At 45.1% G+C, this 71,459-nt stretch overlaps 1 protein-coding gene across 2 annotated transcripts; it reads right to left on the bottom strand.

The window, feature by feature from the left end:
- Positions 1-31,791: 31,791 nt before the first annotated feature.
- enc2 (ectodermal-neural cortex 2) lies at positions 31,792-56,193 on the bottom strand. Of its 2 annotated transcripts, XM_072663788.1 has the most exons (4): positions 56,098-56,193; positions 50,107-50,219; positions 44,222-46,069; positions 31,792-32,966 (listed from the first exon to the last, which is right to left on the bottom strand). In XM_072663788.1, exons 2-3 carry the CDS (start codon positions 50,168-50,170, stop codon positions 44,256-44,258), a joined length of 1,878 nt encoding a protein of 625 aa, XP_072519889.1. In that variant the 5' UTR covers positions 50,171-50,219; positions 56,098-56,193; the 3' UTR covers positions 31,792-32,966; positions 44,222-44,255. The 2 variants fall into 2 exon arrangements, with proteins under 2 accessions (XP_072519889.1, XP_072519890.1); XM_072663789.1 differs by lacking the exon at positions 50,107-50,219.
- Between the last annotated feature and the right edge of the window lie 15,266 nt (positions 56,194-71,459).

The raw sequence follows: 71,459 nt of genomic DNA on the forward strand, positions 1-71,459 counted from the left end.
GCATACTGTAGATGTGATGGTGGGTCAGGAGCGTACTGTAGATGTGGTGATGGGTCAGTCAGGAGTGTGCTGTAGATGCGATGGTGGGTCGGTCAGGAGCGTACTGTAGATGTGATGGTGGGTCATTCAGGAGCGTACTGTAGATGCGATGGTGGGTCAGGAGGGCACTGTAGATGCGATGGTGGGTCAGTCAGAAGTGTGCTGTAGATGCGATGGTGGGTCGGTCAGGAGCGTACTGTAGATGCGATGGTGGGTCAGGAGGGCACTGTAGATGCGATGGTGGGTCAGTCAGAAGTGTGCTGTAGATGCGATGGTGGGTCAGTCAGGAGCGTGCTGTAGATGTGATGGTGGGTCAGTCAGGAGTGTACTGTAGATGTGATGGTGGGTGGGTCAGGAGCGTACTGTAGATGCGATGGTGGGTCGGTCAGGAGCGTACTGTAGATGCGATGGTGGGTCGGTCTGGAGCGTACTGTAGATGCGATGGTGGGTCAGTCAGGAGCGTACTGTAGATGCGATGGTGGGTGGGTCAGGAGCGTACTGTAGATGCGATGGTGGGTCGGTCAGGAGCGTACTGTAGATGCGATGGTGGGTCGGTCAGGAGCGTGCTGTAGATGCGATGGTGGGTCGGTCAGGAGCGTGCTGTAGATGCGATGGTGGGTCGGTCAGGAGCGTGCTGTAGATGCGATGGTGGGTCGGTCAGGAGCGTACTGTAGATGCGATGGTGGGTCGGTCAGGAGTGTACTGTAGATGTGATGGTGGGTCGGTCAGGAGTGTACTGTAGATGTGATGGTGATGTGATGGTAATAAAATTTAGTTGGGTTTGATGGGGCTGAGATCTGCTGATTTAAACTGTGGTGAAAAATAATTGGACAGTGTTCGACAGCAGCTTCTTTTCACTGGTCATATTTATTTGGACGCAGATATTTTGATGTGTTTAGATGGGGAAGCTGGTCTGTTTCAGCTGCTGAATCATTCCTGTATATCTGCTCTGTGGTTTGAGCAGGTTTGGGTAGAGCTTAATAACACAGCTGTTTGATGCCTGTTTTACAGTCATACACACACAACTGGCCAGGCAGGTTCCACGACACACACACACACACACACACACACACACACACACATAGACACACACCCACACACAAACAAACATTAGGGGTGTAACACATTGTCATTATCTGTATAATTTTGACAATTAGCAAGTTAATGTGTACACTATGGACAAAAGTATTGGGACACCTGATCATTCATTGTTTCTTTAGAAATAAAGGGTATTAAAAGAGTTGATTCTGCTTTTGTTGGAGTAACTGTCTACTGTCCTTTCTAAGATTTTCTACTAGATTTTGGATGAGAATTGTTGTGAGGATTTGATTGCATGCAGCGACAAGGGTGTTAGTGAGATCAGGATGTTGGATGATAATCACCCCCCCACCTCATCATCTCCAACATCCCCAACTCAACCCCAAAAGTACTGGATGGAGCTCCACCACCTTTCCAGAGAACACAGTTAGTTCCACTGCTCTGCAGCTCAATGCTCCTCTAGCCCCGCTCCAGAGAGTCCTTTTCTATTGGCAGTTCTTCTGTTGGAAAACAGTGGAGGAACCTCATAAGTTGCTTTGAGACAAATCTCACAGTTGTGCATCTTAGTTGTGTTAAAACTGCTTATTGATGTGACGTCTGTTAGGTGCTTATGGCCTAATTAATAAGCATTAATAACCCTTTATAAAGGCAGGCCTGATTGTAAGGTGAAACTGGAAAAGACAAAAGCCAATCAGAAAAGAGTAGACGCAGCAGAGCCGTGGTGCTCGCTGAGAAAGAAAGCTCCAGAATTAACTCTCATCTCCATTAGTCACACCCGATTAGTCTGCTTAATTACTCATATCTCCCCCGACACACAGCTCGGCGCTCTCACCAGATCAATCACTCCACCAGCCTCTTCTGCAAGACTCTCTCTCTCTCTCTATCTCTCTCTCTCTCTGCCGATCAGCTTCACTAATCTGCAGCACCCTCTACAGCCAAGTTCAGTGTCTGAAGGTTAACTTCTTTACTTTTGCACTGGAGCTACAAAGCAACCAATAAACACTATTGGTGTCCCAATATTTATGGACACCCTCTTTGGTGCACCCTCTTTAAGCACTTTTTAGGTGCATACAGCAAATCATGCCCAAAATCAAGGGTATTAACAGGGGGTTTGCCCCCCCACCCCCTCTGCTGCAGGACCAACCTCTGCCCTTCTGGGAAGGCCTTAACACTAGATGTTGGAACATTGCTGTGATGAGGATTTGATTGCACCCAGCCCTACAAGAGTGAGAGCATCAGTGAGGTCAGGTACTGATGTTGGATGATTAGCTAGGACACTTCAACCCATCCCAAAAATATTGGATGGAACTTCATCATCACTCAAGAGAACCACACAGCCCGATGCTGGCCCGTCCAGCACATGTCCTAGGTGACCATGTTCTCCCGGCTGCTGGTCAGGTTATACAAGCTGTATCAGCAATGGGGTACCTCAAAGAAGCTGAGCATTCACCTATTAGAAGGGCTGTCTGACAAGGACAAGGATCAGGGATAGTGGACCATGAGTCTGGCTATCAGATGCTACCACTGTGTTTAGCTATGCGCCAGACTTCAGGCTATGTTCTAGATAACAGCGAGTCCCACAGAGTCCAACAGTATCTATGAGAGAACCTCCGCTCGTTTTGAGGAGAGTGTGATTGTTTAGGCCCGCAGTTAGCACCATGCTAATTGATTCTGTTACATGTTAGCTACATTAGCCTCATAGCTCCATTGCCAAACTACCTCAAGGGTGTTTTTTTTTTTTTCATTGCGTTTGATGGATTAGCTAGTCCAAACTGGTTGATCAACATGACCAAACATAGACAAATGCTGGTCAAAAGCTAAGCTGAATGACCAGCTATTCCACCAAATTCACCATTACAGCCAAGCTTGAACCATCTGAACCAAGTAACCAGCCAAAAGCCGGTCCTGGCCTTTGTTTTTGGCCGAAGCATGGCTTTAAAGTGCTGCTCCAGGCTCAGATTTTGGCCTTCCCGCTCTAATGAATGTGATTATATGAACAGAGCTGTAACCTAAGCTTCAATAAGCATCCTCTGATTTATTTCACCCTTATCTTAATAAGAAATGCTACAGCAGCGAATCCGTACCCTATCTGATGTAGAATCTCGAAGCTGTCCGGTAATTATGTTACAAAGGTCTCCTGGTGGCTCTGGAAAGGTCATTGCCTTCAGATGAGATTCTAATGGTCACTGCGGCTCAGATGCCCTCAGCACAGCCACACATGAGACAAACAGACAGCTGGACAAATGGAGAGTCCAGACATCCATAGAATTAGCCTTTTAAATGACAGTGCAGGTACACCGCAGCCTCCATGCTGCAATCTATTCATGAGCCGCATTCTCACAAATCACAAATTCATCACAAATCTGCCATAACATTAAAACCACCTATCACATATTGTATGGGTCTTCCTCATGATATCGAGACAGCTCTGACCCCTGAAAAGGTGTCCTTTAAGTCCTGTAAGTTGTGAGGTGCGCGGGGCCTCCATGAGCATCAGTGAGTCTTTGGGCCTCCATGACCCTGTTGCTGGTTCACCGGTTGTCCTTCCTTGGAGCACTTTTGGTAGGTACTGACCACTGCATATCAGGAAGGAACACCCCACAAGACCTGCTTGCTGATGTTCTGGAGATGGTCTGACCCAGTCGTCCATCTAGAACATTACAGTTTGGTTTTTGTCAAAGTGTCTCAGATTCTTGTGCTTGTCCATTTTTCCTGTTTCATCACCTTCAAGAACTGACCGTTCACTCACTGCCTGATATGTAGATCCAGTCCCTTCTCAGGAACCATTAGAACTACTGGACTTTTGATCAATGGTTTTAATGTTATGGCTGATCAGTGTGTGTCAGTAGTATCAGTAATCAGTGCACCGGCGGCCTTTTTTTGACATTTGTCCGATTTATTTTCCTAAATTCCTAACTAGTCTGCCCCTCGCTGTATTGTATGAATCCCCTTTCCCTCCATATAGGACCTTTATGGGAACTTGGTCTCGCCTCTGTCCCTATATAGGGCCTCCTAAACATTAGCAGGCACTGAAGGGCAGGGCCTTCCCTAAGTCTAGCCACAACTCTCTCACTCTTTTGCTCTCTCTCTCTCTCACTCCCCTAAACACATTAGCATTTGAAAGGCCTGGCTCAGGCTTAGGGCCCGTGGATGGAGGGAGCTGGTGGGGGTGCGGTGAGAAGCAGAGGTTTCCTCTCAGCCAAACTATTATCCCTCACTGGCTTTGCGAAGCTTTTAAAAGAGCTCTTTGTCAAGTCAGCCTGACTGTCCTTATTCATTCCAGCACAAACGCTCGTTAAGCCCTTTATCCTAATGGCTGCTCGTTACAGCGTTTCTCCTTCTGCTGCTACCTGTCATCACCTGCCAGCTCCTGACGTCTCCCAAACATCTCCTGGCAGTGAGCTTTATTAAACTCTCCACGTGACGCCACTCTTATGTAATATTAGTACTGAATGGTTTGGTCAAATAAAATCATCATCAAATAAAATTATTTTCCGTTTAAAACTAGTTTGGCGAAACGTAACTGAGCAGCTGGTTAAAGGAGCAGTTTGGAGGAAAATCGAATCATCGTGATTGATCACTGAGCCCAGATTCACTCGATCAGCCAAGACATGCTCGGTATCTGACCTTTAGTTTAGAAGTGAGGATGCTAAGCTAACGTTGCTAATAAACACTGGGCTTAGACTGTCACCAAGCACATCTGTGTGAACACAGCCCTAAACACTTGAGTTTAATTGTTTTAAAAATGTGTTGGAAAGTTGGGTAAGCAACAGTTGGGTTTTTTTTTTTTTTATAATTTTGTCATCGGCCGTTATGTTGACTTTAAAGAAAACGTTCAGAGCAAAAGAATTTTTTAACAACTAAATAAAAACAAACAATAAAACAATGACTTAATTGTTGAGCAGATAAGCCGCTTCTTTAGTATTGTTGATTCAAGAGGCTAACGCACATTCGCTAAATGGACAAAAGTATTAGGACACCTGTTCATTCATCATTTCTTCTGAAATCAAGGCTCCTAAATCAAGAGTTTATCCTATTCTATTGGCAGTATTTCTCTACGGGGACTAGACGAGCTGTGTGTGTAAGTTGTGAGGTGGGACCTCCATGAGCATCAAAGAGCCTTGGGCCTCCCTGACCCTATTGCAAGCCGGTTCACCGGTTGTCCTTTCTACCGGTTGACAGTACTTCTCCACAGGGACTAGACGAACTGTGTGTGTGTGTGTGCATTTGCACATCTGTGTCAGCAGTGGGTGCCACCTAAAGTATGCTGAATGCATTCATTAGAAGGGGTGTCCGCAAACATTTGCACATATAGCTTAAGCTTACATACATGAAACCATGCTGAGGAGGCTGAGATATTCTTGTTTATGTGTTGATATGACTGATGTTTTACAGAAATACCACAAATCAATGACTCTCCATCCAAGCCCCATCGCTGATTTCACTCATTAGGTAATTATCCGGCCCTCTGTGAGCTGAGACAGGTGTGTTAGAGCAGGAAAGCGAGGAATTCCCGAGACTGGAATTGAGACCCGCTGCTATAAATCTTTTATTAGCGCTCGTGGAGGCCTTCTCTGAGGAGGTGGAGGGATGACTGCTCTTCTGTGCTTCGCCTCTTCTGTCGTTTGCCAAGCTGCCTTCCCAGAGAGCCACAGGCCGTAGACGTCGGCGTCGGAGAGAGAGCGGCCCCGTAACCATGGAGCCCGACCCAGCAGGAAACGTTTAAATCACAGCCAGAGAAACACTCCCAACCTCCTCTGAGCGCTGTTTGCTTAGCGGGTCGGGACTCTCTGAGAAAACTCCACACCAACCAGGTCCTGGCAACTGTTCATAGTATTGTATAGCCTGGATTTCCCATGGGCTTTAAGGCAGGGGTGTAAACTAAAGGGTGAGAACTGTGAGAAGAACAAATTTCCCCCTCAGAGCCAAAACATTAGGACTACCTGCATAATAGCCTATGCAGCTGTTTCTCCACATGCCACTAGAACAGCTCCCTGTACAAAACCTATGAAGGTGGTATCTGTGGTATCTTGCACCTTCAAGACGTTCCAGCAGATCCTGTAAGATGTGATGTGGGGCGTCCGTTAATCAGACGGGTTGGTCCACCGCCTCCCACAGGTGAAAGACGCACATGATGGAGAAGAAAACAGGACTCTTTGAGGTCCAGTTTCTAACACTCTTACATTGTAGGAGACGGTGGACAGTGGTTAGCATGGGCACTCCGCACACACCGCAGGGGGCGCTGCTGCTCTGTGTGTTGACACATTCCTCCCCCCATAACTACAATTTAAACATTTCTGTTTTTGTTCCTCAGTAGAGCTTCTGTCGGATCCACACAGACGGGATAACCTTCACTGGTGACCTTCAGGACTCTCAAAACTCTGTTGCCAATTAGTGATCTGTCCCTCTTTGGGCGGCTGTTGATTAGCCTTCTCAACTTCTCCTCTTGTGTTCCTAATGATTTGGCAGGAGGGTTTCACAGCTTGCGAATGAAAATGCAGTTCCCTGTGAAGTGTTTTGCTATGCTATAAGGACCAAAGTATTGTGACACCTACACTTTACACCTTCAGGAGCTGACATTCTGACGTCCCATTCTAAACCCATAGGCATTATTAATAAGGAGCTGGTCCCCCTTTGCTCTAAGCTCTACCAGCAGCAGCAGCAGGTGTGGAGCTCTGCTGCAGTTACTGAGTCAGTTGGAGGCTTTTCTGCACTCTGCTCTGAGCTCAGCACTCGGCCCTGACCCCGCTCTGTAACTTTACGTGGTCTGACAGACACTCGGTGTCTGAGCTGCTCTCTGTGAGCTGTTCCTCCTAAACTCTTCCACTGTTCAATAATAACACCACTCACAGCTGATGGAGGAAGATCTAGGAGGGAGGAGATTTCACCAGCTGACTTGTTGTTGGTGCAGCGGTGTCTCCTATTACATACATGATTTTACACACCTGTGGTAATGGGTAATAGGTGTGTCCCAATACTTTTGTCCATATAGTGGGTAATCTTTTTTTACGACCTTCCCTGCTTTCTAGTGGGGTTCAGATCTTCAGCAGCAGCCCAGAAGAGCTCAGAGGTGATGAGCTCAGAGGTTTAGTAACAGCTCCGTTTGCAGAGACACTCTGTGGTGTGTGTGAGACAGTGTGTGAATCTGTGTGAGGTGTGGTACAGTTGTAAACATCTGCTCTCTCCATTTGCACTCTTGTGAAGTTTGTGGCTTCATTGTTTTTGTCTTCCCTGAGCTACGTTTGAAATGCCATTCCAGAGGTTTCCGCACATCTGTGCTTGGCCGCACCACGGCGCAAGCTGCCCGAGCAGTGCAGCAGAACGTAACTGCAGGAGCAGGAGCTGCTGGCGTTCCTTCAGAAACTGTAAACAAGCAAAAAAAAGTGTCAGCATGTGATTATTTACAGTCAACAGCAGCACGTTTCCATGACGTTTACAGGAACGCTCTGGTTTCCGTGGAAGCCTGACCTGAACATAGAAACGAAGGAACAGATGGAAACATGCAGGTCCTGTTTATGAGGGCGTCACCACCTCCCCCTCCAAGAGCCTCTATTCTATTGGTCTGGATGTCTAAGCCTGTGTTGTCCTGTATAATTAAACAGACTGGGCCTTTCAGACATAAATATGTAAATGAGCTCTGTTTTGACTGGTGACCTTATTCTAAAAGCAGGTTAGGGGGAAATGTAGAACACCCTGTTATATTTGGGCTGGCATGACTGACAGAGGAATAGGTGGAGCTAAACTGCTGTAGGCTGAATGTGTGGGGCTGAACTGCCTTAGGCTGAATGGGTGGGGCTGAATGGGTGGGGCTGAACTGCTGTAGGCTGAATGGGTGGGGCTGAACTGCTGTAGGCTGAACTGCTGTAGACTGAATGGGTGGGGCTGAACCGCTGTAGGCTGAATGGGTGGGGCTAAACTGCTGAATGTTAAATGGGCGGGGATGCACTGCAGCAAGTGAAATGGGTGTGGCTATTCTTTTAAACATTAACAGTGTCATATTGTGTTGTTTTATTAATGTGTAAAATGAGATTTGTGATGATGAGCCCTTTGATGAAAGCGAGTGATCCAGCACGGACCTGAGGAGAGAGACGGTATGAGGATGAAGTCATCCTCTCTGTGGGAAACTGAGTCTGTACCCCTCCTTCACCCAAACGCTCGGCCCGTTTGATCCTTTGTGTTTAAAGCCAGTTGAACCGTCAAGCTCGGCTTGTCTGTGCCCAGGAAGAGCCATGAACACACACACACACACACACGCTTGTTTTTATAATAAGCTAAATACTACAGGACAGCCAATTAAACACATCAAAAATGCAGAAAAATGATTCTGAAATGGTATTAAAATGTCACTCTAGAGCGCCCCCTACGCTTCCTGTAGTGTATTACAGTCTGTCAGAATAAGCATGTGGATCATATGAGCATTATAGAGCGCCCCCTACGCTTCCTGTAGTGTATTACAGTCTGTCAGAATGAGTGTGTGGATCATATGATCATTATAGAGCATTATAGAGCGCCCCCTACGCTTCCTGTAGTGTATTACAGTCTGTCAGAATGAGCGTGTGGATCATATGAACATTATAGAGCGTTATAGAGCGCCCCCTACGCTTCCTGTAGTGTATTACAGTCTGTCAGAATGAGTGTATGGATCATATGATCATTATAGAGCATTATAGAGCGCCCCCTACTCTTCTTGTAGTGTATTACAATCTGTCAGAATGAGTGTGTGGATCATATGATCATTATAGAGCATTATAGAGCGCCCCCTATGCTTCCTGTAGTGTATTACAGTCTGTCAGAATGAGCGTGTGGATCATATGATCATTATAGAGCATTATAGAGCGCCCCCTACGCTTCCTGTAGTGTATTACAGTCTGTCAGAATGAGCGTGTGGATCATATGAACATTATAGAGCGTTATAGAGCGCCCCCTACGCTTCCTGTAGTGTATTACAGTCTGTCAGAATGAGTGTATGGATCATATGATCATTATAGAGCATTATAGAGCGCCCCCTACTCTTCTTGTAGTGTATTACAATCTGTCAGAATGAGTGTGTGGATCATATGATCATTATAGAGCATTATAGAGCGCCCCCTATGCTTCCTGTAGTGTATTACAGTCTGTCAGAATGAGCGTGTGGATCATATGATCATTATAGAGCATTATAGAGCGCCCCCTACGCTTCCTGTAGTGTATTACAGTCTGTCAGAATGAGTGTGTGGATCATATGATCATTATAGAGCATTATAGAGCGCCCCCTACGCTTCCTGTAGTGTATTACAGTCTGTCAGAATGTCTGAATGATGTTAATCTTTTCTATAATCAATAACTAATCACTTTGTTTCACAAGTCACTGCAAACCTGCGTTAAACCTCTAAAGCACTCCTCCATCCCTACCTCTCTCTCTCTTTTTCTCTCTATCTTTCTCTCTTTCTCCCTCTCTCTCTCCCTCTTTCTCTCTCTCTCTCTCTCTCTCTCTCTCTCTCCCTCTTTCTCTCTCTCTCTCTCTCTCCCTCTTTCTCTCTCTCTCTTTCTCTCTCTCCCTCTCTCCCTCTGCTTGTCCTCCTCTTTCTACTGATCTGTCTCCCTCCCTTTTTCACTCTGCTGCTCATCTCTTTGTTCCTTCTGTTGCAGAGACAGTAGCTCAGACATTCACTAACACACACACACACACACACACACACACACACAGAGAGAACGCAGGCTATATCAGACCTGTAGCGCAGTTCAACTATATTTATACGGCATTTCCAAATGAATGACTTTCTACTTATAGATATATGTCCAAATGTTTGTGGACACTGACACTATGCTGCCTAATGCCAGGCATTGACCAGATGGGTATATACCCCCCCCCAGCATTGAGGAGCTGTGGAGCAGTGGAAGAGCTGTGTTCTCTGAAATGATGATGGATGGTGGAGCTCCATCCAGTACTTTTGGGATGAGTTGGGGAGTTGGGGATGATGAGGTCTTGTTATTAAATGCAATCAAATCCTCACAGCAATGCTCCTCAACAGTGAATGAGCAGGTGTCCCAATACTTTTGTCCATGAAGTGTAACAGTGAAATTGAAGGTGTGTGTGTTGGTGTGAGATTATCCAGTGCGCTCAAGTGCTACTGAGGTTTTTGAAGAATCTACTGTTTAAGTGTTGTCACTGACAGCCTTTAAAACACACATACACACACACACACACACACACTCTGTCAGCTCTGTCAGGTTAGTGACCGATGCTGTAGAGGTGCAGGTCATCGTCCTCTCTAAGCTCCTCCTCACTGTTTGCACACAGGCCTGGACATGTGTCCACAGTAATTCACAGCAGATACTGAATAATTCATAATAGTTACTAAATAATTTATAGTAGTTACTGAATAATCTATATGGACTACTGAATAATTCATAGTGGATATAAAATCATTCATAGTAGATACTGAATAATTCATAGTAGATACTCAATAATTCATAATAGTTACTAAATACTTCATAGTGGATACTAAATAATTTATAGTAGTTACTGAATAATCTATATGGACTACTGAATAATTCATAGTGGATATAGAATCATTCATAGTAGATACTGAATAATTCATAGTGGATATAGAATCATTCATAGTAGATACTGAATAATTCATAGTGGATATAGAATCATTCATAGTGGATACTGAATAATTCATAGTGGATACTGAATTATCTGTAGTTGGTTATGAATCATTCATAGTCGATAGTGGATACTGAATAATTAGTTTTTAGTATTTTAGTATTTATCTATCTGCTGATTGTTCACACTGTCCCGTTCATTATCTTCTCCACACTGGGGGCTTTGTGTGTATGAGTGGAGAGGAAACCATGTGCTGAGCTTTGGTAAGGGTCTCTTACACCTAGTGTCCACTCTTCACCCCGGAGCACCACCTGCAGTCACCTCCTCCCAGTCACGTCCTGTCTGCTGCCTGAAGGCCTCTGGTGGCAGCCCTGTGTTTATATGAGCTTCAGGATCAATGGCCTTCAGCTCGGGACCAAAACGATCGATACCAATCTCTCACATGACTCCACTTGCCTCAGAGCCAGCAGGAGCTCAGCGGGGCACGGAGCTCTCACAGATCCGCCCACGAACATTAACTACCCCAGCAGTTTACTCTACAGCCATTACTCCCAAACAGGACCAAGACCAGGAGACTCTGCCTCTCTCTGCCTCTCTCGGTACTAACACTCTCTGCCTCTCTCTGTACTAACACACTCTCTGCCTCTCTCTGTACTAACACTGTCTCTGCCTCTCTGTACTAACACTGTCTCTGCCTGTCTCTGCCTCTCTCGGTACTAACACTGTCTCTGCCTCTCTCGGTACTAACACTGTCTCTGCCTCTCTCGGTACTAACACTGTCTCTGCCTCTCTCGGTACTAACACTGTCTCTGCCACTCTGTACTAACACTGTCTCTGCCTGTCTCTGCCTCTCTCTGTACTAACACTGTCTCTGCCTCTCTCGGTACTAACACTGTCTCTGCCTCTCTCGGTACTAACACTGTCTCTGCCTCTCTGTACTAACACTGTCTCTGCCTCTCTCGGTACTAACACTGTCTCTGCCTCTCTGTACTAACACTGTCTCTGCCTGTCTCTGCCTCTCTCTGTACTAACACTGTCTCTGCCTCTCTCGGTACTAACACTGTCTCTGCCTCTCTGTACTAACACTGTCTCTGCCTCTCTCTGTACTAACACTGTCTCTGCCTGTCTCTGCCTCCCTCTGTACTAACACTGTCTCTGCCTGTCTCTGCCTCTCTGCCTCTCTCTGTACTAACACTGTCTCTGCCTCTCTCTGTACTAACACTGTCTCTGCCTCTCTGTACTAACACTGTCTCTGCCTGTCTCTGTACTAACACTGTCTCTGCCTGTCTCTGTACTAACACTGTCTCTGCCTGTCTCTGCCTCTCTCTGTACTAACACTGTCTCTGCCTCTCTCTGTACTAACACTGTCTCTGCCTCTCTCTGTACTAACACTGTCTCTGCCTGTCTCTGCCTCTCTCTGTACTAACACTGTCTCTGCCTCTCTGTACTAACACTGTCTCTGCCTCTCTGTACTAACACTGTCTCTGCCTCTCTCTGTACTAACACTGTCTCTGCCTGTCTCTGCCTCTCCCTGTACTAACACTGTCTCTGCCTGTCTCTGCCTCTCTCTGTACTAACACTGTCTCTGCCTGTCTCTGTACTAACACTGTCTCTGCCTGTCTCTGTACTAACACTGTCTCTGCCTCTCTCTGCCCTAACACTGTCTCTGCCTCTCTCTGCCCTAACACTGTCTCTGCCTCTCTGTACTAACACTGTCTCTGCCTCTCTCTGTACTAACACTGTCTCTGCCTCTCTCTGTACTAACACTGTCTCTGCCTCTCTCGGTACTAACACTGTCTCTGCCTCTCTGTACTAACACTGTCTCTGCCTGTCTCTGCCTCTCTCTGTACTAACACTGTCTCTGCCTCTCTCGGTACTAACACTGTCTCTGCCTCTCTGTACTAACACTGTCTCTGCCTCTCTCTGTACTAACACTGTCTCTGCCTGTCTCTGCCTCCCTCTGTACTAACACTGTCTCTGCCTGTCTCTGCCTCTCTCTGTACTAACACTGTCTCTGCCTCTCTCTGTACTAACACTGTCTCTGCCTCTCTCTGTACTAACACTGTCTCTGCCTGTCTCTGCCTCTCTCTGTACTAACACTGTCTCTGCCTCTCTCGGTACTAACACTGTCTCTGCCTGTCTCTATGTCTGCCTCTCTTTTCTCTCTCTCTCTCTCTCTCTCTCTCTCTCTGTCATTTATCCTGCTGACACCCAGCAGCCACCACAAAGCTGCTCGTCTTTCTGCATTCCAACTGTGTGTGTGTGTGTGTGTGTGTGTGTGTGTGTACGTGCTCCTCATTCCTACTGTGGATCTGTGAACATTTAATTTCCATCTTTCACCATCACCCTCCTGCTCCTCTTCCCCAGAGAGAGTGTGTGTGTGTGTCTGTGTGTCTCTGTGTGTATGTCTGTGTGTGTGTGTGTGTGTGTGTGTGTGTCTGTGTGTCTCTGTGTGTATGTCTGTGTGTGTGTGTGTGTGTGTGTGTGTCTGTGTCGTCTCCTTGGCTCCCGAAAAAAGCCTTGAGAATCTCAGGGTTAATTTCTGACAGTGACGGCGTTTAACAAAAACCAAGTCTGGAACAACGTCGTATCTTTATTGCTAACAAAATGCTATGCTAATGCTAGTTAGCTGTGGCTAACTGATCTTAGATTTGCTAACATGTAAACAATTCAGACTGACTGTTCTCTAAAGCCACTCATGTAGGCCCAGCAGTGTGCAATGGCATTGAGGAATACATACTGGATCAGCAGTGTTCAGTATCATGTTGCAATACACACTGGCTGACTGTAGCTCTCCTCCTCAGTGTATATCACAATACCTACATTTAGAGCGTTATTAATATTCACCCTAATGAGAGACTGTAGCTCCGCCTCCTCAGTGTATATCACAATACCTACATTTAGAGCGTTATTAATATTCACCCTAATGAGAGACTGCAGCTCCTCCTCCTCAGTGTATATCACAATACCTACATTTAGAGCGTTATTAATATTCACCCTAATGAGAGACTGTAGCTCCACCTCCTCAGTGTATATCACAATACCTACATTTAGAGCGTTATTAATATTCACCCTAATGAGAGACTGTAGCTCCGCCTCCTCAGTGTATATCACAATACCTACATTTAGAGCGTTATTAATATTCACCCTAATGAGAGACTGTAGCTCTCCTCCTCAGTGTATATCACAATACCTACATTTAGAGCGTTATTAATATTCACCCTAATGAGAGACTGTAGCTCTCCTCCTCAGTGTATATCACAATACCTACATTTAGAGTTATTAATATTCACCCTAATGAGAGACTGTAGCTCCTCCTCCTCAGTGTATATCACAATACCTACATTTAGAGTTATTAATATTCACCCTAATGAGAGACTGTAGCTCCGCCTCCTCAGTGTATATCACAATACCTACATTTAGAGCGTTATTAATATTCACCCTAATGAGAGACTGTAGCTCCTCCTCCTCAGTGTATATCACAATACCTACATTTAGAGTTATTAATATTCACCCTAATGAGAGACTGTAGCTCCTCCTCCTCAGTGTATATCACAATACCTACATTTAGAGTTATTAATATTCACCCTAATGAGAGACTGTAGCTCCTCCTCCTCAGTGTATATCACAATACCTACATTTAGAGCGTTATTAATATTCACCCTAATGAGAGACTGTAGCTCCGCCTCCTCAGTGTATATCACAATACCTACATTTAGAGTTATTAATATTCACCCTAATGAGAGACTGTAGCTCCTCCTCCTCAGTGTATATCACAATACCTACATTTAGAGCGTTATTAATATTCACCCTAATGAGAGACTGTAGCTCCACCTCCTCAGTGTATATCACAGTACCTACATTTAGAGCGTTATTAATATTCACCCTAATGAGAGACTGTAGCTCCGCCTCCTCAGTGTATATCACAATACCTACATTTAGAGCGTTATTAATATTCACCCTAATGAGAGACTGTAGCTCCTCCTCCTCAGTGTATATCACAATACCTACATTTAGAGCGTTATTAATATTCACCCTAATGAGAGACTGTGGCTCCGCCTCCTCAGTGTATATCACAATACCTACATTTAGAGAGTTATTAATATTCACCATAATGAGACTGTAGCTCCGCCTCCTCAGTGTATATCACAATACCTACATTTAGAGCGTTATTAATATTCACCCTAATGAGAGACTGTAGCTCCTCCTCCTCAGTGTATATCACAATACCTACATTTAGAGCGTTATTAATATTCACCCTAATGAGAGACTGTAGCTCCTCCTCCTCAGTGTATATCACAATACCTACATTTAGAGCGTTATTAATATTCACCCTAATGAGAGACTGTAGCTCCTCCTCCTCAGTGTATATCACAATACCTACATTTAGAGCGTTATTAATATTCACCCTAATGAGAGACTGTGGCTCCGCCTCCTCAGTGTATATCACAATACCTACATTTAGAGAGTTATTAATATTCACCATAATGAGACTGTAGCTCCGCCTCCTCAGTGTATATCACAATACCTACATTTAGAGCGTTATTAATATTCACCCTAATGAGAGACTGTAGCTCCGCCTCCTCAGTGTATATCACAATACCTACATTTAGAGCATTATTAATATTCACCCTAATGAGAGACTGTAGCTCCGCCTCCTCAGTGTATATCACAATACCTACATTTAGAGCGTTATTAATATTCACCCTAATGAGAGACTGTAGCTCCTCCTCCTCAGTGTATATCACAATACCTACATTTAGTGTTATTAATATTATATAATGTAGATAGGGTTGAGTGTGTTTAGTGGTCTGTTTGTGCTCTCTGTCGATGGTAACTTCACCCTGCATATCTCTGGTCCAGGCTGGCTCTGAGTCAGTCTGGCTGTAATTAGCATGTTCAGGGTAACAGTAAGGTCACTCCTCCCCAGGCTGGGGGTCAGAGGGAGGGGGGCAGCTGTCTGCTGAGGCTGGCTGAAATGTCCAGGTCACCTCGTTTGGGGTCACTTTTAAACAAAATAAGGAATTCCCAATGAGGCTCTAACGGCCTAATGCAGCTCTGTATAACCCTCTGTTTCCTACTGGTATTATTATTATTATAATTATTATTATTATTATACATTACTGTATATAATATTTATTTATTTATTATAATACTTTAAATTGCACCCATTGCTGACACAGGTGTGCAAATGCACACACACAGCTTGTCTAGTCCCTGTAGAGAAGAAGTACTGCCAATAGAATAGGACTCTCTGAAGCAGATCAACATCATGAACCTATTGGCTCCAAGCTGCCTAATGCCAAGCGTGGGCTAGAGGGGTATAAAGCCCCCCAGCATTGAGGAGCTGTGGAGCAGTGGAGGAACTGTGTTCTCCGGAATGGTGGTGGAGCTCCATACTTTTGGGATGAGCTGAGGAGTTGGGGATGAGTTAGAGGTGGTCACCACCTCACTGACGCTCTTGTTGCTGAATGCAATCAAATCCTCACAGCAATGCTCCTCCTCCAAAATCTAGCAGAACGTCTTCTTCTCTGGACAGTAGAGACAGTTACTCCAACAAAAGCAGGAGTCTTTTTAAAACAATGCATGATGAGCAGGTGTCCCAATACTTTTGTCCATACAGTGAATTTTTAAAGACATATTCACTGGTTTTCAGCAGCTTTATCCAGTGACCTGCACTGATGAGACCTTGTCCTGGTTTCCAATTTGGCCTGGAGAGGGAATGTGGGTAAATGGGTCTGTCCTGGTCGGTTTCTGGTCAGATTGCCGTGCTGGTCCGGCTCCACCTGAGCGCTCTGGGCTGCTTTAGTGTAGTACATCCTCTGCCTGAGTGGAGCTTAACGCGCCGCGCCGCTCCAGACCTCACATCTTAACTAACATCCGCTCCAGAAAGCAGGAGGAGGCAGGAGGAGCTCTGTTAAAGCCACAACATCACATCCTGAGCCTTCACCTCCGCAGCGCAGCGGTGCTATTGATTAGATTAAGAGCGTGGAGGAGAGAAGAGGCTGAAAGCTCACGCTGACGGCTGCCTGTTCATTGGTGCGATTAAAGATGTATGAGCTGGAGCTTCTTTCTCAGGGCTGTCAGCGTTTACCCCTCCGACTTCCCAGCGGGTACCAGGATAAGTGCGTTTACTGAGGAAACTGCAGAGTGATTGGAAGGTGGTTGCTGGGGTATTTCTAAGTGGCTGGTAAGGTGTTTTTTTTGGGTGGGGGGTGACTATGGGTGTTGCTTCTAGCTTTCTGTGGTATCCTAGGTAGTTTTAAGAGTGTTGCCGGATGGTTGCTAAGGTATATCTCGTGGTACTCTAGGAACACTCTTTAAAATAAAGGTGCTTTAAATGGAGAGTGATGTCATAGATGAACCATGTTTGGCTCTATAAAGAACCCTTTCTTTAGGTTCTTCACTTCAGGATTTCACTCTCTATTACAAATGGTTCCTCTGTGGCATCACTGAAATAATCAGTATTTGCTAGATGGCTGTAATGTTTTTGCTACGTTTATATGTGGTTCTAGATATGGTGTTGCTAGGTGGTTGTTATGGTATCCCAGGTGGAGGCTAAAATTTGCTAGGTGGCTGTAACATTTTTGCTACATGTATCTCTGGCTGTTGCTAGAGTGTTGCTAGGTGATTGCTATGATGTCACTAGGTGGTTCCTATGGTCCCCCAGGTGGGTGCTATGATGTTGCTAGGTGGCTATAACATTTTTGCTACACATATCTCTGGTTGTTGCTATGGTGTTGCTAGGCGTTTGCTATGATTTTGCTAGGTGGTTGCTATGGTATCCCAAGTTGGTGCTTTGGTGTTGCTAGGTGGCTGTAATGTTTTTGCTACATGTATCTCTGGCTGTTGCTATGTGATTGCGATAGTGTTGCTAGGTGGTTGCTATGATATCCCAGGTGGGTGCCATGATGTTGCTAAGTTGCTGTACCATTTTTACTACATGTATCTCTGGCTGTTGCTAGGTAAATGCTATAATGTCGCTAGGTGGTTGCTGTGATGTTGTTTGGTGGCTGTAATGTTTTTGCTACATGTATCTCTGGTTGTTGCTAGGTGATTGCTATGGTGTTGCTAGCTGGATGTAATGCTTTTGGTTGTTACAGGTATCTGGTTGTTGCTGTTAGGTGGTTGCTAGATGGTTGTTCTGGTTCTGTTCTGTTCTGACTGTAAGTAGAATAGCTGATGACTTGGTCACTCACACTGTGCATGGATAGAGTGACTGAATCCTTGGCCAGCAGGCGCTGATCCGGGGGGCGTTTAAGTTCTCGACACTTCCCCACCCCCATGGCCAGCCCTACACAGCCTCGACACACTCTTCTGAAAACCACACATGCACTCAACCTGACAGGACCAGAGCAGCCAGTCCATCCCGCTGTTAGGACTAAATATAACCTGCAGCAGCGAGAGAGTGGTATTTATTCTGCAGGCCAGGCCTTCCTGCTGACCCTGGCTACATAAACAGAAGCTGGATTTCACTTTAGGCCTGGATGCTCGGTTTCGGCCGCATGCAGAAAAGGAAAGTGCTATTTTATAGTTTGTGTGATTTGTAGTGAGGTGGTAGAGAAAAATGGGTTCTTTAGTCCAGATCAACTATATATTTATATTTATATTTCTTTGCATTTCAGTGCCGGTTGTACATGGACAGATGGTCTCTCAATAAACACAGAATGCTCTATAATGATCATATGATCCACATGCTTATTCTGACACACTGTAATACACTACAGGAAACATAGAGGGTGCTCTACAATGCTCTATAAGGTCCATATGATCAACACGCTCATTCTGACAGACTGTAATACACTACAGGAAGCGTAGGGGGCGCTCTACAATGCTCTATAAGGTCCATATGATCAACACGCTCATTCTGACAGACTGTAATACACTACAGGAAGCGTAGGGGGCGCTCTATAATGCTCTATAATGTTCATATGATCCACACGCTCATTCTGACAGACTGTAATACACTACAGGAAGCGTAGGGGGCGCTCTATAATGTTCATATGATCCACACGCTCATTCTGACAGACTGTAATACACAACAGGAAGCGCAGGGGGCGCTCTATAATGCCCTGTAATGTTCCTATGATCCACACGCTCATTCTGACAGACTGTAATACACTACAGGAAGCGTAGGGGGTGCTCTATAATGTTCATATGATCCACACGCTCACTCTGACAGACTGTAATACACTACAGGAAGCGTAGGGGGCGCTCTATAATGCTCTATAATGTTCATATGATCCACACGCTCATTCTGACAGACTGTAATACACTACAGGAAGAGTAGGGGGCGCTCTATAATGCTCTATAATGTTCATATGATCCACACGCTCATTCTGACAGACTGTAATACACTACAGGAAGAGTAGGGGGCGCTCTATAATGCTCTATAATGTTCATATGATCCACACGCTCATTCTGACAGACTGTAATACACTACAGATACACTACAGTTAATGAGCCTCGGGTCACCATTTCATGGTCTCTCCTTCCTCGGATCACCATCAGTATGCTCTCACCACTGCTGACCGGGAGCCCCCGGCACGTCTTGGAGCAGTCTGGGAGACGTTTTGATGGTCCAGTCGTCTGGATATAATGGCTTGACGCTACCTATTTCTCCACATGCAACACCTGGTCATGTGTATGAGATCCGAGACCCTCATATGACCAACCATATTCACTGTTTTCATCCCGGTGTTCTTAATGTTTTGGGTCATTGATGGTATCTGTGGTCTGCAGACAGTGTGTCTGCATGTCGTGGCATGGGCCGGCTGGAATGCCGTGCATTTTTCACATAGCTGACAGCCCACATTTGGCGCTCACGACGATGACGCCATCGGGTTAGCCCTGTTAGCCTCTGCGCTAACCTGTGCAGCTCTCCCCACTGCATAAACATCAGGAGAGCAACACAGACTTGTGCAAGTGAACCTGAACCTGTCCAAACACGACAGATTGAATGTTTCAGTCACAATGTGACACTCTACGTCTTCTTCCACTGAAAGTGGAAACACTATGTGGACAAAAGTATTGGGACACCTGCTCATTCACTGTTTCTTCTGATCCTGCTTCTGTTGGAGTAAATGTCTCTACTGTCCAGAGAAGACGACTTTTAACTAGATTCTGGAGCAGCATTGCTGTGAGGTTTTGATTGCATGCAGCAACAAGAGCGTTAGTGAGGTCAGGATGTTGGATGAATGATCATCACCCCACCTCATCATCATCCCCAACTGCCCAACAGCGCCATCATTCCAGAGAGCACAGCTCTTCCACTGCTCCACAGCTCAATGCTGGGGGGGTTTTATAATACCCCTCTAGCCCACGCCTGGCATTAGGCAGAATGGAGCCAATAGATTTATGATGTTTATCTGCTTCAGAGAGTCCTATTCTATTGGCAGTACTTCTCTACAGGGCCTTTGATGCACAGTTTATGTGAGTTCTCTTGGGTTCAGTCTCAGTACGGCAGCCTACTGACTTGGATCAGATCAGATCAGATTACATTAGCACCAGCACCAACGTAGCACCAGTCAGATCAGTCATGTTCGGCCACCAGTTCAATAATGACGAGAAGCTGTGACACATTTCTGCTTTGAGTGATACCGGCATCCTTCACTTCCTGCTTAGGTTTTAGCTGTGATTTTTACAGTGTCTGTGAAGAGTTTAGCGAGAACTAAACATGAATGACAGCGCATTTGTTTTTTCAGTCTGTGTCGTCTAGACGTAATTCAGCAGTGAGTTTTCATTCTTTCCCTGAGGAGGAGACACTTTGGAAGAAATGGCTGGTTAAGATATGAAGAGAAAACTGATTTTACTGTGTGTATTAGCTGGAAACGTCCTAAGAAAGGCTCGGTACTGATCGTTTTCGAGTGGAACCAGCATACCCAAATCAATGCCTGATACCGGAGACACTGTTCTACCAGAGTTCTGAGAAGAGTTCGGCTCTAGAACCTGCTTTTAAAATCAGATCATTAAAATGGTGGAGGGATACATGCTGCAGGGTGTAGTACAGCTACAGAAAGTAGTCCCTAAAGAAAACTGCATTAGTTGAGATTCTCTATTCACTGTTTTACCCTCATCATCATCATCATCATTCCATATAAAACTCAGAAGACTCGTGTAGCTGCACTGGTGGGTTTGCATAGGAAATAAATTATGGGCTGTATCTGTGTTGTAGTCATGGCGACCGACACCTGCTTCCATTCACTTCCACTGTAGGGAAATCAGAGCGGGTCAGGTTCTCTATAATGATCCACTAGACTAAGCTCTTCTATGCTCAATCAAATGTTAGCGGCAGACTCTTTCCTTAGAAACCTGATCTCCAGTGTCAGGTGAAGTCTAATGCTGTTTGACGTTGAGGAGTGGGGTTGACAGGGGAATGCCCCTTTAGCAGGTCACCTGGATGGGTGTGGAAAAATGAGAGTTGTTTGTTGAACCTGGTGGAGGTCAGGGTGAGGGTTTTGTGGTTAGCGGTTTGTGGCTGTGGGTGCACGGGTCCGTCACTGCCTTGCCTTATTTATTACTCCTTACGCTGAGTTATAGCCCTGCTGTACAGAGGGAACCTTACTGGTGCTATCCGGTGCCCGTGCTGTGTGTGTGGACCATCCATCAGATGTCCACTTAGCATTGTGCTTAAGGTATTGTGTGTCCTGAGTGCGGTTATATTACTCCAGATCCTGGACATACAGTAATACACCTTCTTTCGCTGTGTGCAAGTCCAGGAATCAACCTAATGATACTTTGATATACAGCATATGGACAAAAGTATTGGGACACCTCCTGATTTACTGTTTTTTTCTGCTTTTGTTGGAGAAAAGTCCAGAGAAGAAGACTTTCTACTAGATTTTGGAGGAACTCCATTACTTTGAGGATTTGATTGAAAGATCACCACCCCACCCCACCTCATTCTCACCTCATCCCCAACTCATCCCATTCAAAAGTACTGGATGAAGCTCCACCACCATCATTCCAGAGAACACAGCTCTTCCACTGCTCCACAGCTCAATGCTGGGGGGCTTTATACCCTTCGAGCCCACGCCTGACATTAGGCAGCATGGTTTCAATAGGTTCATGTATTCTATTCTTATTCTAAGCTGTGTGTGTGTGTGTGTGTGTGCACATTTGCACATCTATGTCAGCAATAGGTACAACTTAAAGTAGCTGAATGCATTCATTAGAAGGAGTGTCCACAAACATTTGGACAGTGTATATATTTGATATGTCATGATTGAGTATCAACTGTAATCTGATGACTGTTAAGGGGGTTGAATAGGGGGTTCTGCACAGTGTGAGGAAGTGTGTGTGAATGCTTTGGGATGATCTGCATTAATGGCTTTAAAAATAGGATCTAATCTTAGAGTCATAATAATGAATAAAAACAGTCTGATTAAATGTAGCTTTTTTTTCTCCTTTGAGCAAAACTGCCTCAGTTCATGTGTATTTTGGGATGTCTTGCTTGAACGGCCTACTTCAGATCAGGCCACAGCGTGTCAGCAGGATTGGGGTCAGGACTCTAAAATACTGTAGCAAAGGACCAAGTAGGGCTTTTTAGGGAAACTGGCTTTTACTAAAGTCACAGCATTTACCCAAACTGTCCGCAGAATAAACGACTCCAGCTAATGTTCATATGTGCATCTATAAAAACGGACGAAAAATAGGAACTGTCCTAAAATATTGATGAACATGGTTGAGTAATGGGAGCTCAGTACAGGGGAGTGTGGAACTGTGAGCCTTCAGAAGAACATCCAGCAGAACCAGAACAGAGCTGTAAAACAGGCTAATACATCTAAAACTCCAGTCTTCTCATTACATTTACACCCTAAAATTGACATAAACTCCGCCCACTAGAAAAAACACAGAGCTCAAAGTTAATACTAGCCAATCAGATGAGGCCCTGACCAAAGAAAGAGCCATGTGGCATGGGGAAGCTGGTGAAGCCGGCGGGTGCTAGACTAAAAGCTAGCCTTATTAGACCCTACTTTAAGATAATATGTCAATGTGGGGTCAGTATTGGTAGCCCAACCAGGGGACCAGGAGGGGTTAAACATGGGGCTCTATCTGCGTTGTACACTGCATGTGGAAGCCATGTGAGTTTAAGATGGGCTGTAATGATGGAGCCTTTTTGCAAAGCCCAACTGGGTCGCAGTAACAACCCACATTCCACCCATGTGAACCTCACATGAGCATGTTGGCTGGGTACCCTCACACCATGCCGACTGGACACCAAGAGGACACAATGAGAGGACAGCAACACGCTATCCAGTTAGAAGGTAAGGTCTTTTCTACAGTAATTTATGTCGTAAATTGTCCCTCTACTGTTTTTTATGTTTCATTGTTTAGTTTTATGGGTTTTCTTTATTGCATTGATTGTTATTATCTTGTGCAGTATATCTATCAGATCCCAGGAGAACAGCAGCTAATGGGGATTCTAATAATTAAACAATTATAGTGTTGAAAACGAGGCTGTGCGGTTATGCAGCTGTGAACCATCAGCCATCGTGCTCTCCAAGTGGGTAGATGGCGCTCTCTCCCCTTATCACAGGTGTCTGTTAGCTGGTGAGGTGGCGCCAGGGACCCAGCAATTTCCTCAGAGTGTGTTGGCTGCCCAGCGATGCCACTTCAGCAGCAGTGTGAAAAGAGGCGGGGTCTGGCTTCACATGTATCGGGAGCCCTGCTAGTGCTTGGGGGGAGCTACTGACAGGTGGGTCACTTGGCAGAACCAGGCTTGGAAAAAAAGAGGAAAAAATGTACAAATAACAAATAAATAAATGATTTCTAATTTATAAAATAACAGGGTGGTAAATATCGTAAATATATCTCAACCAAAGTCACACACTTGTGAGTGAACAGGGGTATTGGGTGTGAGTGTCGTGTGCAGGTCACTGGCTGAGAGGTCCTGGGACAGCGCTTTTGGCCTGTTTGGTTTCCCTGCTGGACTCTAAAGTCCACGTGCTGTTGACAGAAAATCAAATGTGCCGAGTTTCCTGCTTTCCCATGTTTTTGTGATTGGCCTTGACCTGAAACCAGCAAGGCAGTGTTGATTAGTTCCACTCAGTCCACAAGTCCACCTAAATGCTCAAACAGCCAAACACAGAGGAGTGTAGAGTCTCCTGATGCTGGTCTTCTGCTGCAGTCCTGAGCATCTTCCAGAGTCTAACCCTAACCAGAGCCAGGCGATGAGTTGGGGATGATGAGGTGGGGTGGTGATCATCATGCAACATCCTGACCTTACTACCACTCTTGTCGCTGAATGCAATCAAATCCTCACAGCAATGCTCCTCCTCCAGAATCAAGTAGAAAGTCTTCTTCTCTGGACAGTAGACACAGTTACTCCAACAGAAGCAGGATCAGCTCTTTTAATGGCCTTGAGATCAGAAGAAACAGTGATGGAGCAGGTGTCCCAATACTTTTGTCAACTTTTTTTTTTTTTTTTTTTTTTTTGATAGCTGTCGTTCTTTAGGACCTTGTTGTAAGCTCCCGCCCTGACATCAGAGGTGTGTGTGTGAGAGAGAGGGAAAGAGAGAGAGTGAGTGTGAGGGAGAGAGCTTTCATTAGGGTTGGATGTGAGCCCTGAGGCTTTTTCGGATTCAGAGGCATTTATCTTCCACTGCAGCGCTAAAGGAATTGCTGCTAATGGTGTTCTCTTACATGTTCCTGAATGTACAGCACTAATCGAACACCTCAGCAGTGTTCCTTATATTTATTTATAGCTTTGTTGTCTTTCTCTAGACCTGAACTGAACTGGACTTCACCGATACACCGTACTGATACACAACATGCAGAATATCTGCACTAGGGTTATTGCACAGCTGTACAGATGTTGATTTATATGGCCATATCTGTGCATAAAAGTTTTTATCCTTATTCTATTTATTGTTTCGTGTATTTGTATCTCTATAAAAAATACTATATCTATATCTATTTACCTATATTTTTATATAGATGTATATATGGATGATGTATTTATCCATCATGGTCAATGCACAGTAATCAACATTTCAGTTTCCCAGTGACTGTAAATGTGTGTAAATGTGAGTTTGCTAATGAGCACATTTTTATCTGTAGTCCCTGGGCAGGTCATTACAGACTAATGGCCTAATGGCCTAAAGTCCTCCTCCACAAACACTGCAATAGAAAAAATAGAAGAAAAAAATACACACCCCTCAGCAGCAGCACCTCAGAAACACAGATTGGTTGTAAGTGCTGGTAAGTTTGACTCGATGGCTCTGTTCACTCCTTCGGTTGAGAAATATTTACGATATTTACCACCCTGTTATTGTATTATTTATTTTTTATTTGTTTGTCAAATTTCCCCCATTTTCTCCAAGCCTGGTTCTGCCATTTGACCCACCCGTTCGTAGCTCCGCCCCAGCACTAGCAGTGTTCCCGATATGGGGGGTAGGCGTCCCAATAGCGCCCTGATTACTCATCCTAACTAGTGTTTTGGCACCCTACTTTTTTCGGCTAAAAGTTTGTGGACACAGCTCTGTTAGCCAAATATAATGGTTGAGCTTTTGGACCAAGCATCTATTGGGCAAAGGTTTTGGCACACTATGTTTTAAATGGAGTTATGTAATAACTGAAAGTTTGGGAGAAGGACCACGCCCACCCAAACTCCTCCCCTCTCCCTTCTCGTTCTCGTGGTGAAAACTTGCACCCCACCACCGCCCCTGCTCCTCCTGATGATCCAATCATGCTCAACCTCTACCTGGGGGGTCTGGCTTTGGGGCCCATCAGCCTGAAGACCCTCAGAACTCCAGCCCAAATTTCTTGAGTTCTCCTCCTTGCCTCAGCTAGTGTGGTCTGCATTCACAAACCAAAAGTTTCGGGACACTACTCAAATAGCCAAATGTAATGGTTGAGCTTTTGGACCAAGCATCTATTAAGCAAAGGTTTTGGCACCCCACACACCTATGCCATAGCATATCAACCACCTAGCCACAGCTTAGCAACCATATAGCAGAGGTGGGCCAATGCAGTGTTAGGAGTCTTGCCCAAGGTGTAGCGGTCTAATCACCCAGAACGGGAGTCGAACCCCGGTCTCACACATGGTGTAGTAGCCCACTGGCAGCTAGTGGTTTATTTGTTGCGCCACACCAACCACACCTGCTCAGCTGCTCAGGCACTCTCCGTCTCCTCCTTATCTTCCTATCATCATCATCATCATCATCATTATCTGAGCAGGTAAAATCCTTCATAAGTAAAGTGGTGTTCTGAAGGTCACCCATGTATCGGATTTGTCTGATAATGTACAAAAGTGCCACTGATCTGATTTGAGAAGATCTGCGAACACCAGCTCAACTGGATTTGGGCCACTTTAGCCCGACTCGGCCACAGCGGCCTCTGCTAGAGAGAAGTAGAGCTCGTTATGTTGCCTGGTTTCATCTTCTGCTTCATTCCTCCCTCCCTGTGTAGGAAATCACACGCATTGTCCTTGAGATATTAAACCCCAGCTGCAGCCTCGGCTATCTCTCTTCATTTCCCATTTTCCCAAAATTGGCTCAGCTATCTGATGCGCTGCAGCTCTGGGTAATTAAATCCCGCTGATTCCACGGCTCTGCGTTTGAGAGAGCTGATCCAGGGCCAGCGTCTATAGAGCGTCTGCAGCGCCTGCACTGATCTCCGCCTCTGAGCACCTCCAGAGCTGAACTGATCCACAGTCAGATCCAGAGAGTCCACAGATCCAGATCCTGAACTGTGAAAATGAGTCAGTATCTGTTCACAGGGCGAAGAAGGAGCACTGCCGTGCCTCTGTGTTCTTCTCCACTGCAGTACTTATGAGTGCTTAGACTGAAAATAGGGTTCTACCAGGTTCTAAATGTAAAAAGATGGAAGAACGGAGAGGGTTCTAGATATCAAGTTTGTGGATGTTAATGATTCTTCTCAAATAAAGGGCACAAACCTTTGATGTCCTTTACCACAGCAAACGCCTCTACACCAGGCCTTACAGGCTTTACCAGATGTTGGAACAACAGCTGTGTGGGGGATTTGATTGCAATCTGCCCAAGACAGAGCTAGAGCATCATTGAGGTCGGGTACTGACGTTGGATAATCAAAGATATTGGATGGAGCTCCATCATCACCCCAGAGATAGTTTGGAATTACACTATATGACAAAAGTATTGGGACACATGCTCCCTCCAATATCTTTGGATGTCCAGAGAAGATTTTTGGGGAAAATTGCTGTGAGGATTTGATTGTCTTCAGGGACAAGAGTGTTAGTGAGGTCAGGATGTTTGATGATTACCACCCCACCTCATCATCATCCCCACCTCCCCAACTTGTCCCAGAAGTACTGGATGGAGCTCCACCACCATCATTCCAGAGAACAGTTCTTCCACTGCTCCACAGCTCCTCAATGCTGGGGGGCTTTATACCCCTCTAACCCACGCCTGGCATTATTAGACATCCAATAGGGTCATCCGGGTTTATCTGCTCCAATAAGTCCCATTCTTTTGGCAGCACTTCTCTGCATGGGCTAGACAAGCTGAGTTTGGACCCAGTTAATCACCTACAGGTTGGATTCTCTGCTCCTCTGTTGAATGGAACTGAATAATTAAATAATAATTTCAGTTCCAAAATAATCAGGAGGAGCAGGCGTCTCCTCCTAGCTTCACTCAGGAACATCATTAGCACATTTTATGGTGTGGAAGCTCCTCTGTTGCTGCACAGTCTTTTTTTCCGGATGGGCAGAGGCAGAGGGAGAGAGCTGCTCAAATATACATGAGGGGAGAGAAGCTCCGGAGCTTTTCAATTATGCACAAGTTCAGGAAAAAACAGAAAGCAAAACATCGCTGCTGCATTTCAATTAGCGAGCAGTTTACTGCATGAGTGTCCTGCTGCGCCCGCTGCCTCAGAGCAAGGGTCAGGAACCGGGAAATGTGGGGCAGTGCTTTAATTTTCAGGTAATCCGTTCAATATAGGCTTCGCCCAACCATACAAGGGAGTAGCACACTGTTTACTGGCCTAGTGCTTCCAAGTACTGGCCACTTTACTGGAAACCCCTCTCTTGTGCTTCCATTCATTGGCCTCTTTATTGGAAACACCTACCTTGTGCTTCTATTTACTGGCCACTTTATTAGAAACCCCTACGTTGTGCTTCATCACTGGCCACTTTATTAGAAACCCATCTCTTGTGCTTCCACTCACTGGCCACTTTATTAGAAACCCCTCTCTTGTACTTCCATTCACTGGCCTCTTTATTGGAAACACCTACCTTGTGCTTATGGTCACTGGCCACATTATTAGAAACCCCTCCCTTATGCTTTCATTCACATTGGAAACACCTACCTTGTGCTTTTCCTTACTGGCCACTTTATTAGAAACCCCTCCCTTGTGCTTCGTCACTGGCCACTTTATTAGAAACCCATCTCTTGTACTTCCATTCACTGACCTTTTTATTGGAAACACCTACCTTGTGCTTCTATTTACTGGCCACTTTATTAGAAACCCCTCCCCTGTGCATCAATTTACTGGCCTCTTTATTGGAAACACCTACCTTGTGCTTCTACTTACTGGCCACTTTATTAGAAACCCCTCTCTTGTACTTCCATTCACTGGCCTCTTTATTGGAAACACCTACCTTGTGCTTATGGTCACTGGCCACTTTATTAGAAACACCTACCATATGCTTCTGTTTACTGGCCACTTTATTAGAAACCCCTCTCTTGTACTTCCATTCACTGGCCACATTATTAGAAACCCCTCCTTTGTGCTTTTAGTCACTGGCCACTTTATTGGAAACCCCTCCCTTGTGTTTCCATATGTACATATAGATATATAGTATAGTTTGGGAGTTACAGGAGCAGCGCTTCATTATATGAACAGCCGGCTCTGGCTGCTGCAGTGCCACTCAGCCCAAAGGATGTAGAGGATGGGCTCCAGTGACAGCTAAGGGCACCCGCAGGCGGGGGGTGAGCCTTCAGCCAAAGAGAAAATGCTGAGCCCGACACACACCTGCTGATCCTGCGGCCTGCCAGCCCACCTGCTGCTTACAGCACCTGACAGCCAACAGCAGCCTCGAGCTTGCCTCCCAACTCTCTGCAACTTACTCCCAGTATCTGTCCACATCAAGGGGAGAGGGGACGGGGACAGAGGAGAGGGGTCACAAATTAGTTTTTTGCTAATTCTAAAAGCATTTGAGCAAGATAGCGGTCTCATTGTTTACTTTAGGGGTCTTAGTTACAAGAACAGGGTGTGAATTTACCTCCCCCAATGTTTGGAGGCTGTACTTTAGCCTGGCTAGCTCTCACTGTGAGCTGTAGCAGCGTGTGTGAAACTACCTCCACCATGTTTGGAGGCTGTACTTTAGCCTGGCTAGCTCTTACTTTAAGCTGTAGCAGTGTGTGAAACTACCTCCACCATGTTTGGAGTCTGTACTTTAGCATAGCTAGCTCTCACTGTGAGCTGTTGCACTGAAGACTCCAGCTGGGTGGAATGGTCTCTGTACTGCATGTTTTAGTGGTTTACTTCTCCTTTATCTGCTCATTAAAAGCCTTTCTTCAGTTCATACTGGAGATGTTCAATCAGGGAGAAATAAAAACCATAAAAAATATTAAACCTTCAAATTCATGATTGATTGTAGTTGATTGTTGAAGTGCTATTGTAAAGGATTCCCACCACTTTCAACGAGGCAAAAGCGATCAATGCTGTAGAGCAGCGGTGCCCAGTCCTCGTCCTGGAGATCCACCAACACAGAGAGTTCACTGGCCACTTTATTAGAAACCCCTACTTTCTGCTTCTACTCACTAGCCACTGTATTAGAACCTCCTACCTTGTGCTTCCACTCAATGGCCACTTTATCAGAAACACCTACCTTGTGCTTTCCACTCACTGGCCGCATTATTAGAAACACCTACCTTGTGCTTCCACTTACTGGCCGCTTTATTAGAAACACCTACCTTATGCTTCCACTCGCTGGCCACTTTATTAGAAACACCTACCTTGTGCTTCCACTTACTGGCCGCTTTATTAGAAACACCTACCTTGTGCTTTTTGGTTGTATATAGAACCATTAGTACTATGTACACAAGAGGTTCTCTGTTATAAATCCTTTTTAGAACCATAACTCAAAGGAATCTGTGACTATTTTAAAGGTTTGCCAAGTTTAATGATTTTGCCATATGATGGAAAACCTGCTGTGTATGGTTCTACCCACTATAGCGTCCACTATTTAGGTTCCACTGTTGTTACAAAGAACATTTGTAAAGTGTAAAGTTGTTCTATATTAACCTCTGTCCAGTTTTGGTTCCCATTTTCAAAATAAACAGCCATCAACCTTTCTAGAACCTCCATGTGCTGTTAAAGGAACATTCACATAAACAAACCAGATATGGTTCCAATGGCGGTTCTTCTATGACCCTGCCTACAGAACCCTCTGTTGTTTATTTAAGAGTGTAACACTCAAACATGCTGGCTGGTGTAGGAACTGGATATGTGACCCCAGTAGTAGTTCCTGCATCTCGCTCCCTCTCTCTTTAAGGAAAGCTCCAGTCTGGAGCTGGAAGGTGCTGTTCTGGAGCAGCGCAGTGGGAGAACGCTGTGGGAGACGTGATATTGCGCTGGAAAGCTGCCATGTCCGACCTCACTGCTCTGAGAAAGATTGCTTCTTGATAGCTACTTTTGCTGAACGGCTGCCAGCAGCTCGGCCCTGCTGTTCCCTCTGCACACGCCGCTGCCAGAGGAGGAAAGAGAGCAAGTGCTGTTTGCATTCTTCAGCTGAAGAGCTGAGAGAGCAGCAACACCAGCAGCGCTGCAGACCAGTGCACATAACTGGTGGGGTGGGGGGTTAATGGTGTGTGACTGGGATTAATTTTCCACATTAACTTCTCTATAGTCTAGTGCAGTATTTCTCAACCCTGGTCCTGGAGGCCCACTGCCCAGTGTCTTCCCTGCTCCCAACACACCTGATCCTACTAATCCACTCATTATCAGCCCATTGTTGAGAGAGTGGGTTTGTTAAAGCAGGATGAGCACTACAGAGTGCAGAGCAGTGGGCCCTACCTGAAGCCACCCAGCCAACGTGTCCGTGTGGGGGGTCTGTATGGTTTTAGCCCATAGTTTTGTCTGTGGGTTCCATGTTTGCCCAACATATGGATGCCCACCAGGGTCAGTGATGGGACCAGGAAGGGTTAAACATGGACCCCATGTGGGTTGTACACTGCACATGGGGCCTAGATAGGACTGAGCTTTGGGTTGGCTGTAATGATGGGAAGCCCAACTGGGTCCCAGTAACAACATATGTACGAACCCACTAATGTGAGCCCCACATAGGCATGTTGGCTGGGTACCTGGTGGCCACAGCATTGGTCAGATGATCATCTCCAATTGTAGGGGAACAAAAAATCCTCAAAGTTTCTGTCAATGTATAGAACATTTTAACAGTACGCAGTGGTCACTACCTACCAAAAGTGCTCCAAGGAAGGACAACCGGTGAACTGACGACAGGGTCAGGGGTGCCCAAGGCTAGCATTAGTCTTTCCACCTTTCAGAGGTCTTGTAGAGTCCATGCCTTGACGGATCAGAGCTGTCTTGGCAGCGTGAGGAGGACCTACACTCTCCTACCTGCTTATCTGTATAAAATCATTTTCGGTAAAGCTAGACGTTCCCAAATGTTTGCTGGGCAGAGTGCGGAGTCCTGGCGATCCAGCCCTGTGATGAGTAAATGAGATGTTAAATCACATGGTCAGCCGAGCAGCTCTGCTGAGAGAAGATCTCTGCACACATCAGCACAAAATGCCTCGTACGCATTACCCGCTACTTATCGGATGAAGAATACTGATGCTAGCATTAGTCTCCTCCACGACCTTCTGCAGCGTGCTTTTCCTCTTCTTCTACATTTCTGTCAAGGCTAATCTTTACGTTAATGTGTCTCTTGAGGCTGGCTGTCTGCTCTAAAAGCTACGCGCGAAGTCATTCGGTTGTGAGAGAGACAGTAACCACCAGCGATGGATAAACTATTTTGAGAGGGAAGGATTTGAGAGTTTACGCTGCAACACAGAGCTAATAATCTGAAGCTTATTTTCCGTACTTCAAAGCGGCCTGGTATGTCGAACGCCGGAGGAACGCTTTAAGCTGAGGGAGCGAGCGCTTCCTTAAGCCACGGAGAGCTTATGGAACCAGTCAGCAAGCATCAGAAAGTCATTTATTCAAACCCTTCAACAACAGAGTGCATTAACGACAAACATGGCCAGCGGTATTAGGCACCAGGAGTTCGGTTCATGAGGAGGCCTATGGGATCTAGTCGTTAATCCCAGAGAATGTGCCCTTCCGAATGGAAAACTTCAGCAGTGAGTCACTTTCCATTAAATAAGGAGAAAGTTTGTAAGACGCTAAAACCAATGGCGGTAAAACATGCCCTGTTCTTCAGACCTGTGGTGAAGGTCATTCTTCAAATATGTTCCAGAGAAGTTCAGTAACAAACACCCTCATCATCCAATATCAAACCTGTGGCGTGTGCAAACCTCTTAGTTTAGTTGTTTTTGACACGACACATAAATAACTGCAATGCACTTATCAAATTCCTATCATTTCAGTTCCTCAAGAAAGTCTAAACACCAGAAAGTCCTCATGCTGTGGAGTCTGTACACGTTTCAGGTTCGGTTTTGCTTCACAGATCCGTTTGTTTTTAAATAAAAGGTCGTACAGGTGTTCCTACGTCAGAGCCCACCTGTCTGAGTAGACCTGTAAGCGTGTTCTTATTGAGATGCGATTCTGTACACAGGCTTGTGGTTGTCCTCTCACTGCAGTGTTCACAAGGCTTTCGGAAGCAAAAGAACCCAACAAGGGCACATACACGCACTGCACCATGGGTGGAGCTGAAGCAGGTATGGAAATCCTGCTTGGCTCATCAAGTGTCAGAAGTCTGAGAAGTCTCCGGTTTGCCGTTTTGCCCTCGGCTGAAATCCCTCCGGCTCTTGGTCTGCGAAGTTGCGAAGTGTTTATGACACGAAACTTTCAAAAAATTCTACATTTCCAAAGAACACAGCACAGATATCGAGGCAAGAGGTCAGTGTGTCAGCGGGCCTCTTGTTTGGCAACAGAAACGCATGGCATGTGGGTGAAGCTTCTCAGCTTCTGAAGCTTTGTGCTGTCTGGAGGTGACGACCCAGGCGGCATGGTTCACGGTTTTCGCCGTCCCACTCGTTCGCTTCTAGGTAGAGGAGTTTGCTTGTTTGTTTGTTTGTTTTTTCAGAGGCGCCCACCATCGCAACCGCCGCCGCAGGCTGACCCCAGCTTGGCCACGCCCGGAGACGCCCCTGCTTCTGCCATCCATCGGCTATGGCTGGATAAGCATGATGCACACCTGCAACAAGAGACAGGGAAAGGTAGGTGGAGTTTAGACTTGTGTATTTTAACGGTTGCAAGCCGTAGAGAGAGTTCGCAGAGAAGGGCCACTGTGAGAAAAGAACAGACTGGCAGTGAGAATGACCGACAGGAAAACAGGACATTTGTCAGCACTGATAAATACATGCGTTGTATTTTAAACCCAGAGCAAACAAAAAGCTCAACAGGCTAGTTATATATGAACAGACTAACTGTCCCGCTACTTTGTGCTGTTGTGAGTGAACAACTAGACTTCATCTGCCTCCATGTCCAGTGGGTAAAAAGCACCCATCTCCACCTTCAAGTGTTCTTATTGTAGAGAGACCAGTCTTAAGCAATGTGTTCCAAAAACACCAAAATGCACCTTTTCAAGACTTTTTTTTTTAGGTTGTAAGGACTAATTAGAAGTTTGCAAAAACGTAAAATGTTAACTGGCATTTTATAAAACTCATTATAAATATAAGTATAAATATCCTACTTTATAAGTAAGTCTTATTACAATGGGAAAGTATTAATATTAATAATATTAAAGCATTATTTCCCAAAGCAACCAAAACATTTCTGCATTGAACTGTGTCAAAGACGATTTGTCTACATAAAATTAACTTCTTTTGTAAATAATCATATAACTGATAAATATTAGTCAAACTGAGAAATATTACATATAAAATATTAAACATTAAGATATTATTACAGTGTTAAAGATGGCTAAATAAATAAATAATTGAATGAATAAATGAGTGAATACACTATTGATACTAAAAAATGCCTGATTATCATCCAGTGGTTTTCACATACTGCACACAGAAGCTCTTATTGTCCAGTTTCAACTGCGGCATGAACCGGACAGGAGGCGAGCAGTTTGACCTGACGATCAGATGCTGCTTTTTTTGGTTTGGCTTTGAGACAAAATCTCTTCCTGCCCTCCTATCCCTCCCTCGCTCACCGGCTAACTCCCACCGCTTTGGTCAACATTCCACATTTCGTGTAAAACGATTCAGCGAACGCAGCTAGCTCAGATTCAGAAGCGGTCGCTTCTCAGAAGCCTTGGGCCTTGAGAGTAGTAACACAGGAAATGGCTTCAGGTCAGGCTGGAAAGAGGACTCCTCAGTGATGGCTGGCTGTCACTCGGAAAGGGGTCAAACCTCTCTTTCAGGCAGAGCGGCAGTTAAGACGGGGTGTCGAATTCTCTTTCCCGAGCTACGAGTCAATTCCCACGGGAGCGATCAATCAGCGCGTGTGGAAACACGTGCATTGTGTGACAACATGGTCAACTCCGAAACAAGAGGCCGGACAAATTTCTCGCAACAACTCCTCAGTACAAAGAAGAGGTAAAGGCAGCAACGCTCACTTGCTTTGAAAGAAGAGAATTTAAAGAAATCAGCAAGCAGGATGAGAGGAAGACAGGAAATTAGGCTGCTTTCACATGCCGAATCTGTAGGAGGGATTTGGGAAAGCTTTGAAGGAACCGGCTGAATCAATTGCGAATGCCTTTGAATCTCTCTTCTGTTGTCCCTGTGGAGAGAAGAAGGGATTTGCAGTCTCTTAGCACTTCAAGTGCACAGCGTGCCGAAGCTGCCGCAGTTTCCTCAGAGGATTTTAAACCGGCTGCTCGGAAACGGGAGCCGCAAGGAAACGGAGCTGCTCTGTGATTCGGCCGGCCCCGGGCCTCTAATCCCTTCCTCATCACCTTGACGTGTTTTACCACGTTCCAGTTTAATGCTAATCCCTCCCGTAAGAGAGTGCGAGAGCATTAAGAGCTGCAACACTCTCAGTTTTTTGGGGAAAAAAAAGGCAGCGTGTAAATCATGGCAGCGCCTCCGCTGGAGGACGGAATCCGCATAAGGTCTGCTTATCTGCAAGCAGCTGAGGCAGTGCAGATTTGAGCGACGCCAACGAATCGCAATGATTTAAGAAAGGTGTGGCGTTGCATCTCGCAGGATGACACTGCTTTAAAGTGTGAAATGTGAGCAGTTGCAAGAGCTTGCACAAACTGCAGGCGCAAGCAAGGTATCGATATTTAATCTCTTTGGAAATACAATGCAGAGAAAGTCCTGTTCAAGAGTGGGTGGAAACTTCAGCGCAAAATCTGCAGAGCATTGGAGATCAAATCCAAGGAGATGCTGGCTCAGGATCAAAGGATACAGATTGGGTAATCATTCTGCCTATATCCCTGTACTCTCCATGGCGGCTCCTAAACCCACCCCATCCCGTCCTCCTCTTTGTTTCTGGCTCTCTGACAAGACTTGACTTGCCCTGGAAGTGGAATCCAACTCGGTTCAATCAGCTTGGCTTCTCCGTCATCACACCGCAAGGCTGACAGTGTGGTCTCACATCCATTATGAGCTTTAACAGCGTGGGAACGCCAGGGTACAACCGGTCACAGAGATGGTCGAGAGGTTGCGGAGTGGTCCGACCATTATTGAGAAAAGGGCACGTCCAGTTAAGACCCAGTTTTACTGCGAAATGATAATTAAGCTGTTCGGAATGCCTGTAAGCATCCCAGGCTTCCCTGCTGGTTAAACAGCCCCAAGCTCCCTTACAGCACTTACAATGCCCTTATCAGCAGCAGACGCCGCCGCCGTCTAGACTGTGGGGTAGGAATGGACATGTCATGGCGGACGATAAGAGGTAAATTTAAGGGAAAACAAGCAGCCGAGAAAGGGAGATCCAAGCAACAAGCCTGAGTAGCTCCACAGCCAAAATATCCAGGGCATGACGAGCAGGCGAAGCTTGTTCTTGTCTTTAGGCTTTAAGGGGATGAGCCTCATGGGAAATCCTGGCCTTTGCCACCTGTGTTCGGCGGCTGCCTCTATAGTTGGCGGAACTGTGGACTGGGCCAAAACATCGTGTTTGCGGCTACGGTGACAAAGAGATCAGATTACAGCAGCACAATCCGATTTAGGGCCTCGGCAACAGCAAAACAATTAGCTGGTTTAGGCTTTCCAGAAGCGGGAGGGGCGAGTGGCGGTTGGCGATGGGTCAGGGCTGTTCCAACTGGCAAATTACCTGGATTAGCGGAGCACAATGCCGTCCAATAAAACTGCAGCGTTGACAGAAAAGACAGTAACCAGGCCTCATTGTGGACACATGACGAGTACTGCAGCACGGTCAGATGGAGCACCATTATTAAGCAAAGTGCAGAGTTACGGGTCTGTGCTTTCTGTGCTATATTTTTGACTGGGCTTATGTTAGAAAATTAGGATTGAGAGGGTAGACACAGTGTTTTTATTCCTATGGAAAAAAAAGAACAGTAGCTCTGGGGTGATGCAGCTTATCAGGTGCTGACAGGCTTGCTTGTACCTGTACAGAAGGAAAACTGCATTGCACTCTTCATGATAAAATGAGTCCAGGATCACTCCCATAACTTTCCTCTACAATTACAGAGCCCAGTGTGAGCTGATTCCATTAAACAGGCATAAAAAGATCTCCAGTAAGGAGCGGTTCCAGAGTATATGGCACCCTTATCTGGCACCAAGACTGTCGTTAGAAGCAGATTCTTTAAGTCCTGTAGGTTGTGAAATGGGACCTCTTTGAGCATCAGAGGGTCTTGGGCGCCCATGACCCAGTCACTGACTCACCGGGATGAGTAGTCCTTTTTGGTAGGTACTGACCACTGCATACCGGGACTCTCTGGTGTTTTGGAGATGTTCTGACCCAGTCACCTAGAACATCCCAGTCTGGTTCCTGTCAAAGTGACTCCTGCTCCTGTTTCAACACTTCCATCACCTTTAAGCACTGACTGTTCACTTGCTGCCTAATAGATCCACGCCTTCACAGGAGCCACAGACCTAACAGATCTAATAGTATTTAATTGTCTGTCAAAAAAAAAAAAAGATCAAAGGACAAAAGTATTGGGACATTGCTCATTCAGTTTTTCCAAAATCATTAAAAAAAAAGTAGATCCTGCTTTTGTTGGAGTAACTGTCTCCACTGTCCAGGGAAGAAGGCTTTCTGCTAGATTTTGGAGGCGGAGTATTGCTGTGAGGATTTGATTAGCAACAAGAGCGTTAGTGAGGTCAGGATGTTGGATGATGATCACCACCCCACCTCATCATCCCCAACTCCCCAACTCATCCCAAAAGTACTGGATGGAGCTCCACCATCATTCCAGAGAACACAGTTCTTCCACTGCTCCACAGCTCCTCAATGCTGGGGGGCTTTATACCCCTCTAGCCCACGCCTGGCATTAGGCAGCATGGTGTCAATAGGGTCATGATGCTGATCTGCTCCAGAGAGTCCTATTCTATTGGCAGTACTTCTTCTCTACAGGGACTAGACAAACTGTGTGTGTGCATTTGCACACCTGTGTCAGCAATGGATGCAACTGAAAGTAGCTGAATGCATTCATTTCAAAGGGTGTCCACAAACATTTGCACGGAAAGCTGCAATACATCATCCCAAGCATCCAGACTTACCAGAAGTTAACACGCTAGTCAGAGGACCAAAGGCAACCCTGCCCCAACTCTAATACATGTGGAATTGTGCCAAATGTTAAGTTTATTATTTCAGCATTTTTGATAGACTCTAGAACAGCATAATACGGCCTAAGAGTACCCATTAAAATCAGGTCTGTAACCTTAGCCCTTGATGGATTAGTCAGAGGCACATATGAGGTCGGTTCAGGCTAATGCTAAGCTTTTAGAAGCTTTCACCACTACCTGAAAAGAGCAAGGCTTGCGTTTGTTATGAAAATGCCCCTAAGTGACATTTCGGAAAAACACAGGCAATAATAGAAGAAAGTTCTGCCCGCTTACGGCATCGCAAGCTAAATTTTGATTAGACCCGGAGCGTATCTCTCTCAGGACATTAGTGAAACCGCACAGAACTGAAAAAGCAAGAGATCTGTGAGGAAGAAGAGCGAGTTCACAAGAGTTTATAAGAACACCGGGTACTGTCTGAGAGGAGAGTTTGAGAAGCTGGCTGAATTTGATAACAGGCAGGTAGCCCGCTGCTCTCCCTGTCTTGCCTGCTGCTGCAGTTGTTAAAATATTAATGTGTTGAAACAGGATTCCCAGGCCTGGGGCAAGGCGTGCATCATTCTCAGAGCTCCTCCTGCCTCCTGCTTTTTACTTCACTGCTTTGTTTTCTCGTGAGGAGTGCAGAGACGCACTGCACCATGGAGGGTCACAGGTATTTTTAGAGCCGGAGCAAACAGCCGAGTTGTCTACAGCGCTCACCTTCATGAATCCCGTTATATAAGGAATCGCTGTTGCGGCCCCTGGGGACGCACCCACTAAAAGCACAGGCTAGTCGGTGCAGGGGCGCACCCCCAACAATTGGGATTCATGTTGGAGTCCCAGCTGAGTCATGTACTCTATATGCCTCCTGGTAGCATAACCTAAAAGAAAGAAAGCGTGATGCTGACCGGGTGATCGCCTGGCAATGAGGTATCTTTTCATACAAGAAGAACCACTTTTGGTCCCATAAAGAACCATCAAGCTTTGTTTCTCCAGATAAGATAAGATCATTGCTTCCCCAATTTTACACAAGAATAAGACACATGTGGTCATTATTACTGTATACAGCAAGCAGCAGACTTGTAGCTATACCATGTCCAAATATTTGTGGCCATCCCTTCTAATAAATGCTTTCACCTAGTTCTTGTAGAGAAGTACTGCCAATAGAATAGGACTCTCTGGAGCTGAAAAGCACAGATGAACCCATTAGCACCATGCTGCCTAATAATACCAGGCGTGGGCTAGAGGGGTATGAAGACCCCCAGAATTGAGGAGCTGTGGAGCAGTGGAAGAACTGTGTTCTCTGAAATGATGGTGGTGGAGCTCCATCCAGTACTTTTGGATAGGATGGGGAGTTGAGAATGGTGAGGTGGGGTGGTGGTGATCATCATCCAACATCCTGACCTCAGAAATGCTCCAATTCTTTTTAAGACCCTTGATTTCAGAAGAAACAATGAATGAGCAGGCGTCCCAATACTTTTGTCCACATAGTGTCGTTCTGGAGATGATGCCAAGACACACAAAAAAAAAACTGCCTAAAGCACAAGAGTCCCAAAAGTATCCAGACTATCAAGACGGTCTCTAGTGTGCAGGCCTTTGCCCTCATTGGCTGGGGGCGCCGTTGTGCAGTCCAGAGATTTGGCTTGCGCAACAAAGCAGAACAATGCAGAATCTAGAATCCAACTTTCTTCGTTATCTGGAGAGAGCGGACTAAGAGGACGGGCAGGTGGTGGTGAGGAGGACTGGGACGGCCCAGCTGTTGTTTCTGCACTTCCACTGGGCATTCCGCGAGCCGCCCGCTGCTGCCAGCATCCGTCAGCAGGGCTGGCACAGCACCCTCCACACACTCCGAATCCGCGCCCCCCTGAGGCTAATTATAAAGTCGAGCTTTTGCTGGGCCACCTGCTTCGCAGTGAAACAGAGAGTGCTGGTGCTGGCTGTGTCACTGGCTGGTGAGGAAGTGTGAATTATTACTCGTAGGAGAAGTGATCATTTGCTCATGATCAGGAAACGCTCTCACACCGCAGCGCTAAGAGGCCTGGATTTCCCAGCACGGCCGAGCTGGCGCTGAGCAGAACATGTTCAAGCACAGTCGCTCAACTGGAGGATCATCAGCAGAACGAGCTATTTTATGGAACACAGGAGGTACTACGCTATACGGAGATTACTGTACTACTAGGTGATGAACCTTATTTACATACGGACCCACCCCCTTCATACCTAATTAACCTATTCATGAGTCGGTTCTTTTAACCCTGCGGAATTCACAGAGTGGTTCTAGACATGCTAGCTAACATATGCGGATAATGGTTCTGTCTTTTCAGTTTGACTCTGTGTTGCCCCACCCCCAGCTAAAACAGAGATTCTGATTGGTTCTGACCGTAGAATATGAATATTGTGGTCCCACCACCAGCTAAAACAGAGATTCTGATTGGTTCTAACTGCGGAAAATGAATCATGGTGTCCCACCCCCAGCTAAACCAGAGATTCTGATTGGTTCTGATTGTGGAATATGAATCATGGTGTCCCACCCCCAGTTAAAACAGATTCTGATTGGTTCTGATTGCAAAATAGGAATCATGTGGTCCCGCCCCCAGCTAAAACAGAGATTCTGATTGGTCCTGCCTCTGAGTTTGACTCTCTGTTGTCCCACCCTCAGTTAAAACAGAGATTCTGATTCTGGTTCTGAGTTGTGTTTAACCCTGTGAGTACCGCTTCGAGCACTGGACAGGACAGTATCTATAACGGTTCCTTTTCCAGTAGGAGTAACTTAAATGTGGAAAACTCCACAGATCTAGAACTGATCAGCATTTTAAAGTGGCTTGTTTGTTCTTGTTGGATGCGCTATGTTTTTTCCTCACCATATTTGAGCTCATTCAGAGGAAGGTTTGGATCGGTAAGAGCTTATTATTGCCCTTCAAACTCTGCTCTGAATGAACGCACACTAAAGCTCAGCTGGGAGAAAACAAACTGCGCATCCAACAAGCAGGAAAGCCTCCTCCATCTTTTATACAGCAGTAAAAACACGGCGGCTCAGAGAAAGCTCTGATGGATTTAACACACTCATCTATTTTACTACCTCTGGAGACAGATTTACACCAGTAAACACATACAACCAGGGCAGTTCTACTACAGGGGCTGCAGGAAAAGGTTACATGAATAAAGCCACTCGCCTGCAAAACCAATATGCCAATAACAATTAACATGCAATCTACCGCACAGCCCTAAAAATCCAGATTCTGATCCAGTATCTGCGGCCCTGTCCTGAGCAGTAAAGGATTTTCAAAATTCAGACAGTGTAATTTAGTCCGACACTGGACTTTATCTCCGTTGGAAACAACCGACCTGTGATAGTGGGAGAAAATGACATTAGGCTCGATCAGCCTTTGTCTCGCGGGAGCACAAATCCCTGCCGCACACAGCAGGAGCGTCGGCCTCTAAAGCTGACCTGCCGCAACATGGAGACACTAATATTGACGTCCTGCTGAGAGAAAGGTAAGAGGTCAAGCAAATATTATGACACCGTATGATGTTCTTTTAATGCTAACTAAGCAATGTACCACACACTGACATTGAGGAAGGAAATGATTTCTAAGCGCGGCAGGGAGGAACCTAATCTTGGACAGCACTTGTTTTCCACAGCCTATGTAAATGTGACTAATATTAGCTTCCTATGTGTTGATATTTCTGATCACGTCCAGGCTTACTTATTGACGATTCTAAGAATATGACTCTCCTTATGCATCAAAAAAAGGGTTTTAATAACATAAGAAAGCTCATAGAAAATCCACTTCCAGAGGCTGGCTTGTGTCACATTCTTAGTTATGCTTATTTTGTTGTTCCTGTGTTCTAGATATACATGTTTTGGAGGGGAACATGGGCAGATAAACAGCAGCAACAACCTAGAACTGTTTAGATGTCATTTTCTTTGTTACTTTGTTGAGCGAGGAGATGACTTAACATCTAAGGTGCACAAATATCACTGTTCTTGCAAATTGCTAAGTATTTGGGTGATTCCTAGTATGTGTGTGTGTGTGCGCATGTGTGTGTGTTTATACATATTCTAGGGGAATAAATAGCAGTTATTAACCAAATTAACAAGTTAGCAAAAAGCTTTCTGCAGTACAGACCCCAATATGATATCCTGTATTGTTAAGTTATTGAAAACTGCAAGAAACTGCTAAGCTCATTTATTTATACACTATATGGACAGAAGTATTGGGACACTTACACATTCCACCCACAGGAACAATTATGCCATCCCATTCTAACCCCACAGGCATTATTAATATGGAGCTGGTCCCCCTCTGCTCTAAGCTCTACCAGCAGCAGCAGGTCTGGAGCTCTGCTGCAGTTACTGAGTCAGTTGGAGGCTTTTCTGCTCTCTGCTCTGAGCTCAGCACTCGGCCCTGACCCCGCTCTGTAACTTTACGTGGTCTGACAGACACTCGTGGCTGAGCTGCTCTCTGTGAGCTGTTCCTCCTAAACTCTTCCACTGTTCAATAATAACACCACTCACAGCTGATGGAGGAAGATCTAGGAGGGAGGAAATTTCACAAGCTGACTTGTTGTTGTTAGTGCAGCGGTGTCTCCTATTACATACAGAACCACACTGGAGTTCAGTGAGCTCTTCAGAACCTCCCGTTCTTTCACTGATGTGTGTAAGGAAGGCAGACTGCAGGGCTAGAAGCTTGATTTTACACACCTGTAGCAATGGGACTGAATCAAACACCTGAACTCATTCACTGATTAGGAGGTGAGTCCCAATACTTTTGTCCATATAGTGATATTGTCTAATGAGGGTGTATTGAAATGCTTTAGTAGTGCAGTCTGTAAATACACAGGTTTAGCACTAGCTTGCTCTTTGGCTTATGAGGTAATGGGTAATTGACTGACACAGTCTTCTGTAATGCAAATCCCAAATCAATGTTGAAGTGGATCACTAGCTCACCATACAGGATGTGTCGCATTGATCCCCACTGGATAGTATTGGGACTGTCATGTCTGAACCCTGGGCCTACGGCTGTTGCTCATACACCCAACACTTCATTGTTCCTTCCTTCCTTTCCCCCGTCAGCCATTCAGATGGGTTTATAGGTTTCCCCCCTCCGTAAAACCTTCGGTTCGACAGCTGCTGACTTCAAGGAGAGCTGCAAAGACGTGCTTAGCACTTTGCCACTCTGTTATCTTGACAGAAATCAGTGGACAGTGTGGAAATGTCAAGACCGGCGGGGTTCAGAAGCTCTTTGCGACGAGATAATGTCTAAGGAATCTGCTGAAGGGAACACCCGAATCACCGGACTGATCCTGGTGCGTTCAACAGATAACGACGTAATGTGACGGAATAAGCCTTCAGATCCTTCACAGGGAAACACTGCTACTGCTGCTTGGCTTGAGTGCTGAGCTGATGTAATACTGAAATATTCATAGCTGGGATCAGCACTATTAGAGCGCAGGCACAACTTTATTTAAAATGATTTATGATCCTGGCTCAGAACCCACTGCACTTAGCAATGCAACTCCAAGCGCTGAGTTTCAAAGCTGAGATCATTTAGGCTTCGGTTACTGTACTGGAAGACTTATGGACCCAGACAGATTTCAGAAACGCCACCGTTCTGAAGAGGTGCAGCCTACAACTGTCAAGAGATCATGCACTTTTAAAAGCAAAGATGCAAGTAAGAGTTGTTTGTGTGATGCCACAGAGCAGTGGTTCTCAAAACCGAACTGTCTGGGGGTCCCCAGACGACCTAGTGGACCTGGTGGACCTGGTGGAAATCCACTGCCATAGAACAGAGGCAGTGAATATACGGACCATATTAAGATCAGAATCTCCATTTTAGCTCCGAGTGGGACAACAGCTTGTTAACTCACCAATATAGGACCTTGTGTTCTCCAGAGATCTGTTACCTTGCTGCTAGAGCACTGTGAGAACCTGCAGGGCCCAAGACACACTGGACAGAAGTTCATGAGTAGGACGATTCTGTAACGGAGGTTATATCAGAAACTTTGTGCCAAGTGAAAATGAACATTCCCTCAACATTGGACTGTGTGTAACGTGGCCCATTACCTCAAATGAGTTGTTATACCAATGGATGGTTCCTTTGGGGATGTGAGGCTTAAAGAATTTCAGGATAATGTTAATGTTCTTGGAATAATGTGAAAATTGGTATGGAATATATTATACTACAGCAATGTTCCTTAATGTACCTCAAACGTCTTTCTAGAACTCGTTATTTAGAGAACCAGACGTATCCCCTCTATGGCACCCATCAAAGAAGCTCACCTGGCAATTTAATTCTTTAAGAGTTTGATTTAATTAATATCAGAAAATTCCTTTTTGGTGTGAAAGAGTGTTTGGTGGTTGGCGCAACAGATAACACCACTACCTGCCACTGAGCTGCCACACCATGTGGGAGACTGGGGTTTGATTCCTGGTCTGGGTGACTGTGCTGCTTCTCTACACCAATAAGAGTCCTTGGGCAAGACTCCTAACACTACATTGTCCCACCGCTGTAATACGAGTTACCTTGTAAGCCGCTCTGGATAAGAGTGTCCGCTAAATGCCGTAAATGTAAATGTAAAATCATTAAGCCCTTTGTGAACTGAGTCCGACGAGTTCCTGCAGAGCTGTGAGCATTCATCATCTTACGGTCATCTTGAGTTCAATCAGATCGTTTAGAGTAGGGAAACAATCAACCGCCAAGTCCTATGGCCTTCCGTGGTCTTACAATGCTCAAGCAACCATTTATTGGAGAACAAGACAAGGAAATCTTACCCAGGTTATGTCCATCCTGCTGGTTGTGAGGCTACTAGGCAGGAAGATGCTTCCAGGTGCTAACAAACGCCGTGGGAATCAGCGAATAAGGCACCGTAGTGATACTGTTCCAGCTGTCCGAAGTTGGATCATAGCAGTCCAGTGTTTTGCACCGCTGCGTCCCAAAGTAGCCCCCAACTACATAGAGCTTGTTACCAGAGGCCACAGCATGGCAGCTCATTCTTTTCGAGGTCATGTCTCCTACTCGCGTCCACAGATTGGTCTCACAGTCGAAGCGGTACGCGGAAGCGGCGGTGAACTCCGTATCACCGCCCATGATGAAGATCTGACTGCCCAACACTGCTGCGGCTGTATAACGCCAGGGCTGAGGACACTCTGCCGCTATGGTCCAGCGGTTCTCTACAGGGTCATAGCACTGGACTTTGGAAGCCTTGTCCCTGTGGATGGTAGTCCCACCAAACACAAAGAGCTTTAGCTTGGCACTGACTACTGCTGCGTTGCTGACACCATCTCTTAGCGGTGCCATCATGGTCCATTTGTTGGTCAGCGGGTCGTAGCGTTCCACCTGTTTCAGAGACACTGAAGGGGAGGCAGGGAAAACGCCAGCTATGGCAGTGTGACCTCCTACAACATAAAGGCAGTTTTCCAGTTCTGCTGAACCGTGACCGAAGCGTGCGATTAACATGGGAGCGCCTTTGGACCACTCCTCATGGACCGTGTCGTATATCCACACGTCCTTGGAGACTCCGTTTTCCGAACCTCTCCCTCCAGTCACGTACACCTTGCAGCCAATGGCACATGCACTGAATTCCTTTCTAGGACTGGGCAGGTCTGACTTGGGAATGATTTCTTTCGCTTTATGATCCACTTGGTAGATTTTATCACACATGAACGTCTGGCCTCCGAGAATGAGCAACGTGTGACCAGCTTTGCGTGGTCTGGCACAAGGACTGGTGACAACTCCATCATTCTGCAAGATCTTCTTTTTGCACTGAATGGCCTCTTCCACGATCTGCCTGCTTCGCTTGTCTGACATGACCAGTTCTTCGCACGCCACGGCCTCGATGAGGCACTCGGATGGCAACAGCGCGAGACGGATACCCCGGAGCAGCTCGGGGAGGTAGTCTCTGCGACTGTCCAGATCGTACTTGACCCAGCGCATGACTGCATTGAATACAATCTGCTCGTCCTCGATCTCCAGCTCGTCGCTGAGGATAAGGTCCAGGAGCTTCTCTTTCGACAAGCCGTAGAAGTCCTCGGTGTCTCGGACCGCTGCAAAGTGGACCAGGCACATCCTCCATGAGAGTTCGTAGAGGCGCTTGCATTGGTGGGCATCGGAAAGCAGCATCATACCCAGACAGTTGGATGAATGCAGGTTCTTTTCGAGGAACTCTGCTGCCGCATCACGGATGTCGTGGAACTGTAGCATATCTCCAGCTTCGAGAAGAGACTCCGCATTCTCCTCATTTATAATGACTCTGGAGGAGTAAGCAAAGTCCAGCAGCAGCTCCAGAACCTCTGGATGCACGCTGTCTCGGAAGTTGACGTCACTGTCCAGACTTTCACGGAGGCCTCCACTGAACATCGCCTCGAAGTAGCGGCTGCACGCCGCCAGCACTGCCCTGTGGCAAGGGAAGGAGCGGTCCCCAGCCCATAACGTCACGTCAGTGAACATGCACTGTTTTCGGAGGGTATTGAGGTGCGTCAGGACGCTGTCCGGATGCGAAGGCTTGTGGAAGAGCGAGATGTTCATGGAGCCTGTGCTCGTCCTTGACTTGCGGTTCTCATGGACGCTGACTGACATTTTTTCTGCCACCTCCAAGGAATCAGCTGTGCCGATATCTCGAACTGATCAAACAAACAACAACAAAAAAAAGAGAGACAGGAAACGGTTAGTTAATTACCTCTGGGGAATTAGCTGTGGTTGGGATCATGCACAGCTGGGTTGCAGGTAGTTATGTAGGGTAGGGATGCATGATGATATGTCAGATATGTGTCAGATACACTTTATTGACAAAAGTACTGGGACACCTGCTTATTCAATGTTTCTTCAGAAATGAAGAGTATTAAAAAAGAGCTGAGTAAATGTGTCTACTGTCCAGAGAAGAAGACTTTCTACTAAATTTGAGGAGCATTGCTGTGAGAATTTGATTGCATTCAGTGACAGTGAAGTATTAATGAGGTCAGGATGTTGGAGGATGATCACTGCCCTACCTCATCACCCCCAACTCATCCCAAAAGTACTAAATGAAGCATCATCCACCACCATCATTCCAGAGAACACTGTTCCTCCACTGCTCTACAGCTCAATACTGGGGGGCTTTACACCCCTCTAGCCCACACCTGGCATTAGGCATGGTGGCAATACTGGCAGTACTTCTCTACAGGGACTGGACAAGCTGCAATTTAAAGGAGCTGATTGCATTCATTAGAAGCGGTGTCCACAAACTTTGACATAGTGTATCTACATTGACCCACGATTCCCATTAGTGCATCTGTAATGTAGTGCAAAAACAAACCCTGATATTACTGCATCTCATAAAGTGCAGTGAATACAGCGGCCAGGATTAAATAAATAAAACCCCATATTCCATATCGAATCTGTTTTAGCAGCATAACCTAGTATTCCTGCTTGGATGGCACTTTTACATCCTCTGAGAGCCACTCTGCTACCCTGACAGCTGGGTCTCTTTTTATAGCTAGAGTTTAGCCAGCCAACAACAAATTAAGAGTTACATTAATCAGCTCACACTCCATAATTCATATGTGGTGTGCTGACCGAGTCTGTTAAATTTAAGAGTAGAATGAGACTGGAATGTCTGCCAATCCCTGACTCATTGATCCATGCCGTGTTTAACAAACAGAGCTGAAATCGCGTTGTAGGAAGCCCGCACTGATGAGCATCTGCAAAATAACACTTCAAAGCCTACTATGGATCGCAGAGCGTCTTTTTGATCCCACGGCGCTTCGCTTTAACAGCTCCACGTTAGCTAATTCCATAAAGCTTTGAAGTTCAAAGCGTTTACAAATGCGGCTGCAGCTACTTCTCAAGTGTCTGCTAATACAAGGCAGCTTGTTCCAGGGGTCCAGATTCATACAGCATCCCATATTACCACTGCCTGCACGGCCTAGAGAGGCTCTGCTTTTGAGGAACAATTTGCAATTCAAACGGATCGCAGTTAAAATATTTCCGCATCAATTCAGTTTTTTCAAATGCAAATGCTCCGAAACTGGAGCAGAGCCTCGAATTCATACAACGAGAGCAAATATCTGTGAAGGTGTGTGTGCTGGAATAGTCATTAATCCACAGTGTTTAGCATGACGGACCATTTTAGCCTAAAATGCCACCAGCTACAGAGACGTGACTCAAATTTGAGAGCTCTACGATATTTCTTAGAAATTCAGATCAACTACGAAATGTTTACTAGTAAAGACATGAAATCTACAGATCTATAAAGCCATTTATGATAACTAGCCTAATGTCACTTTACCACTGATTACATGGAATCTCGCTCTCCGTTATCTATAATTACATCTTTACTAGTATAAACTCTAATTAAATCTACAAATGGAATAATCTATAACTGCAGATATCTACACTAGAATTCTTGTAAAAGTGCTAAATCAAAATACATTTGGACAAAAGTATTGGGACACCTGCTCTTTTACACCATTTCTTCTGAAATCAAGGCTATTAAAAGAGCTGATCCTGCTTCTGTTGGAGTAACTGTCTCTACTGTCCAGGGGAGAAGACTTTCTACTAGATTTTGGAGGAGGAGCATTGCTGTGAGGATTTGATTGCATTCAGCAACAAGATAGTTAGTGAAGTCAGGATGATGATCACCATCCCACCTCATCATCCCCAACTCATCCCAAAAGTACTGGATAGAGCTCCACCATCATTCCAGAGAACACTGTTCTTCCACTGCTCCACAGCTCAATGCTGGGGGGCTTCATATAGGGACTAGACAAGCATCCAAATGTTCGCAATGGGTGAAACTTTAAATAGCGGAGTGCCTTTATTAAAAAATTGAGTATATTTATTGTTCAGGTTTTGGCTAAAAATAATACCAGAGTTTCTAATCATCTGAATTATATCGTAGATTTCTGCAATTATAATTCCTAATAGACAAAAGAACTGTAAATATCTGTAATTGGGTTTTTAATAGTAAATATAATTAAATATGAGAGAGTGAAATTCCATGTAAGGGTATCATATGACTGGTCAACATGACATTAAGCATGACATAACGACAAATGGCTAGTCAGAATGGCTTTATAGATCTGTAAATCCGATACCACTACCAGTAAACCATTCACATCTGATCTCCGAAATGAGAATTTCCACCTGTAAAAAAAAACAACAACTGAGAGTTACGGCTTCTATCGCTGGCGCCATTTCAGGCTACAACAGCTCGCCATAGTTTAGCGTGTTCTGTGATGATCCAAAGGGGTGCAGGCATGCAGACATCAACAGGGGTCTATAGATCGCAGCGCTACTCTGACAAGCACAACAATGCCAGAGGTCAGCCACAAAACAAGGCGGGTCACAGTAAAGGCATGCACAGGGCAATGCAGGGGGGTGTGGAGGTCCGGGAGGGGCGGGAGTCTGATGCAGGATTGCTGAAGGATGAATCGGCGCACTGGGAAAAGGGAATGCTCTGGATTGGCTTGATTCAAAACGTGTGAATCATTTCCACATGGTTATGTTTCCCCATTACCCCACAAAACCCACTTAATGGGTCGACTGCTGGCTTTAAAACCATGTATCTTCATTTTTCTCCATGGTCTGAACCTTCTGTACACTGTGTAAATAACTCTGGATGATTGGGTCAATAGTAATGCTCCAACATTACTTAATAACTTCGTGTTTTACATTGACTTCCATTCAGAAGTAAGTACACTTTTTGCCTTCTCCTGTAAAGTCACCTTTTTGGAGATGCTTTTACCCATTTTATCAGGAGATAAAGATAAGATATGCCTTACTTTAACCTCTTAAATTCCTTGGAACCACCAGTGGTCCCACTGTCATAACCTAGAAACAACTCAGACAGTTTGCACTGCTTTGCATTAGGGCTGCACAATATACCGCTTCAGCATCGGTATCACAATGTGCACAAATGTGCAAAATTCATGTCCTAGGACATGCAATGTCAGATCTACCAGAGGCAGATTATATCTGATCAATATTGTTTATTTTTATTCCGATATTGGATAGACAGTTTCTGTTCTGTGTCCATCCAGTGCATTTGAGAGAGCCAAGGAGTGGGGGCGCTGTGGAAAGACAGAGCAAGCAAACCTGGATGAACCGGTCTATTAAATGTGCCTGAAAACAGTGGAAAACACTCATAAGACCATTCCCTCGACTCCGTGATCTCAGGTATGAGGCCTGTCAGACAAATATCTCCAAACAGCAGCTTTACAGGAGAAGGAAAAAATCTCCATAGTCAATGTAAAATAGTTTATTCATAATGGAGCATTTCTATTGGTCCATTCATCATGAAATTCTGACAACAAATTTGAAGATACAAGGTTTTTTTCTTGCGCGACAGTGATATATACTTTACTTTATGGTTACTTAGACTCCCAATGGGACGTTTTGGTCAACAGTAGCAGAAGAACATAGGACAGCATGATAAATGCACAGATTAGTGCACCAACATCCACAGGTACTACGACCCAAATCTCCTATCCGTTCATCCACAGACATCATCTCCCCCAGTGTACTCACTTCCGGTAAGAACGGTGTTAGTGTAATCAGTGTAATTCATGTGGATAAAATTACATAAATTAATTAATTAATTTATTAATGCACATTAGAATCAAGCAAACCCAATGCATTTGTCCTCAGTGTGGAGTGAAGCAGGTGTCCAGAAAACACTTACAGCGACAAAATCTGCTGACCCACGCGCAGGCACTGACAGAGAAGATCTGAGGTGGGGTCTGCATTGGTCCCAAAACACACCCCCTCTGCAGGCCAGGCTGAGAGAGCGGTCCTCTACGTGACAGCAGAGGGACAAAAGAGTGGCACAGAGAAAGTGATGTGAGATTTCCACAGAGTCCACATCCCTCCCCAAAACACTGTGGTCCAGTTTTGTGGGCATGGATTAGGCCTAGTCTTGGACTCAACAGCAATGCCGGTGGCGTTTTGCCATTACACATCTCATTTCAGTGATACAGCTGTAATCCTTTGTTGTTCGGCCATGCGTGTGGTGAAAGCGTTGCTCAGAACAGTGTTTTTGTGGTCAGGCATTCGTTCGGTGGTGGCTTCAGGTTAAGAGGCATCACAGTGGCATCAGCCATGATCCAAAATGCCCCAATTCCCAGCATCACTGCAGATTGTGGTGGCTAAACTAGACCACACCCTAAGGATCCTGACCTTAAAGTAGGATTCTATGAACACTTTAATTGACGTCCTTCAATTCCAAAAAACTGTCCAGCGCTGTCCGGACCAGCCCAAGCCTTTATGGGGCCCTAAGCATTTTTGTTGGGGGGCCACCCATACCACCACCTCAGCACCAGATGCTTCATTATTTCATAGGGAGAGAGAGAGATTGCGCAATACGCTGAAGCACCCGGACCTTTATCCACCACCCAAGCAGCGCATATCTGCATTTGCCCAACAGTGGCAGCAGCAGCCGACAATAGGAGCTGATTAACCTAGTGTTGGTGAGCCATAAAAATAAATTAATATAATAATCACTTTTAGCTGTTTAATATCATTTCATTTTATTATTCAATGTTATTTTTTTCAAATATGTATTTTTTATCATCATGATATCTTGGCGCTGGGGCTCTAAGTGGCCGCGGATTCGAGTATGCCCTGGTGTCCTCTGAGCACTGTTTTTGAGGTGAACCAAGTGTGTCTGACTTCCAGACTGGAGCCAAAGAACCCTGGCATAGAACTTATACACTATGTGGGTTAGCGCCTCATGATCTTGTGATATTAGTTTTTTTAAGCTTGGTTCTTCACGCTCACACCTCATTCATAAAATTAGGCCCGTTCACACCTGACGTTATCACGTCTCAGGTGATCCCATATAGATGACTGCCAAAACACACAGCCGCTCACGCCAGGCATTTTAAACAGTCTTGAGATCAGATTTCTCAGAGCATTTCTCCTGGAGGAGGAGCATGGCGCACATCGCTATTGTAGCGTGCTCGGCTAGCTCGTGCAGGTGGTGGGTGGTATGTTCCGGCTGGGACAGTGGCGCGGTTAATGTGGGCGCTGCTTCGAGAAGCTCTGGTGATCACGCTTTAAGAATAATGTGCTTATGGGTGTCTCGTACCCGGCTTGCACCTGTACTTTGTGCTGGTCAATAATGACCGGATCACCCGGGACGGACGCTAAAGCCACGGAAGAGTTGGAATGTGCAATTCTACCAAAAACTGCTGATACAGAACCGCTATATGGTTCAACCCTATATTTGAAAGTTCTCTAAACTTTAAAAAGGTTCTTAAGACTTGCATCTAATGAAGCCTACAAAATAGGGTTCTAATAAGAACCATTGACTGTAAGGTTAGACGTAGTAAGTTTGAGGAAAAAGCATCTGATATGGAATCCTTTCGACAGCTGGAGGTTCAGAAAATCTTTAACTTACATGGAAATGCTACTTCTGTGGGTTCTCGCTGTTGCACCTCAATTACAAAAACACGATTTTTTAAAAAAAGAACCTTTCATGAAACGACTGGACACACAATTTCTAGAGAAAACGACTTCGTATTGAACTTTTAGAGCTTGCAGAGGTCCTATAAACTTTAATGGCGGATTTCCCAGACAGAGATTATGTCCTTTCAGGTCCTTTCAGCTGATAATCTCCATTCTAAATGCTGTCTAGTCCAGGACTAGGCTTAATCCCGGTCCGAGAAACCAGACCAATAACTTTGTGCACCTCTCATATGGAAATATGCCATCAATGTTGATCTATACTGATGAAGAATTTCTTTGAGCGCTTTGAGAGGTAATCTAAGGAACCAAGAGTGGCACCTTTTTTTCATCGGGAGTGTAGTAAACTGGAACAGCAGGGAATTAAATGGCAGCGTGACAATTGTTCTCAGGCCCCGATGGAGTTCCTCTGCACTTCATCCTACTGCCCAAGGCAACCGCCACTCAACGGCAGAACGGCCAGTGCCAAAGCTGCTGAATCACTGAATACGAACAACCGGCCTATCTGTGTGCACATCCCCATCAGCATGAATGACACCTTTTAATTGCAAAGAGGCACAAAAGTCCTCCTTCCGTTGAACGTTCTCCCTTTGTCAACATCTCTTCTCCTCTGACTGATAGCCTTTCCAGGTTCTTTTTACTCCGAGTGTTGGTATTCCAGAGCTCCTCCACTTCAGCTGCAGTGAGAGGGGTAAGAGAGGAGGGGGGGCTTTTCTTTTTCAAGGCAGAGTCAAAAGCTGGCAACCTTTCTGTGTTTACAGCTTTCAATGGATCACCAGCTGGCAGGCAGGCTGTCTGAATGCTGAGGAACTTCTATCAGTTCAGAGGGGGGACAAAAAAGAGAGACTTAACCGGGTGGCAAATCAGCGCGAGGCTGATGCCGGCGAGACCGAGCTGCTGGCGTCACAATGGACATGCCAGTCTACTGAGGAGTGCCAGAGAGAGGCAGGGTGACATGAGAGACTCTCTGGCAAGGATGAGACCTCGCTGTGCATGTCGGGTCTGCAGACACAATATTGTAGACTGTGAAATGTGTAAAGGTCTTAGACCGTCTGAGACAATTAGCAGTGAAGCTATTGTCATAAATACTAATTCATAAATCTATAAATAATAATAATAATAAATATAATGCATGTTTTAATTCATACAGAAGAAAATGCAGCATTTTTAATTCAATAAAACAAACAGTGGCCACCAGGTGTTATACACTTCTATATGGACAAAAGTATTGGGACACCTTGTCATTCTTCTGAAATCAAGGGTATTAAAAGAGCTGACCCTGCTTTTGTTGGAGTAACTTTCTCTACTGTCCATGAAAGAAGGCTTTCTACTACATTTTGGAGGAGCATTGCTGTGAGAATTTGATTGTATTTATCGGCAGGATGATCACCACCATCCCAAACTCATCACAAATATACTGGATGGAGCACCACCATCAACGGCATTAGGCAGCATGGTGTCAATAGGTTGATCGTCTGGTTGATCTGCTCCACAGTGTCCTATTCTATTGGCAGTACTTCTCTACAGAGACTAGACAAGCTGTGTGTGTCTGTGTGCATTTGCACATCTGTGTGAGCAATGGGTGCAGCTTAAAGTAGCTGAATGCATGCATTGGCGTCCACAAACTTTTGGGAATATAGTGCATCAGAACTGGTATTGGCTGAGATCAGATTTGGATGTTTTTACGACTAAATGCCGAGTTGACCTCTTTAACCCTTTCGTTTATAGGTCTAATAACTATGTCTCACAACAGCTTCACAGTAATTACTGGATAATAAGCTGCTAAACAGCGTCATATTCCTCATTAGCGACACCACAGTATACCGCTATAGACGGTACTGTCCAGCCCTGCTGTGTATACAGGATCTATGCACTGCCTACTGCCTGCACATAGACCCAAGCTGAGAAGTGCCATGCCAAAATCCCTCCAAGCTCAGCTGATGCTAATATTCATCCCCTTCCCTGTGAAACTCCAGCAGTGAGCTAAAAATAAACCTCGCAAAGTGTAGCAGCACTTCAGACTGGACGACAATGGATGCGGTAACAAAGCACAATGCCCGAAAGGCCCATTTGCTGGTAGCGTCGAATCAGACAGCGCGCCGTTACCTCACCATGTAATTACACATGTGTAAGAAGCTTAGTAAGAGGTAAGACTTCTGCTGGCAGGAGCAGCTAATTATCCATCGCTCCTTATGGAGCAGACGTGAACCGAGGGCAGGTTCCTCTCACTTCACAGGTTTTGTGTCCATTTCTAACAGACCCTGAACCTGCATATGGGCACGGAGACGCACACGCCGGCACTGGAGATGATGGGATGCGCACTGGAGAAGTGAATCACACCCTCATCCAAACTACATGGACAAAAGTATTGGGACACCTGCTCTTTCATTGTTTCTTCTGAAATCGAGAGTGTTAAAAATAGCTGATCCTGCTTTTGTTGGAGTACCTGTCTCTACCGTCCGGAGAAGACGACTTTCTATTTTGGAGACTGCTGTGAGAATTTGATTGCGTCCAGTGACAAGTGCGTTAATGAGGTCAAGAAGTTGGAGGAGGATGATGATTATTATGATGATAATCACCACCCCACAGTATTGGATGGAGCACCACCCCCATCATTCCAGAGAACCCAGTTCTACTGCTCCACAGCTCAATGCCGAGTGCTGGGGGGCTTTATACCCCGCTAGACTGCTCCAGGGCCTGCACTGCTTTTCTATGGAGACTAAACAAGCCATTAGCGGTGTCTGGATACTTCTGGACAAACTGAGCACATTCTTCTGCAGCTGAACTTCAGTGGACACATCTGTCCACCCAACACAGATGCATACAGTATATGGACAAAAGTATTGGGACACCTGGTCATTCGTTGCTTCATCTGAAATCCAGACTATTAAAAAGAGTACCTGTCTCTACCGTCCGGAGAAGACGACTTTCTATTTTGGAGACTGCTGTGAGAATTTGATTGCGTCCAGTGACAAGTGCGTTAATGAGGTCAAGAAGTTGGAGAATGATGATGATGATGATAATCACCACCCCACAGTATTGGATGGAGCACCACCCCCATCATTGCAGAGAACCCAGTTCTGCTGCTCCACAGCTCAATGCCGAGTGCTGGGGGACACATCTGTCCACCCAACACAGATGCATCCAGTATATGGACAAAAGTATTGGGACACCTGGTCATTCGTTGCTTCATCTGAAATCCAAGCTATTAAAAAGAGTACCTGTCTCTACCGTCCAGAGAAGACGACGACGTTCTGCGATTTTGGAGGAGGAGGAGCATTGCTGTGAGGATTTGATTGCATTCAGCAAAAGAGCCATAGAGAGGTCAGGATGTTGGATGATTATGTCCCCCACCCCACCTCATCATCATCATCCCCAAAAGTACTGGATGGAGCTCCACCATCCATCATAGCTCCTCCACCGCTCCACAGCTCAACGCCCACACCTGGCATCACCCGGCCGCATGGCACCAACAGGTCCATGCTTATTATTATCATCCGCTCCAGAGAGTCCTATTCTATTGGCAGTGCTTCTCTACGGGGACTAGACCCTAGACTGTGTAGGTGCAGTTGCACACCTGTGTCAGCAATGGGTGCAACTTAATTAATGAAAGGGTGTCCATAAATATTTGGACGTCTAGCTAATAATAGCTAGGGTGACATTATGATGATGATGATGTTGATGTTGATGATTATTATTGTTGTTATCATCATCACCTACAGCTCGCGCGCTACTCACCGGGCATCACTATGACTGCCTCGCGCAGCTTAGCCACGAAGCTAACGTCCAAACCGGGGAGTGGGGTGAAGCTGCCCCACTCTTCTGACATGTCTGTGAGCCTAACACTCAGAGAAGGGTGATTTCCACCCCATAAAGCCTCGCTGGTTCCTCTCTGACTGACTGTGCAGGTCTCAGCTGGATTAGTCTGCCTGGCTAACGCTGCTAGCCTCAAGTCTCGCAGCCGACTGCAAACTCCTGTGGGTCAGAAACAGGGTCAGAAACAGGGTCAGAAACAGGGTCAGAACTTGGGTTAGGCTCGTAGAGAGCTGCTGGTGCCGGACAGGCGACAGCAGAACCCCGACAGTACACTTTCTGACTGACCGTTGGGTAGCACTAGCTTCCCCAGCTAAGTTCCCGTTGCCTCCTCCGCCTCCCTCCCAAACACACTGGAGAGCCGCTGAAGTAGCTCAGACGAGGCTCCTGTACTTACAGAACTGCGGACAAACTCCGATGTGTCTCTAAGGAGGGCTCATAGCTTTAATCCCGGGGTCAAATCGACGGTCTTCGGTCCGCCCGGCAGCTCCAGTCCGAACAAACTGAGGGAAAATAGAAATCTGGAGCCTTTATGTCCAAAAACAGGGGGCAGCGCTGTCCCGGCTGAGCGGCGCGGGCTTCAGCCAATCAGCGTGCGAGAAGTGTTATGCTAATGAGGGGAACGTCCAATAAAGGAACGAGGATCTTCGCTCGGAGCAGCCAATCGTCGCTGAGAGGAGGCGGGAGTTCGGTTTTCTTATCTTTCATATTATAATAAGCATAGCCGACTTATTCACACTGCTCACATGAACTATGTGTCCAAATGTTTGTGGACACCCCTTCTAATGAATTTGACACAGATGTGCAAATGCACACACACACACACACACACACACACACACACACTCACACACACATACACGCACGCACAGCTTGTCTAGCCCCTGTAGAGAAGAAGTCCTGCCAATAGAATAGGACTCTCTGGAGCAGATCCACCTGATGCTGCCTAATACCAGGCGTGGGCTAGAGGGGTATAAAGCCCCCCAGCATTGAGCTGTGAATGATGATGGTGGTGGAGCTCCATCCTGTACTTTTGAATGGGATGAGTACAGAAAATAAAATAAAATAAAATAATAATAATGGCTTCTTCTCTGGACAGTAGAGACAGAAACTCTAACAAAAGCAGAGAAACTCTTTTTAATCCCCTTAAGTTTCAGAAGGAACAGTGATAAGGCAGGTGTCCCAATACTTTTGTCCACGCTGTGAGTATATATGCATTGCCTGTTACAGTAAGTGTAAACAGTAGGTCATGAATGCAGAAGCTGTGCACGTATAGGGTGTATTTTCTAACCGGGTTTGGCCTCGTGTGAAGGTTTCGATGGGATTTCTGAGTGGAATACGGACGTATTGCGCCACCTAGTGGAGGAACACCGTGTTGCAGTCCAGAAGTCCACCGTCAGGGTGAGCTCTGAAACACTTCACACGCATAGTAACTGCCCCACACCCTTTCCCTTAATATTATTAATTTTAGCAGACATTCAGCTGCAGATATTAGAGTTTGAAAAAAGAAACTACCAAACATAATCAGAGTATTGATCATATATTTTAGATCTGATTAAAATATTCCATTTTGGATTTCCAATCATTGGTCAGTTGCCCTCGTCTGACTTGTTGGCCTACTTTCACGAATAACGCAGATGAACACCCTCAGACTGGGGGTTTGGAAATTGTAGGTTTATTGCAGAGTGGAATCAGGCGTCGCCATGACAACCACACAAATCCAGAACCTACTCTATATGTCCAAATGTTTGTGGACGCCCCTTCTAATGAATGCATTTGGCTAATCGAAGTTGCATCTGTTGCTGACACAGATGTGCACACACACACACAGCTTGTCTAGTCCCTGTAGAGACATACTGCCAATAGAATAGGACTCTCTGGTAGGTAGACATGACCCTATTGGCACCATGCTGCCTAATAATGCCATATTATAAAACCTCCAGCATTGAGCTGTGGAGCAGTGGAACTATAGTTGGGTAGTTGGGGATGACATGAGGTGGGGTGGTGATCATCCTCCAGCATCCTGACCTCACTATTGCTCCTGCTGATGAATGCAATCAAATCCTCACAGCAATGCTCTGCTCTAGTAGAAAGTCTTCCTCTCTGGACAGTAGAGACAGATCAGCTCTTTTTAATACTCTTAAAACAATTAATGAACAGGTGTCCCAATACTTTTGTCCATGTAGTGTATCTAGTACCTCTGCTGAACCTACCCGTGTCTTCTGAATTTAAAATGTAATGATGATATTTAACCTTATTAAGGTTTCTAATGTTTAATATTTGTGTATTAATGGTTATTAATTAGATCACAAACACCTGACATATCATGAATAATGAGGTATAACACCAATTGAGGCGGGACCTCCATGCACACCAATCAGCCTTGAGCGCCCATGACAGTGTTCCTGATGTTCTGGAGATGTTCTGACCCAGTCGTCTGTCTAGAACATCACAGTTTGGTTCTGGTCAAAGTGTCTCACATTCTTACACTTGTCCATTTTTCCTGCTTCATTACCTTCATAATAATAATAATAATAACAACTGCCTAATCCACCCCTCGACCGACAGGAGCCACTGGACCCAGATCATCAGTGTTGTTTACTTTCCCTGGTTTTAATGTTGTGGCTGATCGCACAAATAAAGAAGCCTAGCTGATTTTACAGGGTGGTACAGATATCTGGTCCCCTTGCTGGAGCAGGGGGTGCTGAGCTGAGAGTGTGGGGATAATTTTGGAGATGATAAAACCCCTCCGAGATATTCGCTGATCTCCACTGCTTCAATCCTGGTGGGTTAGTGGAGACACACATGCTGCTACCATTAAGATTCCTCAGTCTGCTCATGAAACACTATATTAGCCTCAATGCTGAGTGCTTAGTGCAGCTTTTGGTGGAATTAAATGGAGCGATTTGAAAGGCACATGAAATATGACTCATATCTAATTTTAAACCATAATAAACCACTTCCATCTTCAGATAGGAGCTGTCTGCAGCCTTAAGAAGATTAAGGAGGCCTGATATGTGTGAGGCGTGACCCTACATGTAGGAGAGTCATTCTGCTTCCTATTCTGTGCTTTTCTTTCTGTGGTGGTGATGATTTGTTGTGATTTAATCTAAACATCAGTGATTGTGCTGAGTCGAACCCTGACGCTGGTGTGTATCTTTGTCTAGGGTCTGTTCTGTGTCATTTAAACCAGCTTTAATTGAAAGAGAAGGAGTGATTTGGCAGTTTAGTAAAAATAGAGAGTATTAATGCACTGATAAGTTAAAGGTACAACACTGAATCATTTAGTAAAGAACCTGAATCAACTGCGGTGACTGTGGTGCACTAAATCATCATTTCAAACTGAACTGAACTGTGATGCATTGAATCCTTTCCTGAAGATGAAATGAACTGTGATGCTGTGAGCTGTAAAATTGTAATTTAACTACATTGAATCAGTGAATCAGTTCATTGAATCGAACTGATTCAATCAGAACTGTGTATAACTGTATAACTGTGGTTCATTGAATCATATTTTTTAGAATCAAAATCAAAATGAAAAAACTCTGAATCATTTTGTGAAGAATCGTAATTGAGCCGAATTGAACTGTGATGCACTGAATCAATGGTGGTGAAGTGATCCTTTTTTTAGAAGAAGACTGAACACTGATCTGATTCTCAGTAACCCTCAACACCATCTGAACATTCAGTAGATCATCAAGAGACGTTTACTGAAGACGTCTACTGAACTCAGCCGTTCTTCACTGTATCTGGAGAGTCCAGGTTCAGATCTGTAGACGATCACCTGAGAGATCCCTGATCCTCTAACAGCTCTAATACAGACCAGCCCACCACCCTCAACCAGCTGCTGATACCAGTCTGGAACTGAAGACTAACTGGATTAGACTGAGATTAAGGGACCAGGATGAGGGTTAGGTTTAGGTTCATGGTTAGGGTTAGGTTTTGGGTTGAGGTTAGGTTTAGGTTTTGGGTTGAGGTTAGGGTTAGGATTAGGACCAGGGTTATGGTAAGGTCTTAGGTAAGGCTGGGTTACGATTTGGGTTGAGGTTAAGGTTTGGATTAGGATCAGGTTTATTGTTAGGGTTAGGATTAGGTTTTAGATTGAGATTAAGGTTAGGATTACGATCAGGGTCAGGGCAGGGTTATGATCAGGTTTTAGGTTGCGATTAAGGTTAGGATTAGGATCAGGGTCAGGGTTAGGGTTAGGTTTTGGGTTGAGGTTAAGGTTAGGATTAAGATCGGTATTAGGGTCAGGGTTAGGTTTTAGGATGAGATTAAGGTTAGGGTTAGGGTTAGGATCAGGGCCAAGGTCAGGATCTGGGTCAGGTTTTGGGTTAAGTTTAAAGTTAGGATTAGGATTAGGACCATGGTCAAGGTCAGGGTAATGAATAGGTTTTAGGTTGAGATAAGGATTAGGATCAGGGTCAGGGTCAACTTATTTGAACTGTAATGCACTGAATCTATTTAACTCCTAATTGAACTAAATTGAACAGTGATTCTCTAAATCGTAGTTGAACTGAATTGAACCGCAGTGAAATCTGACATCTGACATCGTTCTAAGGTCAAAGATTTACAGCACTAATTATAAGTCCGTATCCTGGACAGTCCAGTGTTCTAGATTACATTTTGAAACAAACATGCTCAGTAAGCATGTTCTCCATGTTCAGTCTGCTGCTAAGCTTTGAGGTCAGTCTGGGTATGTTGTGTGTCACACTGACCTGCAGATGGACGCAGCTTTGATGGATCACTTTGATGAAAACATGAAATTAGCAAATGAGCGATAGCAGTCATATAAAACTTCTACACCCCCCCCCCACCCCCCCCCCCCCACCCCCCCCCCCCCCACCCCCGCCGGAATATTCAGGGGGGCTTTCAGAGGTGCTGGAAGAGCCCTTAGGCCCTCTGGCGTGACGGAGTAGACCCAAAATAGAGTTCGTGGTTATGTTAGAGGATCTCCATGAATTTTAACTCAAGGCCAGCAGTAAACACACGTAAGCAGTATGCAAATCAGACCTGGAAGCGGACGTCAGTGGGCTGGACGTTCAGCCTAGTGGTAAAATTTGAGCCATTGAGACTCTTTAACAAGCCTTCAGGTTTTCTGCAGGGAGGTCAGAGGCTTTCCTGCAACGCCAGAGTGATCCAGGAGGGAGGACAAGCTGCTTCTTCAGTCATGTCTGATGATGATGATGATACACCTGCAGAGGCTGCTCCAGCTCGGGGGTTCAGCAAGTCGTCTCTGGTCCGAAAGCTGAGACAGCATCTGAACTGTAAGTGCATGTGTGATGTTTCATGAGCAGTCAGTTGTGATGAGAGGGACAGATGTTGACAGGCAGCGCCAGTAAGACATCTGGACACGTCTGACTGAGTGAATGACTGAATATTAAAGACTAATGGTTGAAGATCTAAAGGTTTATGCTTAAATTCTTGGGATGAGCTTCTAACACAAGCTGGTCGTCTCTGTCATGCACAAATCTCCAAAACTGCAGCTTTACAGGAGAAGGAAAACACCCTTCTTAATGGGTTTTACTCCAGGTCATTTTGGAGCATTTCTATTGGTCCATTTATAAAAAAAAAACACTGTAAACAACCTGTAAACATGAAATTATGCTGATTATAGAGACTGATTTTTTTGCAGTGCAGCTACACGAGTCTTCTGAGTTTTATATGGAATGATGATGATAATGATGATGATGAGGGTAAAACAGTGAATAGAGAATCTCAACTAATACAGTTCTTTTCAGGGACTACTTTTTTTCACGCACTACACCCTAAAGGCAGCATGTATCCCTCCACCATTTTAATGATCTGATTTTAAAAGCAGGTTCTAGAGCCGAGCTCTTCTCAGAACTCTGGTAGAACCGTGTCTCAGGCATCAGGCAGCGTCTTCATCACCATTAGGTGAAGAACTTTCTGTGAGGAGCTTTTATTAGAGCTTCAGACGTCTGCTTCCCTTCACCTCCACTGTAGAACTCCAGCTCTGACTGGGGGAGGTTATCTAGAACGTCCACTGTAGAACTCCAGCTCTGACTGGGGGAGGTTATCTAGAACCTCCACTGTAGAACTCCAGCTCTGACTGGGGGAGATTATCTAGAACCTCCACTGTAGAACTCCAGCTCTGACTGGGGGAGATTATCTAGAACCAAGCGTTTTGCACCAAACCCAACATTGAACGAATGAGTTGATTTACATCATACTTGTTTAATTATGCAGTGAATTTTGCAAAATTGGCGGAGTTCCCCTTTTAAGACCCGTAGGCCTAAAAATAAATATAAATATTTAGTTTATTATAAAAACGTTACTGTTGCACTGTGATGATGTTATGTATGTGGTTTAAATGCTAATGGACATACAGGGTTACTGCTCATAATAATGAATATAGTGTACCATACTGAAGCTTAAGTTTCTCCCCAGTCAGGTTCTTTTCACCTTTATGGTTACTATATAATTCTATACGTGTTATTTAAAGAGCAGGAACCACGCCCTCAACATATGGCTGTGCTGTGTGATGGGCCTGTATGAATATATGACAAGGATATGTATAGAAGAAGGGAGAACCTGGTCTGGAGTTTAAGCCTAAAGACTGAACACCCACTTAATGAACATAGAGACACAGGAGGGAGAGTGAAAAGAGCTTCAAATAAGGACATCCCCCCATATGTGGGAGGCGGAGCTACAGTCTCTCATTAGGGTGAATATTAATAACGCTCTAAATGTAGGTATTGTGATATACACTGAGGAGGCGGAGCTACAGTCTCTCATTAGGGTGAATATTAATAACGCTCTAAATGTAGGTATTGTGATATACACTGAGGAGGCGGAGCTACAGTCTCTCATTAGGGTGAATATTAATAACGCTCTAAATGTAGGTATTGTGATATACACTGAGGAGGAGGAGCTACAATCTCTCATTAGGGTGAATATTAATAACACTAAATGTAGGTATTGTGATATACACTGAGGAGGAGGAGCTACAGTCTCTCATTAGGGTGAATATTAATAACGCTCTAAATGTAGGTATTGTGATATACACTGAGGAGGTGGAGCTACAGTCTCTCATTAGGGTGAATATTAACGCTCTAAATGTAGGTATTGTGATATACACTGAGGAGGCGGAGCTACAGTCTCTCATTAGGGTGAATATTAATAACGCTCTAAATGTAGGTATTGTGATATACACTGAGGAGGAGGAGCTACAGTCTCTCATTAGGGTGAATATTAATAACGCTCTAAATGTAGGTATTGTGATATACACTGAGGAGGCGGAGCTACAGTCTCTCATTAGGGTGAATATTAATAACGCTCTAAATGTAGGTATTGTGATATACACTGAGGAGGAGGAGCTACAGTCTCTCATTAGGGTGAATATTAATAACGCTCTAAATGTAGGTATTGTGATATACACTGAGGAGGAGGAGCTACAGTCTCTCATTACAGTGCATATTTATAACACTCTAAATGTAGGTATTGTGGTGGACAAAAGTATTGGGACACCTGCTCATTCATTGTTTCTTCTAAAATGAAGGTTATTAAAAGAGCTGATCCTGCTTCTGTTGGAGTAACTGTCTCTACTGTCCAGAGAAGAGGACTTTCTACTAGAGTATTGCTGTGAGGATTTGATTGCATTCAGCAACAAGAGCGCTAGTGACGTCAGAATGTTGGCTCATCCCCAACTCCCAAACTCCTCCCAAAAGTACTGGATGGAGCTCCACCACCATCATTCCAGAGAACACAGTTCTTCCACAGCATAGTGCCAATAGGTTCATGTTTATCTGCTCTAGAGAGTCCGATTCCATTGGCAGCACTTCTATTACGGACTACGAGCAACTTAAAGTAGCTGAATTCATGTATTAGAAGGGGTGTCCACAAACATTTGGACATATAGTGTAAACACTGAGGCGGAGCTACAATGTCTGATTTTTACTAGCTTACACTAGTAAGCTGGGTCACTTCTGGGCCCCCCTGGGTCAGTCAGGAGCTGGGTTGTATCTCATCCAGCTGGTAGTGAAGAAGCCAATGGCTGGTCAACTGAGCCCTGTTGTGGTTTAGCTGCCCCATATTTAGCTGTCTGGGAGCTATCAGTGAAACTGTATAATGTGCTGAGAACGGGTCGTGATCTGGCAGCACGCAGATTTTCAGACTTAGTCAGTGGAAGTATTGCATGTGTGAGTGGCTGTGCATTTACCACTTTATGAGGTCTAAAATGTCTCCAGGAGGAGGATAACAGCAGTATTTAATGATGGGAGGACATCAGTCAGTTCTCCGTAAGGGAAGGACAATGTCCCCTCAAAAAACAACTGATTCTATTAAAAAAAGGTCAAAGAGCCCAAAACTGAACTGTTGGTAGTGGGGAAAATTGCAGTCGGTTTGGCTTGAGTTAGGGGGAGCATCAGCATTGACACCAAAACACTCTTTTGTGTAAGTGTGTGCTTATGTCTCTGAGTGTGAGAGATGAGGTCAGGGAGGTCACGCACTAGGCCAATGTGCAGAGGGGTGGACACAGTGACCCTGGTTTGCATTACAGGATGAAAACTGGTGCATCTGTATGCTGCATACAAAATGACCAGCTACTTTAGGTTGCACCCATTGCTGACACAGATGTACAGCCAATAGAATAGGACTCTCTGGAGCGGATCAGCATCATGACCCTATTGACACCATGCTGCCTAATGCCAGGCATGTGCTAGAGGGGTATAAAGCCCCCCAGCATTGAGAAGCTGTGGAGCAGTGGAAGAGCTGTGGAAGAACTGTGCTCTCTGGAATGATGGTGGTGAAGCTCCATCCAGTACTTCTGGGATGAGTTGGGGAGTTGAGGATGATGAGGTGGGGTGGTGATCATCATCATCCAACATCCTGACCTCACTAACGCTCTTGTTGCTGCATACAATCGAACCCTCACAGCAATGCTCTGCTCCAAAATCTAGTAGAAAGTCTTCTTCTCTGGACAGTAGAGACAGTTACTCCAACAAAAGCAGAATCAGCTCTTTTAAAACTCTAGATTTCAGAAGAAACAGTGAATGGTGAAACAGGTGTCCCAATACTTGTGTCCATAATTTATATACAGCAGGACATATTTAAATACACTTTGATGTCATAAAAACAAAAGGATTCAATGTATGAACGGTAAGAAATTGGCTCTTTAATGCAGCAGGTTGTCGGATTCTTATCATGTTCTTAATTTTTTATCTTTTATTCGCTGAAACAGACATGGCTGGATGTTACTGTCTCTCTCAGAGGCGTATTGAGTCCATGCAAACCGAAACACCACCACTGAGTCTGGTCATAGCGTGAGTTGAGGCTGAAGGTCAGACGTAGAATATGAGCGTCTGACGAAAAGAAGAATACACCTGAGAGCATCTGATCTCGAGAGAGGAGAAATTAAGAGTGATGAATGCAGCCCCGTATTCAGTTTCCCACCATCTGTCACTGTTTATTTAACGCCGTTCCTTCAGTTATTAGACAGACGGACGGAGAGGAAGCAGTTGGAAGACAGTGTGGGTTCCTCATGAAGCAGCTGAAGTTGGTATTAACCCCTTCACACTCCAAGGCTTATTACACACTAATGCATATTATTCAACTACAGGAACGTCTGTACAAACTGATGGGGCTTTAGTAGTAGAGGTGTGTAGTAAAACTCTCAGCCCCCTGGTGGGCCATTGGCCATTTAAGTGGTTAAACAATGAAGCAATACTTACAGGAGTGTACTGTAGATATGATAGTGGGTCAGTCAGGAGTGTACTGTAGATGTGATGGTGGGTCAGGAGTGTACTGTAGATATGATGGTGGGTCAGGAGTGTACTGTAGATGTGATGGTGGGTCAGGAGTGTACTGTAGATGTGATGGTGGGTCAGGAGCGTACTGTAGATGTGATGTTGGGTCAGTCAGGAGTGTACTGTAGATGTGATGGTGGGTCAGTCAGGAGTGTACTGTAGATGTGATGGTGGGTCAGGAGTGTACTGTAGATATGATGGTGGGTCAGTCAGGAGTGTACTGTAGATGTGATGGTGGGTCAGGAGTGTACTGTAGATGTGATGGTGGGTCAGGAGTGTACTGTAGATGTGATGGTGGGTCAGTCAGGAGTGTACTGTAGATGTGATGGTGGGTCAGGAGTGTACTGTAGTTGTGATGGTTGGTCAGGAGTGTACTGTAGATGTGATGGTTGGTCAGGAGTGTACTGTAGATGTGATGGTGGGTCAGGAGCGTACTGCAGATGTGATGGTGGGTCAGGAGTGTACTGTAGATGTGATGGTTGGTCAGGAGTGTACTGTAGATGTGATGGTGGGTCAGGAGTGTACTGTAGATGTGATGGTGGGTCAGGAGTGTACTGTAGATGTGATGGTTGGTCAGGAGTGTACTGTAGATGTGATGGTGGGTCAGGAGCGTACTGCAGATGTGATGGTGGGTCAGGAGTGTACTGTAGATGTGATGGTTGGTCAGGAGTGTACTGTAGATGGGATGGTGGTCAAGAGCGTACTGCAGATGTGATGGTGGGTCAGGAGTGTACTGCAGATGTGATGGTGGGTCAGGAGTGTACTGTAGATGTGATGGTGGGTCAGGAGTGTACTGTAGATGTGATGGTGGGTCAGGAGTGTACTGTAGATGTTGATCTGCTCCAGAGAGTCCTATTCTATTGGCAGTACTTCTCAACAGGGACTAGACATTTGTGTGTGTGCATTTGCACATCTGTGTCAGCAACGGGTGCAACCTAAAGTAGCTGAATGCCTTCATTAGAAGGTGTGTCCAAAAACATTTGGACCCAGTGTTTTGATTTCTAGCTTGGTGTTTGGAGCAGTACAGAGCACTTGCATGTGTGTGTGTGTGCTGTGTGCCAGCCAGGCCACTCATGCATGTCTGTTAGCATAGGCTAATCTCCCAAAGGCTACATAGGGAGGAATGCAGATCCAGTGTTTGGAGTAAATAAAACTCTGCTGAACTCGATGACAGGGCAGTGGAAACCCAATCTGTGGGTCGCCTCCAGCCCTGGAACACTGCTGCAGCTTGTAGCAGAGGCTAAAATGGCATCTCTCTCTCTCTCGCTCTCTCTCTCTCTCTCTCGCTCTGTGTTTTGATTTTAACCCATTGATGTCAATTCCTTAACTTTTAAAGGGATGTTGGGTGCTTTGTTCTCTGAGCACAAATAAAACAAACAAACATTCATTTAACACATTAAAACACATTCATTTATTAGATCAAATCTAGAATCTAGAACATTGGTACCATGGTACTAATGATTTATAGATAGATGGATAGTCTAAAATAAATGGGAAATAAAAGCAGTGAACGTTATAGGAATGTTCAGTGAACGTTTTAAAAAGGTTACAGGAAGGTTCTGAAAGTGATCGATATGTAATAATCTAATGTAATTATGGTAATAATTTTCAAATGTTTCTTACACAACATACTAATTAGATAAACAAACATTATGGCAACATCTGAATTAAATTTCCCTAAACTTAAAAATACAATCAATAAATAATAATCAATACATTAGAAATACTGATAAAACTGATAATCAAACAGCTTAAATTATGAACTTGCATTGATTTTTGAAAAATGTCTACCAAAATAAAACAGAAAACCCAGATTTGATTGTGAGAATAAATGAATAAACATAAAAAACAACACAAAACATTCCAGGAACCTCCAGAAAAGTTGACAAATTTAACGTTTTCATTAAATTCTACTAACTAAAAGTTTCTAGTTGGGACAGTTGATGTATAAAGTACAGCATCGACCATCAGAAGTATACTCTCATGCATCATAATAAAACATTGATTGTTGAACAAGAGGGGTCTGGGATCGAGAGCCTCTGTTGTTCCTTTATTGGACTGGAAACCATATGGTCTCATTTACACCAAACGTCTAAAAATGTGGCTCTTCGGTTTATCCATCACCAAATAATTCAAATAGCATATGCAACATCTTAAAGCAGATTAATATTAATCGTATTAATACTAATGAAACTAATGAAACATATTTCTAGTTATTTTTGCAATATTTGTATCTCAGCATCTCGTACTTCGATTCATATCCATTTATCCATACGTCCTGGGAATGTTCTAAAGTAACACATATATGGATTTCTACAGTAGATATGTTATCTAAATTACTGGATCTCAGCGAACCACTCTCCCCATGTCTGTGTCTTCTACATGATAACACAACATTAAAGTTTCCTTAGATTTTGTGAAGAACGTTAACAGCAGGTTTTACATAAAAAAATGCTTAATGAGTTTGGATTTCCCCTCAATTTTCACAAAATTTTAATAAAATATGAAATTGTGGGTCTACAGAATACCTTATTGCCAGCTTAATGCCAGGTTCATGCTATGCAGCTGACGACACAAAAGGTGACAGCATCGGTAAAAAAAAAAAGCCTCGGTGTCAGAGGCAAACCGACGAGAGCTGGACGTGGTGGCAACTTCAAATTCAGTGGTGTGGGAGGTGTAGTGAGCGGACGTTGGGACGTTAGAGACTCGAGGAGAAAGCTGAGGGTGGAGCTTCACAACAGTTCCTCAATCATCAATTTTCAACCATATTCTTTTCTTATTCTCGTGGGGGTTTTTTCCTGCAAATCTGCGCACAGACGACTTGCATCTCCCATCTTGTACGAACTGTCAGGCCCTTGTTATCACGCCCTTCCCCCGGGGCGATGTCGGGCTGCTGCCTACAGCCCCATATAAGGATTTCCTCCTTGTTTCTAGTTCATTTGTGTTTGATTCACGTTCATGTGTTGCACCTGGGACTGGGTGCATTTAAGCAGCTCACTTGTGTAGTTGTGTAGTGTGAACCTGGCTAACCCTTCAACAGTTTGTAAATGGGTCAATTAATATGAATCTAACCAATACTTTTAGTTTTCAGTTGAATTGGATTATCTAAATTATCTTTATTGTTTGATTGATTGTTGGTTTTGTTGGATGTATGTCTATGTTTGATCTGCTCACCCTCTCCTACATTTACATCACATTTACACTGTCATTTAGCAGACACTCTTTTCCAGAGCGACTTACAAAAGTGCTTTGCTGTTTACTCAGAAAATACCCTTAGCTAGTTTATATCAGCTAGAATCTAAGCTTAGACTCTACAGAAATACAGAAGTCAGTGAAGACACAATACTCCCTACAAGTTCTCTTGGAAGAGGTCTAAGTCTAAGTCTTCAGTCGGCGTTTGAGGACAGCGAGTGACTCAGGGGAAGTTCTTAACCCTCCTTACCAAAATGGTAACTTGCTCTTACAGCCTTCAACACAGAGCCCAGTCGGACACCCACTGTCTGAAATAACTGCATACCTCAGAGAAGGTAGCCTGTGGGGAACGACTACACACAGTGACAGTGAGTAAAGGGCTAGATGTTCTCAGGCAAAGCTTAGTCTTGCCTTGATGTTTTAGGCGTTTCCTCCATTCACACCTCCTATTGAACACAAACCCGCTTCTTGTCTTGAGTCTTGAGGTTCTGCTGTTGGGCTGATCTTGCAGGGACGGTCTGACCTGGTCATGTTTGTCAGCTGTTCTTCTTGTAAACCTAATCTTCTTAAACCCTTCCCAGACTCCTCTGCATCTCCACCCTTCTTTCTGAAGGCCTCAGAGAGCTCTGTGGATCTGGCCATGGTGATCTTCTTCACCCCTCACTTCAACCATCAATCAAGAGCAGACCAGACTAAACGTCTGAGGTTTAAATAAGACTCCAGACTCCTCCAGAATAATCCTCTCCAACCATGTTCTGATCATCTGCAGCTGATCTTCTGGTACCTGCTTCTGATAAAGAAGGGAGGGGGGGTAATAATTATGTAATCTGTAACCCACCCATATACTTCCATATACTGCGTTACCCATACTCTGAAGTCTTTCTTAGGGGGGAGCTATGCCCCCCTGGCCTCCCTATAACTTATAAGCTGCTGAGACCTACAGAGGCTCAATTACTGACAGCTCCTCTCTCTCTATCATTCTCAGTTCCTGTCTCTCGCCCTCTCAGAGGCAGTATATTGCACCAGTGTGTGACCACAAGAGGGGGGTAGCAAACCAGCTAATGCAGATAGACTCAGGTCTACAGCAGTCAGGCTGAGACTGAGTCCATTAGTGTTGTAAACTGTGGAGTAACGTCAGCAGGACAGGCCTGGCACTCAGCCTGGGGCTTGTAGCGGTGGGACGGCCCATGGGGACCTCCTTAGGCCTTTCCTGGACCCCTTACCTCTCTACACACGTTACTCATGGGTAACTATGACAACTTTATGATATGACCTACTTTCAATATCAGCCTAGATTACATCGCCAGCATTACAGGACCAGTGTGGAAATACTGGAGTAATTGAGCTTAGTTACTTTACTTAAGTACTATTGCGGACTATTCATACTTTTCTGGAGTATTATTGAAATGAAAAGCTGGTACTTTTACTTAATTACATTTCCAAGAGAAGAAATACACACTTACCTTTAAACACTATATGGACAAAAGTATTGGGACACCTCCTCGTTCATTGTTTCTTCTGAAATCAAAGGTATTAAAAAGAGCTGATCCTGCATCTGTTGGAGTAACTGTCTCTACTGTCCAGAGAAGAAGACGTTCTACTAGATTAGACAGATAGAATTGCTGTGAGGATTTGATTGCATTCAGCAGCAAGTGCGTTAGTGGGTTCAGGATGTTGGATGATGATCAGCACCACCCCACCTCATCATCCCCAACTCCCCAACTCATCCCAAAAGTACTGGATGGAGCTCCACCATTGATTTCTATCAATCAGACTCTAATTCAGAGCCTCCGGCCTCCATTCGGAGTCGACTCCAGATCTTCTGCAGGAACAGGCTGAGTGAAGGGAGAGTGACGTAATGAGCGGAATGGCCGCTGTGTGAAGGATGTGGATGGTGACGGTCTGGGGGAAGAGGGGTTATAAAGGGAAGCTCAGAGCTAGCCTGTTCAGCGTTAGCGATCTGAGCGGCTGATGTTTGGTGTAGCTTGTTGCTAAGCGCTTCCTCCAACAGGTGTTCTCCTGCGACACAGAGCCACGGACATGCTGTAATTTCAGCCTGGACTCCTCTCTCTCTCTCCTCTCTCTCTCTCTCTCTCTCTCTCTGTCTCTCTCTCTCTCTCTCTCTCCTCTTTCTCTCTCTCTCTCCTCTCTCTCTCCTCTCTCTCTCTCCTCTCTCTCTCCTCTCTCTCTCTCTCCTCTCTCTCTCTCACTCGTCGCCCCCCCTCTTACTTTTCTTACTCTCTCAAGAGGGCAAATAGACAGTAATTAAAATACCAGCACAGTTCTGACAACAAAAATAAATAAATGCTAATAAAACTGATAAAAACCCCTAAAAATCATCACTAATTACACTAATCACAGCCACTGCCTCTATTAATGATGCTTCATGTGTATTTTAGGCCTGGTTTTATCATTCGGCTCATGTCTCTTCAGCAAACACTTCTAATAAAACATGTGACCTGAACCCAGTGATGTCACTTCCTCTGGTGGGAAGCCTGGACGGCGGTGAGATATGTCATTATGTTGTAGAGAATGTTGGGATAAATCTGCAGTATATTAATTATTCAGTTTCCTATTCAGTTTTTAATGAGTTAAATAATAATGTAAAATTAATAATAATAATAATAATAATAATAATATAGTAAAATAAAGTCACTTAGAGGAATCGTGTTGAGTCCAGTTTGAGGTTAGAACATGGAGGTCAGGAACAAGATGGTGAAAAATATCAACTCTGTTACTGGTTTTAATGGTTTTAGTGGGTTAATGATAACAGAGTCGACTGATGAATCAAAACCTTCCA

The sequence above is a fragment of the Salminus brasiliensis genome, chromosome 19, assembly GCF_030463535.1.
Source record: "Salminus brasiliensis chromosome 19, fSalBra1.hap2, whole genome shotgun sequence".
NCBI lineage: Eukaryota > Metazoa > Chordata > Actinopteri > Characiformes > Bryconidae > Salminus > Salminus brasiliensis.

Bases quoted from the DNA above. Each gene is read 5' to 3' on its own strand.
- enc2 (XM_072663788.1), bottom strand. From the start codon at position 50,170: ATGCAGACCCCACCTCAGATCTTCTCTGTCAGTGCCTGCGCGTGGGTC. The intron at 46,070-50,106 runs GTAAGTGTTTTC...TTGTTTGATCAG, and splicing joins GGTCAGCAGATTTTGTCGCT to TTCGAGATATCGGCACAGCT.